The 69,946-nt window shown below is 48.7% G+C and overlaps 3 protein-coding genes across 3 annotated transcripts in view; all 3 read left to right on the plus strand.

Annotated features, from left to right (window-relative positions):
• The window catches only part of Mpzl3 (myelin protein zero like 3), a 22,217-nt gene extending 21,650 nt beyond the window's left edge, over positions 1–567 (plus strand). Inside the window, exon 6 of the mRNA XM_059267741.1 lies at positions 357–567. Coding sequence (XP_059123724.1) covers positions 357–383 — 27 coding nt within the window. The 3' untranslated portion in view covers positions 384–567. The remainder of the gene's footprint in view (positions 1–356) is intronic.
• Positions 568–4,770: 4,203 nt separating this feature from the next.
• On the plus strand, positions 4,771–34,536 carry Jaml (junction adhesion molecule like). The gene is made up of 11 exons (XM_059266878.1): positions 4,771–4,866; positions 8,130–8,225; positions 9,641–9,703; positions 12,832–12,983; positions 14,214–14,439; positions 19,768–19,880; positions 23,982–24,228; positions 26,996–27,146; positions 29,862–29,922; positions 30,918–31,001; positions 34,428–34,536. Exons 3-11 carry the CDS (start codon positions 9,661–9,663, stop codon positions 34,491–34,493), a joined length of 1,143 nt encoding a protein of 380 aa, XP_059122861.1. The 5' UTR covers positions 4,771–4,866; positions 8,130–8,225; positions 9,641–9,660; the 3' UTR covers positions 34,494–34,536.
• Positions 34,537–44,649: 10,113 nt separating this feature from the next.
• Scn2b (sodium voltage-gated channel beta subunit 2) lies at positions 44,650–54,380 on the plus strand. The gene is made up of 4 exons (XM_059266879.1): positions 44,650–44,883; positions 52,041–52,207; positions 52,513–52,723; positions 53,276–54,380. The coding sequence occupies exons 1-4, from the start codon at positions 44,814–44,816 to the stop codon at positions 53,473–53,475; spliced, it is 648 nt and encodes a 215-aa protein (XP_059122862.1). The 5' UTR covers positions 44,650–44,813; the 3' UTR covers positions 53,476–54,380.
• The last annotated feature ends 15,566 nt before the right edge of the window (positions 54,381–69,946 follow it).

A 69,946-nucleotide genomic window follows, 5' to 3' on the forward strand; every position in this document is an offset into this window, starting at 1 on the left:
ACTATGCAGGGTCTCAGTGTCCTTTAGCTAGAAAGGTTGGAACGAGGTAAACGAGCTCCTAACCTCAGCCCTGCACGTTCTGCTATAGGCAAGCATCTTTTCTGGTGTGTTTGGGTTCTAAAGTACAGTCATAAAGGAAAAGAGAACCATTAGGGCTTCTAAGCAGTAATCAGTCTGCTAGACACATTGTATTGAGGTCCTGTGATGCTGCATGGAACTTAGGTGCCGTCAGGAATATCCCACCATTGTTACCCCAAGCCAGGTAGGTTCATTTGGAGACCCCAGACACGTGGTCTTTGCCTACATCTGACTGTGGCATTGTAGTGCACAAACATCTGCTATTCTTGCCCCTTTAGGATTCAGACTATGAAGACACGTACTGATGAAGTGTGTGTGTGATGGAAGAAGTGTTACCTAACCACAGGAAATATCCCATTCCTCTGGCCCGGAGTGCCACTGGCAGGGAAGCAGTGACAGAAGGTTCCGAAGGTCATTGGTGAAGACGTTAAGGACCATTTATTTATTGAAGAAGTGTTTGCTTTGTATTTATAAACTGTTCAGAAACTTCCAGAAGGGACTCATGCCTTCCCTTCTTAACACACTCTGATTGAACAAAGAAGTTCTCGTCTTGAACAGAAACACACCCCTTGGTTTCCCTTCGCTCTTGAACGTAGCTCGTGTTTTCATCCAGTTGCCTGAAGGGGAACACTAAATGCCTGTCACTCTGCTGATGCCAAAATTGTACTTTTTAATGATGTGGAGCTTGTAGCTTCCTGATGATGTGCCAATGAACAACACACCTGTTTGGGATGGGTAACCTTTGCTTCTTCACGCATGTTTTCTGTTGGGAGAACTCAGTATGCCCTACGTGGTTTAATGGTCGTCGTCAGTTGTGTTTGGGTGACTTGGGGTATTTGGTCCCAATTTCTTTAGACTCAGTAGGCTCACAAGTTGTAGGCTTGCTTTGACGGGGCCTTTTAAGTATTAAAGTGTTACTGTCGATTTACAGTTAAGGAAACAAGTTTTGAGGTAGAAGAGTCTTCCTCATTTTTCTTGCTAGGTACACTTTGGGCCAAAGAGTCTGCTCTTTTGCGTTCCTACAGCTGACTAATCTGTGGTTTCCTCTGTGGTTTTTCAAGTCAGAGGCCAGAAATGCCTCTTAAGAAGAAGGTTTCTAGGGGCGACTTCTGAAAGACATTTTGTAGTCCTTTGCTGTAAGTCTTATCACTTTTCTTGTGTTGTTGTTCAGAACCTTTGCTAGTTCTAAGCTGCACCAGTGGTGGGCATGCGGTTCTGTCTGCAAGCTGCTTTTCTCAGCCCCGGAGATGAGGAAGTGAGGTTGCACAGGACATCTCCCTTCTCTTGCAACCCACTCCTCTACTCTCCTGTAGCAACTTATGTAAAATTTTAATTTATAATAGGTTTTCTATAAACCATTAAGACGTACCTGGTGTATCAGGAAGGACTGAGAGCGTGTATGCAAACATCCCTCTCTATAGAGTAACAGGGCTCACTTCGATTGTGAGAGTCATAAGTGACCCCCTCCCCCAGCCCTGGTTGTTTCAACATGGTGATCTTCTTCATGGTTCTTCCTAAAGTGGCTTGGGAGGGCTCCATATTAGTGTTGTATGTTATGTATCTTATAAAAGCCATTCTACTTACCACCAAGATCTTATTTTTGAAACTAGGATCATTAACTCTGCTTTAAAGATTTGTTAATCTAGCCTGCTGATTCATGAATCTGATGAGCTGATAAGCACTGTGATTTAGCTCTGGTCATGGAAGCCCGTGGAAGAGGAAGAACTGGCCTTTTATATCTCTGGTGGCTAGACCCCATGGTTCTTTGGGTACTTGTTAAAGATGTGTCTGTCTGTGGCCACTCCAGTGAGACCCTTTCTGACAGATCAACAGAGCAGAAAGCATTCTGGTACCAGGCACAAATAACTGGGCTCTTGCAGATCTGAAGAGAGTGATCCAGTTATGAGGGGGCATGCTGTGGGCCTCTGACAGAGGGCTTACAAGAACCCATTTAAACCATTACCCCGTGAAAACGAGGGGCCAGTTTTGGCGTCTTAGGATTTTCTTGCAAGTGTGTTGTGAGGCATTGTCTAGTTCAGACATTGATGGGTTAGGTGACTGATGCCTGATGAACACATACACACACACACACACACACACACACACACACACACACACACACACACACTTGTGTACCCTGTTTTGAAATGGCCCTTTCTCTTTTAAAGGACAGACCATGGAAGTCCTTCACTGTAAGGGAGTAAGGCAGTAATTTATTTGCTCCGTGGGTTGGTGGTCGCATCCCAGGCTCAGGCTGCCCTCAGTGTCCCTCCTCAGCCTTTTGCCGAGGTTTGCGCTGCTGTAGCTTTTGATCCTAAGGACGATGATAAGGCAGTCCACAGAACCCTGCCTTCTTTACGCATGAATGTAAGATAAAGGCTTTTTGTTTGTTTGACTTACTGTTTTAATATCATCTAAGGTGCCATTCTCATACTTTTTTTTTTCTCCCTTTTTGCCGCTCTGTAGGCTCAAACCACATGGCATTATAGCATTGTCTGGAAAGAGATGTAAGCTTTTCATTGTGGTTCTATCACCTGAGTTTTATGCATTGGGCTCTTAAAACTGTTACAAAATGTGAATTTATAAAGTGCTTTATTTTCCCTCTGTGACCTGTCACTTCAGGCTACTTGGGGACATCTTAACTGTCTGCAGCTCCTGAGTCAGGCAATGGTGCTTGGGAATGGAAAGTTGCGTGCCCCCCCCCCATGTGTATGTGTTTGTGTGTGTGTGGGTGGGTGGGTGTGAAACCTGGAGGCCAAATCCTGAGCCATAATGTTCCATTGTATCACGGAGTTCCCATTCTGAAGAGAGACTCTAAGAAGATCCATAGAGTGGACCAAGACTCTTATTTAATTGCACAATTCAAAACTTTCCTGCCAGAAGAGTCCACTCCGGTGTTGGACTCTTCACTGCTGTATCTCATTGACTTTTAAACTTTAACTTTTTGTTCGTCGGTGGGTGTGAGCTATAAATATGTATGTGTACTACGTGCACATAGACATCGTGATTCACGGACTCCTTACTCCGCTGTAGTTAATAAACTTCTTTGCACCTTGTGGCTACCCTTCTCATGTTTGTCTACATTAAAATGAGAAGTGTTGTGTGGAAGAGGGGTTTGTGGTTTTCAGCATTGAGAAAGCTGTCTGAGCTGTATGCCGGCAAGACTGAATAGATCCAGTGGCCTGATGGAGCCAGCTCACACAGCAGGAGCTGAGGGTTGCATTTCTAGAAATTTTGTGAGCCAAGTGGCAAACTGTTGGCATGAAATAGACTATAGTGGAAATATTTGCACGCAGCCCATGCAGCATGGTCCTTGAGGTGAGAAAACATTCAATAGTTTTCAGGACAGGACAAATTCCAAAAGATGAGCATACCCAGGATTGGGTCAATCCAGTAGAGCTAAGGGTGAACGTGTGTGCGTGAGAACACTGACTTTGAAGTGGTGACTTAAAATCGAAAGGTATCTTGCAGTCAGGAAGCCCCACGTTGTTCCCCAGGATGCCAAAGCTGCTCAAAGTGTTTGCTAGGAGAATAACTTGCTCCCTGTGTGCTGGCAACCCTCACTGTCAAAGGAAACCTACACAGCAACATGGTGGGCTGGAGCACCTGGCAGGTGAATCTTTGGGAGCAGCTGAAGGATAGTTGGTTAGCCTGGCTACATCTGTATGATAAGAGAAGAAGAAGAAGAAGAAGAAGAAGAAGAAGAAGAAGAAGAAGAAGAAGAAGAAGAGGAGGAGGAGGAGGAGGAGGAGGAGGAGGAGGAGGAGGAGGAGGAGGAGGAGGAAGAGGAGGAGGAGGAGGAGGAGGAGGAGGAGGAGGAGAAGCTGCTGTATCTGAAACACAGCCAAATGTTTTTTACTCATCTTAAATTAATTGTGCTTTGTTTACATAAAGCTGATTACTCAGCAAATGCCTCATGCTTTTCAAGATTTTTGTTGTTGTTTTGTTTCATTTTGACAGGGGCTCACTGTCCATCCCAGGCTGTCCTCTCCTGCCTGAGCCTTCCAGGTGCTGAGATTTCAGACATACACCACTCCACCTGGCCCATTTGAGATCTTGCTTGCAGAGTTTGTAACAGAAGGGGAAGTAAAACCTGCAGGGACCCTGGATATGAGGCTCAACTTACTAAGCTGCATACAGTCCTTCATTTTAGAATAAAAATACAAATGTCCCGAATGGGACATGTGTACCACCTCCTCTAAGGCTCAGGGAACATCACAGAAGAGGAAGCAGAAAAAGATGTAAAAGCCAGAAGATAATGGAGTGCTATGCTTCTGGATATGACATGGCCATTGTAATCATGTGCACACGAAAGCTGTGGCTACCTGCATAAGACCTGCATGCATGCACACACACACTCACATGTACATGCAGACACACACACACACACACACACACACACACACACACACACACACACACACACACACAAGAATAGGACTAGTTGGGAAGAGAAGGGGGATCCGCAGGGATAAGATGGGGAATAAGAGAAGATAATGGGGTGAATATGGCCATCCCAACATTGGCTAACATTCGTGAAATTGACCAAAATTAATTCAAAAATAACGAAAATGTAAATGCAGATTGGGTAGTGAGACCAGTGACTGAAAGGAGAAGCTTGATCTGAAGGTTCCTGTTTGTGTTTCTGTCACCACCTCAGAAGGCACGCAGACATCTGATTGCTTTGAGCCTGCCTTCCTCGGCTGGCAGATGTCTCTCAGTTGGTGTGGGGGATGCTGTGGCAGGAGATCGTGAAGCGTTGCTTTTTCCTGGGCGCTGTCATCTTGGGTAAGCAGTGACTTGGTGTGCTGTGAGCCATTGAACTGTTCTGAGAAGGTGGCTAGTCTTCATTCAAAGGAAAGCTGGTTCAACTGCTGTAGGATGAGGAGGCCATGCATAGAGCTCCACAGTGGGGGCTGCCATGAGGTAGACAAGTAGGTGCAATTTTAGTTTTAGTAGTGTGCTTTACGTCAAGGTTCTCAGAGAAGAGAGAAGTCAGCTTTGCCGTAATAAGCGTGAGCGAGGTCATCCATGGGCTTCAGCTCTCCTGCTGCCTATGTCTTTAGGCAGAATTGCAACTGGCCATCTGGGAGCTCATGGCAGCCCTCCCCCCTCCCTGTTTGAATTCTCCCTGTTCTGGATAAATCAACGTGTCACCGAGGTAACAGTTCAAGTCTCCCAAGAGAGCTGGACTATCCTGGCTTAGCCCAGACCTCCAGAAAGACAGACGTAAGCTGAATTAGGACTAGCTACATGCTTGTCTGGAGGGAGCAGGAGATGGTTCCCAAGGTCCCATCTGAGTAGCATGTAATCTAGGTTGTGCTTCAAAAGCACAATGCCCCCCCCCCATCTGTATTCGATGGTCTCAGAGGGAAAAGCAAGGGCTTATTTTAAGAGGTTTGTGTCGCAGAGTGGTCATGAGGACTTGGATACGTACAAATTTCTGAGAGTCCAAAGGTGCACAGGAGCAGACGGGAGTTGAAGGAACTTAGCGTCACAGTGGGGTGAGGCAGGAGCGGGAAGCTGTACAGCTGTCTGTGTTTCTTCGGCCTTTGTTATTACCACGGGCGAACTGGCTAGGAGACAGCAAGACCCTGTTCTTCTACTGCTTTGCAATATTGTCATAATATGTGAATCAAATATTGTAACCTTGGTAGTTACACACACCCTAGGACTGATAGGAGATATTTGCCAGGAGTTATCGTGAGAAAGCCATGAGCTTGGGTCAGAATGCCCGGCCAGCACATGAAATAACTGGCTGTGTGGTATTAACCTGAAACCTACAGCTGAGCTATGTCAGTGTGTGGAAGGGAACAGGGTAGAGATGAGACTTTAAACAAGACCCATTGGCAAGGTGCTTCTGAATGTGCCAGCTGGCTGGGATTTTAAAAATCAAGATCTGTGTGTTTAGAATTCAGAATTGGGGTTATTGTATATGTTTCAAAATGTATGTATATGTATAGATAAGTATGTGTCATGTACTAAATAACGTTTTAGCTGATAATGCATAGACAGTGGTCTTATAAGATCATGCAGCCTAGAGGCATTGTAGCCATCTTAGTTTGTGTAAGTGCACTCTGGGATGCTCACAAAATGGAATTTCCTGATGATAATTCCCCCTCACTAAGTGATGTGTGGTGATGATGATGATGATGATGATGATGGTGATGGTGATGGTGGTGATGATATGTGTGTGTGTATAAAAAAGAATTTCTGAATGTTTGCCACCTACTCAGGAAATTGAAACTTAACTAGAGGATTTTTGGTAAGTTCCCAAGGTGTCATGAGCTTGTTTGAGAAGCTGTAAACTGAGGATTTCCTGCCCCCTACACCATGCCGGTGCTGGAGCTGTAGAGAGATTCATAGGTGCCCTCTCAGCCTCTTGGAGCTGAGAGTCTTGGGGAGTGAGACCAGGAACAAGGATTTAATCAGATGAGCACCGTAGCAAATAGATGATGACCGCTTGTGAAAAATGCCCTGAAAGAAAGATACAGAGCGCCATGAAGGGGCGGCTGGGTGGTCTGGCCTAGGATAGGTGGCTGAGGAGAAGTTTCCTTGAGGAAATGCCATTTAAGTTGACATCTGAAAAATGGATTAACAGGAGTGAAGGGCATGTGCAATGTATTTGAAAGTATGTGCAATTAAGTTCGGAAGAACAACCAGTGTGTGTGTGTGTGTGTGTGTGTGTGTGTGTGTGTGTGTGTGTGTTTGTGTAGGGGGATTAATCTTGTTTCTCCAAATAAAACCCAGGGAGTAAACACACTTAAACATCAGCTACTTTGACAGATGTGGAGAAACACCTCAGCGTGATGATACAGGCTGGGGCTGAAAGATCCAAAATGCCTGTCATACTGTGCCAATCTGCTATGTGTTCTTAGGCAAAACATACCACTGGCCTGTGCCTCAGTTTCTCCATCTGCAAAGAGTCTCATGGTTGTGGTGAAGATTGAGTGAGTTAGTATGTAAATGGCCCAGACAATCCCTGGCATTACAGCTTTCTCTGTTTATTGCATATCAATTCTTAATTTTTAGTGTAGTTGCCTATCAACTAGAAAAAAAGAAAAAAAAAGTCTGAGCCTATAGTGTTAAAGTTGAGTTTCAGAGGTTGAGCCTGGAAAATAACTTTAAAAAAAAATTCAAATTCAATGCTCTTTCTGCTAAAAGTATTGTTTTTTTTTTCTCTCCAATTCACACAGAACTCCATCAGTGTATTTGAGTATTTAAGACTGAAAATGGATATTTTTTTAATCCATCACAGTATACATTTCCTAGAATTGGTTTGAAGGAGGCTGGGTGTGGCTCTGTGCGAGTAAGTCAGTCTTTTTCAAGTTGCTGGTTTCCTCATAGAATAGTGTCTAGGGGTTGCAGGAAGCCTCGAAGCTGATTTCAAGGTAATGGTCACATTGTTGGTGACAAGCATTTATCTGGCATGCTCCCAGCAATCTATAGACCCTGTAGAACACGGATTGGTAGAGCACAAATACAAGCAAACGTGGTCTTGTCCTTGAGACTGTACAGACTTCGATAGGCATTGGCTGCGACAGACATGCAAATTAGCCATACTCCTCTGACTGCTGCTGTCTTCGGGGAATCCGGTGAGAGCTGAGAACTGTTCTCTGAGCAGAGAAACGAACTCAGTAGCTCCCTGAGAAGGTGACAGGGGTCTTGAGTGTCTGAATGTGATGAGCTAAAGATAAGTCGTGCTATAAGAGAAGCCTGTTACGGCCACCAACTGTGTATGTGTTGGGGGAGGTGGTCGGCATAGAGTAGATCTGTATTTTCTGTTCAACTCCTGATATAGCTGGGACAGTGTAATTATTGTCTACATAGTTACAGTGGTCGTCAAAGCTTCTAGTTCATTTTGATTGATAGTTTACTGTTCCTATAAAGGCAGAAACTCAGAGCCTGACGTCTCTAAAGTCACAGGCTGCTCTCTGTCTGGCTCTTAGGTTCTAGAAAATGGGATCCTGTTTAGCAATGTTTCCTCTTTTTGAAAACACTGTTATCTATATGATCATATCTGATTCTTGCTTTGTCATCCTGTGTTGTAGGTATAGCTAAGGTATAGTGAGTCGAGGAAGACCCAGGGAAGGAATCTCCTTGAGCAGTTTCCATTATCCAAGTGGATTTTGTTGGTTGGAATACAGGTAAGGCATCTTTTTGGGCAACCATCTAAAAATATGCATTTCTAATTTTATCTCTAGAATTCTGTGTATGTGTGTATATTTGTGGGTGGGTATACGCACATGAGTGCAGGTACCCTTGGAGGTCAAAGGCACCAGATGTCCCTGGAGCTAGAGTCACAGGCAGCCATGAGCCACTAGAAGTGGGACTGAGAAGCAAACTCGTCCTCTGCAGGAACAGTGCATGCCCCTCAGCTGCTGTGTCGTCTCTCCAGTTCCAGGCAACTGCATTTTAGAAAGGAGATGGCCAGTGCCAGATGTCCCAGCAGAGCCAGCCCGAGCTCTTGCTATTAATGCAATAAGGGACAGTTCTTAGCAGTTCTGAGGTAGAATGGTTCTAGTGGCCGAGCCATTAGGTGCTGGGGGTCGCCGCTGAGATGGTTATAGTAATAAGTCTGCTCCCCAAGATGGACTGAGTTGTAAGTTCTTAGTGTTAGGGTTCTTCACTTTGGCTAAGAACATTTGGGGGGATTTGGTATAGAACAGTGAGTCATTTTCCAAGAGCTGGAGGATGTCGTGAAATTAATAGCACAGACACTGAACAAAGACATTAGAAATGGTTTTACATGTTCAGCTCAATTCTTAATTCTAACCACACTGTCCTGCCTTTAAAGGTTGGAAAAAAAAAGTATTTCCTGTGGTGTCTTTGTATGTTAAATTTGATAACTAATACCTTTAGTACTAACATTTATTATGTTAACCTTTATTATGTTAAATGTTAACCTTTAGGCTTAACATTTCCCCTTTGTGAACTGAGGCTATGACTCTGTTAGCGGAGCGATTGCTAGGCATGTGTAATGTCCAAATCATTGATCAATCAGTTTCCGTTCTTTGGATACTTCTTCCACATGGACTGAACGCCCTTTGCCTGCATCAAGGCGGCAATTCCCATTGAGCTGGAGGGACAGGTAAAAAGTTGAGGCTGCGGATCCCTGTAGTGTTTGGTTTATGTGAAGCGTCCAGGCTGTAGAATATCTAGGGTGGTTGTCTCAAGGGCTCCGCAAGGACTCATTGGCCCTTTTTGTTTGGAAAAGTGACTTTCATCTGACCTTCCCTTCTGGCCAGCATGAAGCAGACCCCAAGGGTCTCTCCAAACATCACTTGGTTTTGTTTTGCCTTATCCTGCCTCAGCATCCTGATGCTGTTCTTGTTCATACAAACTCCTGCGCTTCCTTCTCCGCGCTGTTCCTCATATGTCAAGTGTGGCTGCGCCAGAGCTTTGCCTTCCATATTTAGTGCTGTGCCGGTGCCTCAGACAGAACGTGGCCCACAGCGGTGCTGGTCCACACTGGCGCTGGTCCACAATGGCGCTCACTGTTGGTTTGTTCCGTTAACAATGTTCTCTGTTCATAATTTTCTGGTTTTTCTTTTATCTTAAGATTGAAAACTTGAAAGCAGTATGCTTTGCCTTCTGAAACTGATTGTGATTCCAGCGATTCTGGGTAAGTGGAAATGAGAGACTAGGGGCAGTATCTGAAGGCTTGTACCCACAATTATTTGGACATTTATTTATTTATTTTGTGTTGTGGGGGAAGGGCATGGGTATGTCAGAGACAAATTGCAGAAGCTGGCCCTTTCTTTCCTCCATGTGCTTTCCTAGACTTGAACTCAGGTCTTCGGGCTTGGTGGCAAGTGCCTTTACCCACTGAGCCATTTTGCCAGCCCTAGTCTCATTTTTTTTTTTTTTTTTTTTTTTGGTTTTTTTTGAGACAGGGTTTCTCTGTGTAGCTTTGCGCCTTTCCTGGAACTCACTTGGTAGCCCAGGCTGGCCTCGAACTCACAGAGATCCGCCTGGCTCTGCCTCCCCAGTGCTGGGATTAAAGGTGTGCGCCACCACCACCCGGCATGTTTTTAAAAGCCAATTTTTATGTATGTTTCATTCTTTTTGATTTGTGAGTTATGGAAACGCTGGGCTGGAACTTCTCGGATCTGATGAAATGGCTGTTTCAGGAGCAGGTGGTTGGTTCTTCTTGCCTTCTTCTGTTTCTACGGGGCACAGAATGTCTTTGGGTCCTTCCTGGGTGTTCTAGACATACTTGTGTGAAGGGAGGTGTCTCTTGGCATCCCTACAGTTGACACTGGGTTGGTCAATTACAGCTAGTCTCAGATAGGAAGGGAAATGACCGACGAGAAATGGAGGAACCCTTTTATGTGTCGCGATGCCTCAGTCAGGCAGATACTTTTGTGGTTTCTAAACACAGGGAACTGTTGCCTAATTGAAGTTTTTTCTCTGCCTGGAACTCTGGGTTCCTCCCACTTTTACCCCTCCCCCAGCACCTCACCCCAAGGAGCTTGCTCAAGCCTTCTGGATTCCACAAGCTTCCCCCGGGTTTTACTTCCTTCTGGGAAGCCTGCTTTGGCCTCAGTAGACTGGGTGGGAATCTCCTGTTCAGTCCTTGCCTGAGTGCCCAGGGCAGCTTCCTGCTGCTCCTCTCCACTTCCTTCCTTTCTCTTTCTCTTTTCTGCCTCTATCCTGTTCCTTATTCCGTGGAAACAGACCTGTGGAAAGAAGAAATTAATTTAATGCTTTGCTCTCTTATTTACTAATTTAATTTGTAGTCAGGGTCTTTCTATGTGAATGAAAATGAGGTTATGACTGCTCCTCAGTCTGGTCGAAGAGAAGTTTTTATTGTAGATACGAGGGAGAGTGCAGCCAGAGGTGTCTAGAAGAGTCCAGACTGAACGTGGCTGGCAGAATAGACCAAGCCATGAGAGGAGAGAAAGTGAGAGAGGAAGAGAAGAGAGAGAGAGGCAAGAGAGGAGGCCAGGAGCCAAGAGCAGAGGACCAAGAGAGGAACCAAGAGCGAGACGAACCAAGAGGCCAAGGGGACAAAGAGGAAAAAGACCGCATGTGCCCAAAATGCCCGGGTTCTATAGTGTGTGCCCAAAATGCCTGGGTTCTATGACATGTGGCTAAAAAGCCTGGGTTCTATAGGAATCAGAAGCTGAGGGAAGGGAGCTCAGGGGCTGGAGAGGTTTAGGACTGGGAGGGGTGTGTGTGAAAAGTGTTGAGAGGAGCCCTGGACTCTGTAACAGGTACTTGCAATGCTGAGAGGACCTGGCGGTCAGTGGTCAGTGTGCCCTTTACAATGTTAAATAGGCACCACAGCTGGCCATTTGTCCAGGGTTTCTTTGGGACTTGACACTATGTAGCCCACGGTGGCCTTGAATGCTGTATCTTCTTTTCTTTGCCTCCTGAGTGTTAGGATCACAGACATGCATCATCATGCCCAACTCTTTATTATTATTCATTAGTGTACTTATTCAAGTGGGGGTACGAATATGGAGGTCAGAGGACAACTTGCAGGAATTGGTTCTTGCACCATGTTGGTCTGGGGATTGAACTGAGGTCATTGGGCTTGGTGGCATCTCACTGGCTCTCTTTATTTTTTGAGCTGTAGACAGTGAACTATTGTCAGTGACAATGAACAAAATAAACAAAAGTGCTGCCTTTGCTCAATTCTAGGTGACATAGAATACACACACACACACACATACACGCACGCACGCACGCACGCACGCATATGCATACTCAATTCTTTCTCACAGGAAAATTCCAATAGTCGCTGGAGCTAGTATGGTTTCTTTCGTAATACCTCCGTCCAAAGGGTTGAGAGTTCCTATGTTCTTTTCCATGCTCCCTACTGTGTGAGCCTGCTGTTGGGCAGGAAGTTCTCTCTTCTCTCAGGAGACAGCTTGGATGAAAAGGCTGGCACCTTCCTGCTCATTCCCATATGTGTTCACTTGGCTCTTCTTCGATACGAACTGGGCAGCATCTAAATTTGTCTCTTGATTTTGTTGTCTTTGTGCCAGAGGATATCTTGTGGAAACAGAAATGCCCTTGCCATAGTTTTCTCTTTTAGTGAAATGCTGTGAGCGACAGGCCGACGAGGGAGTGAGGGGAATCTATGCCTGCAAAGGCCTCCTAAAAGCCAGAGTTGATGGGGACTGGGGAGGGATGAGGCTGGGAGAGGGCAAACACAAAGGGAATTGAAAGAGAAAGCTGTGCTCCGCTCTGGCCTACTTAACTGTAGAGAGACTCAGCCAGCAAATGCAGCGATAAGCTTTTCGTGAAGGGATTAAATAAAGGGAAAAGAGGAAGAAAACAACTGATCATTCAGATCATTCAGATCATTCAGATAGGGAACCCGCGAGCTCACGAGCAGCGAGAATGAGCCCACTTCCTGTTTAGTTCACCGTTAAGAACACTGTATGCAGAGCTAAGAGAAGTGAGTGAGTGGATGTGGATTTCAGGATTTCCTTTCATTAGAAAGGCAAGGCGGAGGAATTCTAGAAAAGAGGAAGGGACAGCGAGGCCAAGGGAACCAGCTAGCTAACTCTTCTGCAGTTTGAAGGTTGCAGAATCCTTCAGACTTGAATCCTGTAGATAAGCAGAGGATTGCTCTCCTTTGCCATGCTGGTTTGGCTGGTTTGAGTGAGGGGCCTCTAAGTGCTTAGACCATGCTGGATCGTGGATGGAGGGGAAATGCGTGTATCTAGAGACTGATGCTGAGTTTTCTTGTTGAAACTACTTGTCTAAGTAACGTCTTCTATCCTTCAACCCCTGTAGGTGATTCTTGGGGCCTGGCTGACATGACTGTCTCCACTGAGCTGAGAGTGCATATGGGTGATTCAGCCTTCATGGGATGTGTTGTCCAGAGCACAGAAGAGAAACATGTGGTCAAAGTAGACTGGATACTCTCAAACGGGAAATATGCTGAGGTAAGGAGGTGTAGTCAAGCCTCTGGCTAATGGTGTCAGGATGGCCTGGGTGTGGGAGAATCAGTCATTGAGTCTTCAAGGTAGTATTGCAAGAGCTTTGGAATGAGTCATCACTGGGTCTTCTCTTAGCTTAGCTATTTGGCTGTGTATCATCAGCAGGGCAGATTATCCAACCTTGCTTCATTGTGGAGAGGAAACATGACCGTAATGGTACCGGTGCTTAACTGGCTGAGGGCTGATGGGAGACATGGAGTTCTCTCAGTTTGCTTCTACTGTCTTCTGCCCTACAGGGTAGTAAAGATGGACGCGAGAGGCATTTCCTATAGTCTAGACAGATGAGCTAGGCAAAAGAATGGTGGTACAGGTATCTTTCTGTGTTGGGACAATTCTTCGAGCATTCTACTCTGGGGGAACATACGTTGCTTCTTTGCATTTGCTTGAAGTGTTGGGATTAGCAGCCAGGCAGGGGACTTGCTCTCATGAGCTCTGACTGGGAAACTGTCTTCAGCTTCTATCACAAAGTCCACGGAGATGTGTGGGTGTCCGGATCATCTGTGAAACATGGCCCAAGTAGTTTGCTGCTAGCAAAGAAATACTTATGTTTGCAAATCAATGGCTGCTTTTGTAGCTCAGAGCACATTCTCTGCTATCCCTGCAATGCTACTTTCACTCAAAATTGCACTTCTATTTGCTGTTCTAAAAGCAGCAGAGCCATGGGACAAGTGGAATTAAGAATTCCCGGGGGCTCCCTCTCCCAGCCTGCCACGATTCCTACTGAGGACTCCTTATGATATTGCTGGCTGGAGGAGGGCAGGGTTGAGAGGAGTGGCAGCCTGCCTGCCCTGCTGGGAACACCAGCCCACAATACCAAGGGATTAGGTCATACATTTGAATGGCATCTCACCGACCCTGTCATAAGACAGGAAGTAGTTTTAAAAAATTATGAGTTCTAATCCCCAGAGTGTTATAGGAGGTGTTGCACTTTTCCTTATGTTGTAAGAAATGAAAATATGGATACTATGTTTCATTTGTCTGTATAGGAAATTGATCATGGAGTCTTGTACAAGCTAGGCAGTTGCTTGGCACATTATCATTATTAATATTATTAGCTGAGTACTTTTTGGTCATTATTATGATGATAACTTCACTGTTTCCATGTAATGGTCTTTTCAAACCAGACTCCCAGGTCTGGCTCCTCTCTTGATTTTCTCCAATGTTTATTACTCTCAGAATGAATACGTGCTATACTATTACTCCAACCTTAGCGTGCCTACGGGACGCTTCCAGAACCGTTCACATTTGGTGGGGGACATCTCACGAAATGACGGTTCTCTCCTGCTCCAAAATGTGCAAGAGGCTGACCAGGGGACCTACACTTGTGAAATCCGCCGCAAAAGTGAGAGCGTGGTGTTTAAAAAGTCCGTGGAACTGCGTGTGCTGCCAGAGGAGCCTAAAGGTAAGGGGTCACTTACTCAAAGAGGGGTAAGAAGGCAACAGATTGCTGGTGGAAGAGAGAGGGGAACCGATCAGTGCCAGCCTTTAGGCTGAGTACTTCCCTTCAATAAGCAGTAACTATTAGTTTGAGCACACTCCCTCTTCACAGAACCCCTGGGAAGCCTGTACTGTCCTTTCCACCTTGGAGGAGGTTACCGAGACTTGATGAGGCTGAGCCATGGGTCTAAGGACACCTGTTGATAAACCACAGAACCGATACTTGAGCTCTGGAATCTTTCCTTTCTCTGTGTTCTCCTTGCTGTGTCTGACATTTCCTAGCAGTTAGGCACATGGATGTCTCACCTCGTCCATGTTTTATAAGCACCCATGTCAGGAGTTCTGGGGCTGGTGGAGGTGAGCAGCTTTTTCTTACTTCTTTGCATCTCACTTTCCTGTCTGTAATGCAGGGAATGACATCAGCAGGTTGGTAGCTTTAGTTTTACAGTACTGTGGATTGAACCTCGGGGTCTCAGTCACATGAGACAAACACTCTCACTGAGCTGTATCCCCAGCCCTGCTGAATTGTTTTTAAGATTGTCCTTTTGTGGAAACACGAACTTCCAGGAATCTCAGGCAGAATGTGAGGACAGGGCAGGGGCTGGCAGAAGACCACCCTCACAGAGGGACAACCCCCACCTGCCTCCCACCCCTCCACTTTCTACCAACAACAACCAAAGTCATCTTCCTTGTTGCTGATCTGATCTGTTCATCGTAATGTCAGGCCAGGCTTTGTTTAAAGTAGGATTTTGCGGCTTTCAAACAGTTTGCAAGTGACAGTTTGAACCAAGGTACCTGGAGTTGTGGCAGGCCAGTCATTAGAAAGTTCTTTCTTCTCTCTGACCAATCTGAAAGGGTAGCAGCCAAGACTGTAACCCAAAGAGGCGTTACACTCCAGAGAACTCTCAAGAACAAGTCTCACATGCAGCGGTGGTGGGTGATTGGTCTCGAAGGCAAAGAGTTGGAGGGTCAGGCAGCTGCTGGAAAGAAAGTCCCCTGGAGATGGAGGGCACCAAAGGAATTGTAAATGGCAAAGACCATTCCTTACTTAGAGACGGTGACATTCATAGACTGCAGTTAGACTGAACTAAAAATGACGGCACAGGAAGCTGCCCACTCCAAGGATGCTCTGAAATCTTTTGTTGTGTGAGCAATTTCCACATCTCTCTTTTCTAATAAATTAATGATATCCAAACTAATCACATCCAGAACATCTAAAATTTGCTCACCATATCCATATAAACATTCCCAAACAAAATATTAAATGAAAACTATTAGAAAACCACAAAACTATCTCATGCTTAGCCAAGTGTGGTGGCACATTCCTGTAATCCCAGCCCTTGAAAGGCTGAAGTTCATTCTCAGCTTCACAGAAAGTTTGGGACTAGCCTGTCTCAAAAAACAAGAAGAAAACAGTATACATGCATTCTTTAAGAGTATGGGATGGTGAAAATTAACACAAAGAGCCACAGCTGCACAATGTCCAGAGAGTGGGAGACTTTGGAGCACTCGGTCCTAAATGGGATGTCATCATCTAAGCCCTCTTCTCAAGGCTCAGGGAACCCTGTGGAAGAGGAGGCAGAAAGAGTCTAAGAGCCAGAAGGGATGCTAACACCAAGGGAACAGCATCTTCCAGACACAGCAGGACTGATGCCCATATGAACTCACAGAGACTGTGGAAGCACACGAGGCCAGTACAAGCTCAAGCCAGTCAGGGTCCCAGAGCTCAGAGGGGAAGGTGGACATGGGCTCTTACCCCTAGCCAAGAAGATATTCCAGTTGTTACCAAGGAAAGATTAGTTTTCTCCAGTGGAGTCTTACTGGGTATATCCAGCCACACCTCAGGGCAGGCCACATGCCCTACTTGATCAACAGAAAGCAAATCCAGTGGTATTTTTTATAGACTTTTTGTCTCATTTTTCTTTGAGCATTTTTTTTGTCTTATCAATTTTCTGCTTGTTTGTTTTGATTTTCATTTTTGTGGTTTTGTGGGGTTTGTTTGTGTGTGTGTGGTGTTTATTATTTTTATTGTTGACTGTTTTTTGTTGGTTTATTTGTTTTGTTTTAAGAGAGGGAAAGAAAAAAAGAACATAAAGTCGGGTGTGTAGAGAGGTGGGGAAGATCTGAGAGAAATTGGGGGAGAGGGAAAACATGATCAAAATGTATTGCATAAAAAAACTTTTTCAATGAAAGAACAAGAGTGTGGGATAGGGGCTGGAGAGATGGTTCAGTGGTTGAGAGCACATACTGTTCTTGCAGAGGAAGAAGGGGTTTGGTTCCTAGCTTACAATGGCCTGTAACCCTAGCTCCAGGGGATCCAACTCCTCTGGCTTCTTTGGGCACCTGCACTCAGATGCACATACCACCCCCACTATACATACTCATCATTAAAAAATAATAAAAATGAATCCTTAGTGAGCATGGCATAAAGGGGTAGTAGATGGCCTCAGGGCTGCTTGCCTGCTAGTAGATGGCCGTGGTCTCTACTCTCCCCTGCTAGCTTTCGTCCTTAGCTACTGAGCAAACTCCCCCAGCACCTGGCCTTTCTCTCTCAGGATGCTAGTCATACCCATGCAGTGTGTCTTCCCTGCTTGCCTGGGTTTCGGTCCTTTGCCTCTGACAAGCCTTTGGCATAGATCTTGGCAGAGTGTAGGCAATCAATACACATTAGTGTAATGGATGAAATTCTTGAACTAGTGTCCCTCGTGGATTCAGTTTGTGAGTATGGAGTAATAAGGAGTGGCCTCTGGCACCTCTCCTCCTTTTCCCTGTATCTTTTTTCCTTATTTCTAAGGCTGTGGTCCTCCAGGAAAAGGGAGGAAGTCTGATGTTTGCTTTCTCCCAAGATTCTCCTTGTGAGTCCCTTTTCTACCCCAGTCTCCGCTGGCATACCTAAACCCTCCTCAGAGTGCAGCCCACAAGGTGGTTGCCCCTTCCCATCTCGTGGATACCAAGAAGGAACCAGCAGGAGCCAATGTCAAGGGCTGAAGAAGCCAGGGAAATGGGCTAGAATCACATTCGGGGTGGTCAGAGGCAACTCATATTCACTTCCCTGTCCAGCCAAAGCAGAACCAGGTCTGAGCCTCCACAGTCTGCCCCCTTGCTGAGTGGACCGTGGTCCACTTATTTATAGAGTTTGTCTCTGTTCATGTGGAGACTCCATGTTGATAGTAACCTGTGACTTTTCGTTGCAAAGTATACCCTCCAGTTTATAATCCTCCTACAATTCCACCACGTCAATGCCCTTTTCCATAGTTCTTAAATATTTTGGGTGAAAATAACACGTTTCCCATCCTTTTGCTCTGGAACCAGGCCTCTTTCTTCTCACGTGATGTCATAGGGTACAGTACACTAGAAAGCTCGGGGTTTGTTTTCACTTGGACTTGGCTGTGAGTTCTGATTTTTCTCTTAATTGCCTGTGTGCTTTGAGTGCCTTTTTCTATTCTTCCATGTAAAATGGAGAGCAATACAATAAGAACCTAGAAACATTATGATGACTTCAGCTAGGAATATAGTTTTATGGTCGAGTGTGTCCTTAACATATGTGAGGCACTGGATGGATTCAGATTTAGGGACTAAATATGCATGTTATAATGACTAATTGCTAGGCTGCCTATAAGGTGATTGGCACATGCTCAGTGCATTAAAAGGACTCAGAATGTTCAGTTGTTATTGACTTAAAAGCTAGTGTTCAGTTCTTAACGGGCTGATGTAATTGAGAGGGAGTTTCCTTCCCTACTGATACCCTTTGGAGCTGGTTTTCACTGCCTGCAGAAGAATTCTCTCCACTGAGTTTAAGTTCATATTATTTTCTTTTGCTTTCTTCCTACTGTGTAGCTAGCTCTCTTACTGGGCAGGAAGTTCAAGTTCTCCCAGGGAGGCAACTTGGATGAAAGGTCTGCTTATGCATTGCATTTGTTCATTTGGGACCTTTGCTTGACATTCTTTTGAAAGAATTCTGTCTACTCAAGACTTAGGCTCGGGCTCCCTGTGCACCATTCCGCCTTTGCTTTCTTAATGGACTTCGTGGTTGCTTTGTGGAGGACAGAGTGGAAAAATTAGCAATGTTATTCTACTTGCTTTCTTTTCAGGGACCTCTTAGAATGACTTATTCAGAGAGAATATGGGGGGGGGGGGTCAGCTGCTTGCCACAAGCCGGCAGGAGGAAGCTCCTACCCTAGGAGGTGGAAGGCCTGGAGAGCTGGAAGAGGGGTGGCGTGTCAGTTGGGGAGGTAGGGTTCTGGAGAGGGCAGGACTGAAACAGAGAGGGGAAACAGTCAAGGGGAAGGCTACTTCCTTGGCCAAGTTTGCAAGCAGTCCCATGACCTGTGTGGAAGCCAGAACTATGTCCCAAGCAAATCCCAAAATAACTTGTAAAATGAGTAAAAGAATTTGAAGAAAGTCTTTCCCCCCTCAGTTAGAAGAACCAGCAAGTTAAATATGAGAACGAGTTTTCTGACTGTCCACTGTCTGTGCTGTGTTGATGAGGGTCTCTGTATCCAGGAACAGAAAGCAAGGGCTTTAAGACTCTCAGTCCTTCATCTGGACTTCAAATATGAGATAATTTCTGGAAAGGGGGAAAGATAAAGGAGTTAAAGGCAAACAGAAAGTGGTTACTGCAGTGTAGAAACAACAGGAACCTCAGTCTTGGCGTCTGTGGAGTGTGAGCGCGTTCTCTTAGGCTAGGATGCCGTGTCGCTTTGAGAGAAGGGGCTCTTGAATATTTCGTCCACATGTTTGGTTGTGACAATGACATTTTACTGTTGAGGATCTTTAGCTAGACCTCTCTTTCTTTTCCTTTCTTCCTTCCTTCCTTCCTCCCTCCCTCCCTCCCTCCCTCTCTCTCCCTCTCTCTCTCTCTCTCTCTCTCTCTCTCTTTCTTTCTTTCTTTCTTTCTTTCTTTCTTTCTTTCTTTCTTTCTTTCTTTCTTTCTTTCTTTCTTCCTTTCTGTGCTCTTCATATACTCAAGGGTGCAGTTATATTTACCCTCCTTCATCTTTCTCTACTGTTTTGTCTTGAGACAGGGTCTCTCACTAAACCGGAAACTCCATCATTTTGGCTCAGGTGACTGGCCAGAGTTCTCAGGTCCACCTGTCTCTGCTCCTGAATGTTGGGGTTCCAAAGCAATGTGTCTGGCTTTTTATGTGGGTGCTAGGGATTTGAACTCAGGTCCTTTGGCTTGCAGAATAAGCATTCTTACCCACTGAGTCATCTCCCCAGCCCCCAGACTTTATTGTCTAGAAACTCTATTTGATTATACTAAGTCTGACTCAATTTATCATTTTATCCCCAGAGCTCACCGTCCATGTAGGCGATTCAACTCCGATGGGATGTTTTTTCCAGAGCACAAAAGAGAAACATGTGACCAAGGTGGACTGGATGTTTTCTTCTGGAAAGCATGCCAAGGTAAGGGGGAAGAGCCCTCACTGTAGAGACCCCTGGCTGGAGGCAGGGGAGGGCAGGGAGAGGAGAATCAGGTGTCAGGTACCATGTGGTGGGTGACATTGTAAAAGCCCAGGCCTAGGAGTCTGTCAGACCTGGGATCCTGCTTGCCTGGGAGTCTGTCAGACCTGGGCTCCTGCTTTAGCCCCTTGTCTGGACAACTTCAGCTTTTTGGTGGGAAATATGATTGTGTTGAGGAGAAGGGGAAGGAGTGAGGGAGGAGAAGATGGAAGGGGGGAGGGAGGGGGAGGAGAAAGAGGAGGAGGGTGAAGAGAGGAGGAGGAGAAAAAGAGGAGGAGGGTGAAGAGAGGAGGAGGAGAAAAAGAGGAGGAGGAGGAGGAAGAAGTGTGGGAGGGAAAGGGGAAGGAGGAGGGGGAAGAAGAGCTGATTGCCTAAATGTTAAGGTTTCTAAGACACTGATGTGCAATGGGACACGGGAAGCACTTTGTACATGATGTGGCCACTGCGTTTGGGACTCCCTTTACCTCCTCTTCATTGTACAATCCTTGTCAGAGCAAAGCGGGGTGGCTTTTGTGGCCTAACCCAGAAAGCAGTGGGCCAGGCCTAAGAACACAATTACGTTCTTGTCCTAATGTGTGCTATTTCTGTGAGCTTTGCCTGGCACTCCGTTACTCACTTTGTGTGATGGAGAGATTTTTTTTTTTTTTCCATAAACTTTCCAGGGCTTGGGATTGGTAGATCCCTCGGAGCCAGAGTAAAGGATAATTCATAGGAACTGTAAACTGTAAAGCAGTAGGTAGCAAGCTAGTTCACTGGACTAACAGATCTCAACGATAACATGGTATTTAGGGGTCAAAATGTGTCCTGAGGACTAGTGGGATGGCCCTTACTTACTACCAAGCTTGATGACCTGAGTTCAGCCCCTGGGTCCCATATGATAGAAGGAGAGAACAGAATTCTACAGGCTGACCTCTGACTTTTTACATTCACACCATGCAACTACCCCTCCATAAAGAAATGTAATAAAAACGTGTTGTGAGCGACATCTTAGTTGACTTATTGATAGAAGTTAAAGTGAGAAGTTTTATAAATGAAAATGTGTTCCAGGTCATCTCGCTAACGAAGTACACTCACCTGACTCTTGGATGCTATCTGAGGGCATCAGAAGGGGTGGCATCGTGGTAGAGGGTGGGGGATGGTATGTGGACCCAAGTTCACTCCTAAGAGCTTGTCACGCATTTAGGTTTTTATTTATCTATTTGTTCTTGTTTTATGTGTGTGAGTGTTTTACTTTCACATATACATATGCACCACATACATGCTGATGTCCATGGAGCAGGGGAGAGGGTATCTAATTCCCTGGAACTGGAGTACAGATGGTTGTGAGCCATTGTGTGGGTGCTGGGAACTGAACCTGGGCCCTCTGTAAGAACAAGTACTTCTAACTACTGAGCTGACTGGACCAGCAGATAGTTCTTTATTGGCAGGCTCCTAAGTGGGAGGTGGCCTTCAGATGAAGGTAAAGAAAAGGATAGGAAAGTCTGGCCTTAGGATGTCTTGCACAAGCTCATGGCTCACACAAGCAAGTTTAAGAAGTACAGCACATTATACAGCATTTCTAGGGGAGAGATGGGACAGTCATCAGAAATTATCGTGTAATGGGGCGAAGTCGGCAGGAAGCTGATCAGGCAATGTTGCACAGGGGACACAGGGTGTCTCAGGACATTATAGACTGAGCACCATCAGCCCTGGGGTTGGTAACTATAGCCCCTTAGAGTGGGAAGAGTTGGGTTCTCAGGCCCCAGGCCATTACAGGCTCTGCCAAGCAAGCTCCTAGCTTTAGAGGAGCTTCATCTCCTGTGTTCCTCCCCCACACATCAAGGCTTCCGGGAAAGCCTGGGATCAGTCCAGCCCTCAACACCGAATCCGTCTCTCCAGTTCCCATTGTCATGCATTTATATGTCATGCATCAAATGATTCACAACAGAAAGAGGAGTTGGGGCCAAGTCTCTACATTTGTGTTTCTGTCTATAACTCATTTCCTTTGCTCAAAGGCTTTCCTTTCTTTCTTTTTTTCTTTTCTTTTCTTTTTTTTCTTTTTTCTTTTTTTTTTTTTTTTTTGAGACAAGGTTTCTCTATGTAGTTTTGGAGCCTGTCCTGGATCTCATTCTGTAGACCAGGCTGGCCTCAAACTCAGAGATCTGCCTGTCTCTGCCCAGTGGCTTTTCTTTCTTTCTTTTTTTTTTTTTTTTTAAAAAAAATCTATGGCTAGAAGTGTAGCTCATTAGTAGAAAGAACCCTTGCCTTGTTTGCATAAGGCCATGGTTTCAATCCTTACCACTACCTCTACCATGACCACCATCACCAAATAACCACATACCTTTGTAAAACATTTCAATATCTATTCATTTAAAGACTTTGTCCTGGCCTGGCTGTGGTGGCACATGCCTTTAAGCCCAGCACTCAGGAGGCAGAGGCAGGCAGATCTCTGTGAGTTTGAGGCCAGCCTGGTCTACAGAGTGAGTTCCAGGATGGCTAGGCTTCACAGAGAAACCTTGTCTCAAAAAAAACCAAAATCAAAACAAAGCCCCTGTCTTGATGGGACAGTAGCAGAAAGGTGGAGGAGGGAGTCACAGTGAGACAATGACAAGATGAATATCTAAAACAACAAGAAATAAAGAGCCAGGAAGGGCCATGAAGCCGAGCTCTGTGGTTGTCGTTCTGTGTAGATAGTCGGGGAAGCCTCATCAAGGTGGTGTTTAGGGATTGGTGTGAAGAGAGTGAGCGGAGAGAACCAGAGGTTTCCAGTTATGGGAGTAGTAAGAACAGTAGCCCTGAGACCAGCCTTCAGACAGTAGCTGGGTGTCTGTGTAACTACATCTAGGGAAGGAATTGAAAATGGGTGTGAGAGAGGGAAGAGACCAGGCAGATCATAAAGGGTCTGCAGGAGAAATGAGGGGCCGGGGGAGGTTGGAGCAGAGGACGACATGCTGGATCTTAGGTTTCTCAAAGCTCATCCCCTGAGGGTAGACTGTGGGAAAGGGCAGGCAGGGACACAGGTGAGAAAGTCCCTGCAGGAGAGATGCCCCTGGTAGAGATGCGGCATGGCTTGGGTCTGGCATGGCAGCAGAAGGGTGGCTGAGAGGGCTGGGCTGGGATGTATTTTGAAGGCAGAGGGCACAGATTTTCTGGTGAGTTGGATACAAGTTGCTTAAGAAAGAGGGGTTAGGAGGGAGGGCAAACTGTGGTCAGTCTGTAAAATAAATGAAAAGATGTTAATTAAATAAAATAAACTTTAAAAAAAGAAAGAGGAATTAAAGATGACTCTAAGATCTTTAGCTTGAACATCTGGAAGAAGACATTGCCATTTACTGAAATGGGATGGACTGGAAGGAAGTGGTTTGGGGCAGCAGTCAATTTTAGACAAGCTTTATCTGCCTGTTGGAAATCCAACTGGAAGTGCAGGGACAATAAAGTGTGCTTTTGTCTTCCCTTCCCTTCCCTCCCTCCCCCTCTCTTCCTCCCTCCCTCCTTCCTTTCCTCTCTCCCTCTCTCCATCCCTCCCTCCCTCCCTCCTTCCTTCCTTTCCTTTCCTTTTCTGGAAAAGAGTGAACTACTTTTACTTTTTATTCTCATTCTCTGTCTCTGTCTGTCTGTCTGTCTGTCTCTGTCTCATTCTCTGTCTCTCTCTCTTGCCTTTAGCTCTGGTGCTGGGCACTGAACTCAGGATTTCACGTGTACTAGGCAAGCACTCTGCTGCAGAATTATAACTTTTCCATCTTGTTACTCCTTATTCGGAGACAGAGTCCAGCTAAATTACTCCCTTGAACTTGCTATCCTCTGGCCTCAGCCTCCTGAGTAGCTAGGATTACAGGCCAGAGCCACCGGCCCCCCTTAAACCCACTTCTTCCGACGGAACGGCTGTTTGTGGTCTGGTGTCTTCCTCACCAGCACACATGTGTTTGTTCACGTGCATGCGAACAAGACTTTGTGTTATCTAACACTCTCCCTGCCCTCGCATGGCCGGGCTCTGTCAGCTCTGAGGTTTCCTCCAGTACACACCCTGCAGTCCTCCAAACCTCATGCTTTGGACCTTTCCTTTAGGAGGAGGTTGTCTGGCGCTATGACTTCAACAGCTATGACTTCAAGGAGCGTAGTGGGTTCTTCCAGAACCAGGGCCGCTTCCGAAACCGGGTAAACCTGGTGGGCGACATCTCCCGAAATGACGGCTCTATCATGCTTCAGACAGTGAAGGAGTCCGACCAAGGAGTCTACACCTGCCGCATCTACCTGGGCAATCTGGAGTCCAGGAAAACCATTGAGCTGCGTGTGATCCAGGAGAGATCTCAAAGTAAACGATATTTGGGTGAAGAGGGCTGAGGGGCCATGCACAATGTCTGGAGTGAGTCAGGGAGGCTCCAGGCATGCCCAGGGGAAGGAGGCATGGCGTCCAGGGGCTGGTCTTGGACTTGCACTACCCTGAGAGTGATACCTCCATCAACCTGGCTCACCAGATGCCTGGGCTTGCCGTGCCCTGTTAGGCATGGAAAAGGGTGCTCACAGGGTGAACACCGAGTCTACCAAACCCCACTCATGGCCGGTATGGTCCACTGCTGCAAAGGCATGGGAGCTCAGAGGTGGAGTGGGGTGGAGTGGAGATCCCCTGTCATGCTTGCTTGACTTTGAGGGAGTCTCACATCCTTGTGAAGGGAAACTAATCCTAAGCCGTGAGAGACAGCAAGCAACAGAGAGAAAATAGGAGGGTTCCAGGATGAGACACAGAGGGTTTTCCGGGCAAACAGTGTGCACCGAGGAGAAGAAAGACTCAATTGTGTTGTCTGAGGCAGGTTGTGTGAGGTGAGGGTTAAATCATAACTCAGTGAGCACTCAGGATGTGGCCTGTGGACTTCGCCTCTCACTGGGGCCTGAAGGAGCTGGCTGTGGTTGGCTAAGGGTGGTGGGGGATGACTGGAAAGGGAAGTACCTCAGAGTCTCAGGCCAGAGACACCTTCTTGTCAGTGCTAATGGTCCCAGCTGAAGAGGGAAGCATGAGAGGTGGATTTCTTCAAGAAGTTTCCTCATCCCCGCGTGTGCTCCCTTCTCACGAGCTTTCCTTCCACTCCACAGAAAAAAAACACACTAAAGTGGGGAGCGGGGGCTCACCTCCTTCTGAGGCCACCCTACCCACAGACATGTCTACACCCACCCCATCCTTATCTCCGCATGCCATCTTGAGGCAGCTGAACTCTCCTTCCTGCGCTGGGTGTTATCTATACCTGTGCTCTGGCATCACCGCCAGCCCTCATCCCACGGTTCTGTTGTAATTCAGGCTCGTACTGCCAGGTCTACTCTAGCTTATATCCCCAGTGGCATGCGAGTCACCCACCCCCAGCCTTCTTCAGCACAGTGATATCAGACGCTGTGTTTAACCTACATTCTATATTGATCACAATTAGATTGGCACAAATGTTTATAAACAGCCATATGTGTCCCCTGATATCTGAGGAAATTTGGTTGGCTCCAGGACTTATTCCTCCATTGAAAACATCAAAATCTGTGGGTGTGTAAGCTCCTTCTATAAAAATGCTGTATTAAAAAAGGTATTTATTTATTACAGACACATAGCCTCTTTTATACTCAAAATCACCTCTATATTACTAATAATACCTAATATAAGTAATTGTTGCCTCATATTGCTTAGGGAATGGCAAGAAAAAAGGTCTTCATATATTCAACACAGATAACAATTCTGCAGTTGGCATGAGAACACATGGAGATGAGGGCTGGTTTTGTATGGGGGGGGAGCAGGGTTATTATATGCATGCATATATTTCAACTCCACACAAAATTTCTACAGATCCTTCAAATATGCATGGCTCTCCCTCATCCCATACGGTTAGGTAACTGGATGCCAGGGAATGAGTGGCCCTTGAGTCTTCTCTTTCCCAATAAGTCGTGCCATTTCTTTGGCTGATTTTGAGGCCACCTTCCTTCCAGGCCTTCACCAGACTTACTTCTGGCTGTCTTCTCTTCTGTTTTAGATTGGCCTCTATCCAGCCTCTGCTCTCATTCTTAGCCAAGGCCTTCTTTCTAAATCACAAGTTAGAGCCTTCCATCCCACCACTGACAGATACACCTCACATTGACTTCTCTGGGACTTGTAGCAAAAAAAAAAAAAAAAAAAAAAAAAAAGAAAAGAAAAGAAAGAAAAAAAAAAAAGCCAACCGCTTTGCTGAGGCGATGAAGCGCCTTCCTGACTTGGACTCCATTATTTCTCCAACCTAAGTTCCTTCCACATCCTCAGCTTCAACCTTTGACCTGCACCTGTGGAGCTGTTTCCACTTCCTCAAAACACCCCGTCAGGCCACCAGTCCCTGGGCATGACATCCTCTTGGCCTTTCTCCGTACTATCAACGGCCCAACAAACGGAATGCTTCTTTAAAAACTCACATTAAAATTTAGCACTTGCCGGCAGAAGTTTCTTCCCATGCTCTTCACAGAATTGCGCACCCCATTCTCTGTGCCCTTCTGTCCTCTACAGACAGACGACTATGTTGTCATGTTTTTCTCCCTCCTCGGAGGCAGGAAGTGGCCATCAGTTGTCTTTGTAGGCATCCTCTGTGTCTAGAGATCTCCGGTGCCAAAGAAATGCTGATATATGTCTTTAGAGTGAATAGATGAGCTGAGGGACGGGTATTATACCAGTGGAAATATCCCGGAGGCCCTATTTAGCATTGTGACTATACATCTGATCTTGTAGCATATACTCTTTCTGAGACAATCATTGCCCATAAAAATGTCAGTGGCCTTGAAAATGCCTATTATATCTAGTCATTCGGCAAACCAAGTTTTAACATAGAATTATTGATGTAAAAGGGTGATCTAGCATAGGTGAAGGCAGCCGCTTCTGCCAAGTTTAACTCACACTTTAGGGCTAAGCAAGGTGGTTGGTCTGGCTCTTAGTCTAACGGGAATGGTGTCCCTGTGTCCTGATATGGGATGTAGCCTGGCCTTCTCTCCTTGCTTCCTGACCTGGATGCTGCTGTTTGGCATGGGGTTATGGGGGCTCCCCACTCTTCTAGAATACTGAGATCCTCAATGCTTTCTTCATTCCCAAGTGTCAATTTCAACAACTCCTCGACCCAGGACTAATCAGCCGACGATCCTGGATGGGAATCAGCTGGTGATAATTGTGGGGATTCTCTGTGCCACCTTCTTGCTGCTCCCTGTTTTGATACTGATTGTGAAGAAAACCCAGTGGAATAAGAGGTATGTGACCATCCCCACCCTTTCAGTCAGGAGGCCAAGTGTGTAGACTGTTTCTAAATGAAAGTGGAAGAGTAGCCATACCACCCTAATGTGATCCTGAGCTCATCTAATCCAAAGAGGGAGAGAGTGCCAGTGCCCTGCGATGGTGCATTGATTGTTATATTTGATGTCATTGTAGGTGGCTCTGCCCCCTTTGCTCACCACACTTCAGAAAGGCTTGGACATTGCTGTACCGTGCTCATTCTCCTTGCTGTTATACAAAGATTATCAGCTCCCTCACAAATGGGGGTTTAAGTGGGACACAATTCAGATATAGACCTCATGTAAAGGCTGTAATAGTACCCATGGACTGCTTAAGAGAAGTTATGAACTGGGGAAGAGACTGAGACAGAAGTCCCTATGTACCCAGGCAGGTTTTGAACTCATGGTCCCCCTGTCTCAATCTCTCATTTGCTGGCATTACAGGTGTGTACCACTGTGCCTGGCTTGAAATGTGTTAAAGGGCTGGATTTCATCAGGAGCTCTCCCAGACTCTTAGAAATGCCCGAATGCCAGGATACAGATGCTAGTATTTCACTATCGGCAGCTCTGAGCGTCTCTGTTTACAGAATATTAGTGAAACATGTTGGCAGTTTAAGCTAATGCCTCCGTTGAAATCACAGCAGTGGGAAAGACCCATAAAGACCAAAGAGTATTGGCTTTTTTCTCTTTTACTGTGTTGGGGATTGGACCCCGGATCTTGCACATTCTAGACAAGCTTTCTATCACTAAGTCACACCACCTCTAGCCTCACAACATTGGTGTCTGAGTGACTTTTCCCGGGGGATATGTAGATTCTAAAGAAAGTAGTTGTGCCTGCTCAGGTACACTGCTACTCCCAGAGCTGTCTGACTTGGCGTTGAACTTCCTTGGCACCTCTAAGGGTCATTGCTCCAGGCATGCATTTGAACGTAAGACTAAGAGCCAGACAGTGTGAGTTCCGCTCCCATTTTATGTCCATACTCTGGGCCTCCGTGTCATAGAAAGTCATTCTAAAGAAATATTACTGTTCTGAGATTCCCACATAAATACAGTCACTGCAACTTTGCTGCTAATAAAAATCTGGAGTCATTGTGAGTACAGCATCTCTCAGGAAGGCAATGATGGGATGATTGGGCATTCTATTGAATATACCATTACATACGAGCCAGCATGTGATGGCATGGGATGGTAGCCAAGAAGGTTGTGAGGGAAAATACAGAGTATGACCTCGATTTTATAGAAAAGAAGCAATACAGTGTTCATGGCAGGAGCCTGTACACTGGGTATGTTTTGTCTGGGAGTTTACTTAGCCGTCGTTGACAGGGGTCCTGAAGGATAGTTCTGAGGCATTATCAGACGTTGAAGATAACGATCCTGTTGCCTAAGGGGACCACTTGGAAACCTCAACTTCCAATTCTGTCTAATTCTGTAGTATTTGATTCATTTAACAGTGAGAATATACAACTTTACAATCATATGATAAAAACATTTCCATTTGAGACAAACATGGTTTATTTTTATGCCCATACCTTTTTAAAAAAATATCTGCCTTAGATCAAAACAGGAAAAGAAAAGTTACATTTACTGACAAATGCATAAGGCAACTGGCCGAGAGAGCAAAGTCGAAGGGCATGTTCAGGGAAGGGTCAGAGCGCACAGCCTGGGGGGTGTTGGGGCGTTTAGCTCAGTTGTCACTGGGGAGGTCACAGACCTGGGAAATGTGGACTTGCTGGATGTGTGCTGCTCATCAACAGTTCCAGTTCTCAGTATTGAGAACAAGATAGTGAGGTCAAATGCCATGGGCTCTCTCTGTTCAGTCATTTAAAATTATATTACCTCCTCTGTTCACACCACCTCACCCCCCTCCCTTCTCCTCCCCTCCCCTCCCCTCTTCTCCCCTCTCTTCTCATTAAAATGAGGTCTCTTGGGCCAGTGAGATGCCCCGAGGTCAGTTCCCAGAACCCATATGAAGAGTCAGATACCATAGCTTGCATTTGTAATCCCAGCTCTCCTATGGTGGCATGAGATATGAAGACAGGAGAACCATCTGGAAGCTAGTTGGTCAGCTAGCCTGGCATATGCAGAGCGGGCAGAAACAGCAAGAGAGACTCTGTCTCAACAAGGTGGAAAGAGAGAACAGATTATGAAAAGTTGTCCTCTGACCTCTACACACAACACACATGTTGTAACTTGAGCACACACACACACACACACACACACACACACACACACACACACACACACGATGATGATGATGATGATGATGATGATGATGATGGTGACAATGATGGTAAATTTAAAATGGGATCTCTGCATGCTGCTAAGGCTGGTCTTGAACTCCTGGCTCCATGCTTCAGGATTAGCTGGGACTTCAAGATGCCACTGTGCCCCGCTATACTTTGCCTCCTAATGTGGGACAGAGGTTGTCAGAGGGAAAACAGAGAAGGTGAAGTCATGTTTCAGCCTAGACTATCCGCAGAGCACCTTCCCATTTCCTACCAGAGGAGCTGTTCTGTGTGTATTTAGTTCCTCCCGAGGGTCTCTCCATAAAGTAATGCAAGGGTCCTATGCGATGTGGGTGTCCCACTGGATGCAAAAGACCTATCTAGTGTAGGGTCCTTTCTAGGTATACATGAATCAGTGTACCTTGTGAGGTTCTGAGTGTTAATTCCATGTACTTTTCATGCCTTACAGTTCAGTGAATTCTACACCTTCCTTGAAGAACCTGGAGAGCAAAGAGAAAGCTAATCCAGAGGTGAGAGGACAGCCTGCCAGCCGAGGGGGGCACCAGTGGCCGCACACCCCAGCAGGAAGCACAGGGAGGTGGAGGGTGGGGGCCATTACTTGGGAACGGGCATCTTACTCATTAGTTTCAGCTCAGCCCACAGGCCAGGGCTCTGTGCACAGCGGTGCCTCAGAAAGCCTTTATCACTGCTGCAGAGGAATGGGCTGGGGCAGGGTAGCCTGGGTCGGATCAGCCCTGGGCAGCAGATCCTGGGGGTAGATACAGGAGAGAGCCCTGGACCTGGAATCGGAGAACTCTGTTACCTTCATGAGCTAAGGAGTTAATGATTAAGAGTAGGTGTATTCAGGAACCTTTAGAGGGGACCAAGGACTTCTCCCTCCATAGTGCTTTGAAGTGGAGTTATAAACAGGAGCTGAGAGATGTATTTCCCTGAGCTCCTGTATTCTCGACCTTCCTTCCCCCTCCTTCTCTTCTTCTCCCTTTCCCCTTTTAACTTTTACACACTTCTCTTTGATGGGCTTCCTGAGTTTTGAGTTGCTTTTGTCCCAAGAGGAGAATTTTCGTTCAACCCGGTTCAATCCTCAGAAGCCTGAGAATGTGTCATTTTCCTAAGAGTGACATGATGGTGAATCACAGTCCCCAGACCTCAGAGCTGTGAGGTTCAGGGAGGGCTGTCCTTGCCATATCAACCCTCTGCTAGATGATAAGAGCTGATAATTAGTGCCAACCTACAAGTTATTCTGCAGGATGAGGGTCCCCTACTGCCAAGTCAGTGCTTAGAGATGCAAAGGTGTTTGGTCTTGAAGCAGACAGGTTGGTTCTTGAGGCTGGTACCCTTTCCCGTGAGTTAACTCAGGAAGACTGAAGTAGGAATTATCATCATTGATAACAATTCTCTAGCTCTCCATAACCCCCGAACTTGATGGCTTTGGTCGCTGATTTCCTGTGAACAGTCTCTCTCCTGGATGACCCTTAAGAATCTTGTATTCCCCCCAACCCCCCAGAAACATGTCTACTCCTCAATAACTACATGGGAGGCGATGGATGAAGGACCAAGTGGACAATCAGAGGCCACCTACATGACCATGGTGAGGACTATTCTGGGCCCTTAGCTGGGCGAAGTTTCTGGAGCACATGTTGAGGAGTATAGCCCAGGCTCTGGGAGGCAGGAGTGACGAGGCCACCTGAAGAGGTTGTTTACAGAGGACAAATTTTTTTTTCTTTTTTGTTTTTTTCCCCCCAAGCAGTAGGAAGCAGGGAGAATAAACTGTTTAGGATTAAAATCACTGATAGCGAGTACTAGCAGAGGAAGGGGGGGGGGCACTTTTCTCATTAGCCCAGCTCTGGTTAAATAGATGTAATAAAGCATCTTAGATCATCAGACGAGGCTTGCAGGAGATTAAAAGGTGAAGGTAGAGGAGTAGGAATACAGTTCAGTTTGTAGAGTAATGTCTTTCCTGCCTGAAGCCTTGGGCTTGAGTCCCAGCACCATGTAAATTGGTTGTGGTAGTACATGCCTGTAATCCCAGCACTAAAGAGGTGGAGGCGGGGGCATAAGAAATCCCAGGTCACTGGACGGTGGTGGCGCACGCCTTTAATCCCAGCACTCAGGAGGCAGAGGCAGGTGGCTCTCTGTGAGTTTGAGGCCAGCCTGATCTACAAAGTGAGTTCCAGGACAGCCAAGGCTACACAGAGAAACCCTGTCTCGAAAAACAAAAACAAACAAACAAACACCAAACAAGAACAACAACAACAACAACAATTCAGAGTCAGTCTCAGCTGCATAGCCAGTTTAAGGCCAACCCGACTGACGTGAGACCCTGTCTCCAAACAAGGCGTGGGGCTTGGTAAAGTGATCGATACACAAGCATGTGGACTGAGTGTGAATCTCCAGCACCCATAAAAAGCTGTCAGCGTGCCCGTCTGTAATCCCAGTTCGGACGGCAAGATGAGAGGTGGAAACAGAGCCCGGTGTAGGCGACAGGAAACAAGAAAGAAATCCTGTCTTAAAGGAGGTGGAAGTCTTCTGACTTCCAGATGCACAGCCCTGTATGCATGTACCTGCACTCCCGCACACAAATGCACATGCATACACACATGCATGCCCACACATCATAAACACACAGAATCTTTGAAAAGGTAAAAGCAGGATCCCTTTTGGCCATGGACTTTGGTTATTCTGAACTTTGTTATTACCTTCTCACAATCTAACTGACACGCAGGCTACAGGCTGCATTTCAGAAGGTAGGATGGAGTCTGTGTCCTACCAAGGCCACTGAGGGAAGAAGGGCACCCAGAAAGGGCTCCTTGCTGTGCACCGTGTAGGGGTGGGAATGAAGGAATTGGCTGACAGTGGCGCCCTGTTATTTTATAGACTAACTAATGGCCCCCACCCCATGATGGAGCTGTATTCTGTTGAATTCAGCAAGGCAGGCCTCCAGAGCATGTGGAATGTTGGGGTGTTTGCCCCTGTCCTACTGCACAGAAGACACATGACTCCCAGCTGATGGCGGTGGAGAAAGGTCTGCCTAGGCAGTGTGAGGTCAGAGATCTGGCCCCGTTCCATCAAGTCAAACATTAGCCCTTCTGAAGTTGTGGATGAATAGAGTCATTTTCTTCTACATCCGTCTTCCCTTATTGCCATGTGATACTCCAGCAACAGGCCAGGCCTCATCTTGGCTTTTAGAGACCTGCCAACATGACTACTGGCGGGAGTGTCCCCTACAAGCACTGTAGAAAGTCTTGAAGTGGAGATATGTTGGAGTAACGGTGCTCTTCACAGCTACCCACATGCTGTGCAAGGAAAACAGTGCCTCTGTTCCCCTGATGTCCTTGTCCCCTTGATGCCTCAGGTCTGCTGAAGTGTGGGTGAGGTAAGGCCCAGGCTATAAACACAGAGGCCTTCAGGGGGGCCAGGTTACTTAGAAACACTACGTGCTGGGCTGCAGAAACAGCTCAGCAGTTAAGAGTGCATACTGTTCTTGCAGAGGACCGAAGTCTGCATCTCAACGGTCATGTTGAGCAACTCCTGAGCGTCTGTAACTCCAGTTCCAGGGGGACCTGATGCCTCTGGCCTCTGTGGGAACCTACACTCATATGCACACCTCCCCCATATTTACATAGTTTTTTTTTTTTAAAGCAAATCTCTAAAAAAAAAGAAAGACATGCCAGGCATGGTGGCGCATGCCTTTAATCCCAGTACTTGGGAGGCAGAGGCAGGTGGATCTCTGAGTTTGAGGCCAGCCTGGTCTACAGAGTGAGTTCCAGGATAGCCAGGACTTCACAGAGAAACCCTGCCTCAAAATAGATAGATGATAGATAGATAGATAGATAGATAGATAGATAGATAGATAGATAGATAGATAAAAGAAATGCTGTGTGCCAAAATGAATAAACCTGTGGGAGGCTGGTAGGTGGCTAAGTAGCTGGGAGTGTTTGCTCTGCAGTCCTGAGGACCAGAGTTCAGATCCTAGTGTGATGTAACAGGTGGGAGTCCTGCACACACTTGTATCCAGCTCCAAGGGCTAAGCCAATATCTTTTTCTGATCCCTATGTGTATAGGCATGTGTACACACACACACACACACACACACACACACACACACACACACACATACACACCCCTTTGTGGCCAAACTCCAGGCTACAGGCTCTTGTTGGAAACCTTAACAGCAGAGGTATTCTTTGATAGAAATGTCAATAAGGAGTCTGCCATTTTATTGCTGTTGACTTGATTGGATTGCTTTAATGTAGTCTGTAACTTTGTATCTAGAATTCATGGGTTAAGCCAACCACACATGGAAAATACTTGTCAAATGTCTAAAATGAACGTGTGCAGACATTTTCTTGTTATTCCTTAGGTATTACATCAGAACACCTAGTTACATGGCATTTGCATTCTATCAAAGGAAACAGGGATATGATTTTAAGTACAGACAAGCATGTACGTAGGTTGTATACAAATTTCAAGCCACTTCCAGGGCCTTGGACATCCATGGATTTTGATATCTGCAGGATTCCTAGACCCAGTCTCCCACTAACAACACTTTTCTCAGGTTCTTCATATGGTGGTTCAGATCTCAGACTTGGGCGTTAGATAGCTGGACCCATTTCCTGCCTCCCTAACTTAGTGGATGATACTTAGAAGCAGATAACAGCCTCTATGAGCTTGTTTTCTTATCTTAGGGTTGAAGGCCATTCTCTGTTATATAATAAGTTTGAGGCCAGCATGGGTCACTCGAGATCCTGTTTCAAAAAAGCGGGAAAGTAATATTTGCCTCACCGGGGGTGAGGACAAATGAGGCAATGCATATAGAGTTTAGTGTTGTGCCGAGCATCCGAGGACAGTTTCAGCGAGTGGCTGCTACTATTCTTTTTAGATATACTTCTTTTTTTCAGTGATGGGGATTGAACCCAGGACTTTCCACATGCTAGTCCAACACTTCCCTGCTGAGCTCAACCCCAAGCCCCTGACTACTTACAGATGTGTTTGTTTCTTCTGCTCTTCTTCACAGCACCCAGTGTGGCCCTCTTCCCCCAAAGCACCCAGTTTGGCCCTCTCTCCAGTCAGATCCAAATAATCCAGTTGGGAAAAAAAAGTCAGCTTTGGGAATTCCTCAAAACAGCAAGCGTTCTGAGAAGAAAAGAGAGGTACTTCATCTCGGCAGCGGCAAAGACTGTGTTTTGGTGGCCCCTGAGCCACTGTACTGGCTATTTTAGACTTCTGCTTTCTCCCTGGTCTCGACCTCCATCAGAGGCCGGAAGATGGAGGGTTTGGAGTCTGGCAGGAAGACCGAACTGCTCCAGATAAACAGGCACTGAGGAGGGAAGGGAGACCATAGGCTTCTCCCAGAAGTGGTGTGCTGGCTGGTGGGGCTGGGAAGCTGGCTAGTCTACCCGTGGTCTCAAGCAGTCCCTTGGACCGGATGTTTAATGTGAACAGTGTTTTTTTTGTGAGTGAGCTACGAAGAGGCTCACAGAGATACCAACCAGCAAAAACAATTCTTTTGATGAATTATCCCCAAATAAATGTGGTTTGTGGGAACCATCCTTTTTTTATGTCCTGGATGAAGGGTGAGAGGCGGAATTTGAAGTGTGGAATTCCTGAGAAATGTCCCTAGAGGAGAGCCACAAGGGACTTAGGACATGGGGACTGCAATGGTTCTGGGGAAGGTTAGGAGGTGACGTGTTGGAAGTGGGGGATTTAACTCAGTGGTTTTCCTCATGCTGGGGCATTGGGGGCCGCTAGCTAGGCCTATGGAATTTGGACATGTCTTTTTCAAAAGTGTTGAACAGGCTTGCCAAAGGAACAGCGGATGACTGAACTCTTGGTCTGAAATGTGTGGTTCCTAGACTTTGGGTTGTAATCATGAGATTTAAAAGGGTTGATCTTATTTAAATTAAATTAAATTAATTAAATTTAAATGACCATGCGCTGAGAACACTGAACCCACTGTTCACATACCCACATATGTGACTGTTATGGGGGTAACTAACCATTTTCTGATTGGATTGCAGGCCTGCTCCACAGGAGGGAATTCATGCCTGATACTGTAAACCTATCCAGAAGTCTGTATCTGGGGTTTGGGGGGGGGGGCTAGGTTCTAGGGGGAAACCTACTACTATTGTTCTGGTAAATGTTTGTGTTGTGAAACTGCCTTCTGTGTATTTATGTTTTTACTGATAGTTGAGTACTGCTGTCGGTCAACAGTTAATGCAGAGATTCATAAATGGTCAAAGAGCTGCAAATAAGTGATTGCTGAGTGCTGAGCTCTGCATGGGACCAACCTCTGTATCAAGGCCACCAAGGCTCAAGGAACATTGCCAAAAGGAGCAGAAAGAACGTGAGAGCTGGAGGATGGAAAAGCTGCTGTAAAATGTCTTCTGGACTTGACAACAGCTGTGGGTCCCTACAGGAGGTCTAGCCAATCAACATCCTAGCACCATTGGGAGGAAAGTTCATAAAGTCCCACCCCTATCTGAGGAGCTATTGGGAGTTGATGACTGTTGGGAGAGTCAATTTTCTTCAGAGTGTGGCCATTAATAGGTCATCCATGTCTCCACTACATGACTGCACACCCACGTGTATATGTGTTCATGAACAGTACTAGTTGTTCAGGCTGGAGAGATAGTCCAGCATTTGCGGCTCTTCCAGAAGACCTGGGTTCAATTCCTAGCACCCACATGATGGCTCACAACCATCTGTAACTCTAGTTCTAAGGGCTCGTTCTGGCCTCCATGTGCACAGGCATGCACATGATGCACAGATATACATGGAAACAAAGAACTCATACACACAAAATAAAGTTTTAAACAATAAAAAAATAAAATTAAAAAGAGGACATGAAGGGTATTGCTCTGTAGCCCAGGGTAACCTGGAACTCATGGGTAGTCCTTTTGCCTAGGCCCTTGAGTGCTGGGTTAAATCCACTGTACTAGCTTGAATCTCTGATTTCGGATTCATTCTTGTAGGGCTACATTTGTAAATGATTCCCCAAACTCTCCAAAATGACATGCTTGCTGTAAGTTTATTCCGTTTTACCATCTACTCTGGTTAACCATGGAGAAGAGTCACCAACTGCCTCTCTTTGTTCTTCGGGGGCCACAGAAAGCATCTGTTAATGACACAAGGGTTATGTCAGCATATGTTGAAGCCAGCATCCTATCTGGGACATAGCAGAGTTTGGGACTTTCCATAACTAAAGTATTCATAGAGGAAGGGGCTTCATTCATGGCCTATTAGGTTAAATTCTCCCTTGGGCTGAGGTGTGCCTTTCTACTTCCTTAAACAGTGTGTGTATTAGAGAATGGCCTTCGGGATACAGAATCAGATGGATGGATGGTGATTTTGCATCTATTGTTCTGGGTCTGAGACTGATTGGGGAAGAAGCTTGAGAATGGGTGGTATACTTAATCCTCAGAGAGCACTCTGCAGAAGCATAGAACTCGATCCATTCCATTTGGCTTCCAATCTGGGCTCAGTAGCTAGAACTGAAGAGGAAGAGCAAGCCCACATCTTTCTCCCAGCCCTAGCTCCCCACAAACCTTCCTTTATATACAGGCACAGAGTTTCAAAATTGAGGTAGATCCACAGTTATCAATCACTAATATTGTCAAAAACCAAAACATGACTTCAGGAGATCACAGGGGAAACATGCTTGTTTGCTGTCCCATAGCCACCTTCTACAGAGGGTTGACTATTAATCCAGCAATATGCAGGTATACAGTGGAGGAAGAAGGCTTTGAAGTTACGTGGCTGTGTTCAAGCTCTGGCCCTGCCTCTTCCCTTTTCATACCAAAAAGTTTATGTGGATGCTTTTGGACAATTTTCCCACACAAATACTCTTAGCTTAGAAAGGGTTGTAGTCATCATGAAGTGAAAATATCCAGATTTCAAAATTCATCGAACACAGCTAACCTGTACAACATTCCAACTTACCAACACCACACTACCCAGGTTTGGGTGTTCCCTAGCTGATGTGATCATGTGGCTGCCTGGGAGTGGTGACATGTCATTGCTCAGCACTGAGAGAGAGGATATTATCACCTGTCACCAGCCTGAGATGATATCAAATTTCAGAACTCACAGTACAGCTTCTAGCGAATGCATATGGCTTTCACATTAGCACCAAATAGGAAAAAAAAAAAATCATACAGCAAACCATGCTAAGTTGAGGCTTACTTATATAAAAGTGGAGATTTATGGGGTTTAATTTTTTTTTCATTTATGTTGTGTGTCTGTAGGGTCAGAGGACAATTTGTAGCTATTGGTTTTCTACTGCTGTGCAGGTCCTCGCGTGTTCTAGTTAGCTTTCTGTTGCTGTGGTAAACACCATGACCAAAAGCAACTTGAGGAAGGAACGGGTTTACTTGATTTACATTTCTACTTCACAGTCCGTCATCCAGGGAAACCAGGGCAGGGACCTGGAAGCAGGAACTGAAACAGGCCACAGAGGAGTGCTGCCTACTGGCTTGCTCTGTTTGCCTTTGTGTACAACTCGGGACCACCTGTCCAGGGGCAGCACTACCCACAGTGGCCTGGGTCTCCCATATCAATCGTTAATCAAGAAAATGCCCGGCAGACATGCCCACAGGCCAGTCTGATGGAAGCACTCCCTCAACTGAGGTTTCCTCTTCCCAGGTGACGCCAGTGGGCCCCGTTGGTAAAAATTTAACCAGGAGACTCAGGTTATCAGGCCGAGTAACAAGTGCCTTTGCCCAGTGTGTTCTCTCTCCAGCCCAGGATTTTTCACCAGTGACTAAATGAACAGCTCAGGCAATTGTGCCTGGGTTGAGGTTTCTAACCTTGTCAACTTTGTTTGTCCAATTTAATTCTCTCTCCTCCAGCAACTGACTCTTGTTTTTTATGCGATGCTAGCCATTCAATCATTTTTTAAAAATAAATATCCCTTTGTTTTGAAAGATAATGTTTATTTTTATGTTTATGTGTGTAGATGTTTTGCCTATGTACCACATATGTGTAGTACCCATGGAGGCCAGAAGAGGGCATTGGATCCTGGGGGACCTGGAGTTACAGACAATTGTAAATGGCCATGTGGGTGCTGGGAATTGAACCCAGGTCCTTTGGAAGAGCAGCCAGTGCTCTTATCTTTTGAACCATCTCTCCAGGCCCCTACCATTCAGTCTGAACAGAAAAATTGAGTGGTATAGATGACAGTGTCTTCTGGTCCCAATCTCTTGTTAATTTTTATTTCTGTGAGCACAAAGCCATTTAACCGGACACCTTAATTCCTCTTCCTATCCAAAGAAAGAGAATGTAAGGGCACCAAGAGCAGGCAAGGGCTTTGGGGAGCTGAGAGGAGATGATCCTGGAGGGCATGAGGCTGCCAGAGACCAAGTGAGCTGGGTCTCCTCATCCTTCAACAACCAGTTTTTCTGTTTGACTTTTCAGTAGTTTTGGCCCTTAGAACACTAGATGCTACCACGTTTGAAGGCTTCCAGAAACATCCAGGCCCTTGCTAAGAGAGAGAGTCCCAAGGGTTGAGCGGGTGGGGCTGCCCGTGAATAATGGAGACTATAACAAGTCTAGAAGCTACTCTTGGAATTGGAGGCAATTGCTGGACCTCCTTTAAAGGCTCCAGCCCTAGCCAGGCAGTAGTGGCATATGACTTTAATCCCAGCACTTGGGAGGCAGAGGCAGGCGGATCTCTGAATTTGAGGTCAGCCTGGTCTATAGAGTGAGTTTCAGGACAGCCAAGGCTATGCAGAGAAACCCTGTCTTGAAAATCACCAAAAAGAAAAAAGAAAAAAAAAAAGTCTTCAACACTCTGTTCTTTGTTCTTTTTTGGTCACCCTAACCTTGTGTAGGTTAGTATGATCATGCATCTATATGAGCAGTTATCTTTCCCAAAATGCTAGGGGTGTGTTTGTGTGTGTGTGTGTGTGTGTGTGTGTGTGTGTGTGTGTGGTGTTATGCTGACATTGACACCCCAGTTTCTTAGAGCCAAAGAGCCTTAGATTTTAAGCATGCTGTATTCTAACCCAACCTGGTAGTCTCCTTCCTGAGCGTGGCAGACAGTTCTCAGGGCTGCTGACTTGGCCAACTAGTTTGCAGATGTGGTCAGAATTTCTTCAAGGGAGGTCAGGCCATCTGTGACCACTTCTGTAAAACCAGAGTCACAGAACCTTTCTTCTTTGAGAAAAAAAAATATATCTATATTAAGGGAACTTACTGTTTTCCCACAAAGCCAGCATCTCATAATGTTAAGAATAATGGTGATGCACCTGTTCCAGAACAGGAGCAGAAGGTTCTGGACTTTGAAAGACCCCCGTCTGAACTCCACACTGCTTGTTTGTGGCTTCTGGGTTCTGCCTGTCTTTTCTTCCCATAGGTGCTGTACCACGGTGCCGCTCTCTTTAAAAACCAAACAAGCAGCCATGCTCCCCGCTGCGTTCATCCGTTCATCCATCCGTGCCCCTTTGGCTCTCCTTTTGCAGTCTTGCCTGGGATACTCACTGCCGTCCCTCCTGCCCAATCCACATTCCCTCCAAGCTCGGCTTGAGTCTCACCTGGGCAGTTTAGTTCTCGAATCTTCCAAGATGTCTTTACACTTGGTCAGATCCTTTTCTTGTCCTCTCTTTCATGGGAGGCTTTATCTTCTCTCAGAGCTCTGATGCTCTTAGGTAACCTGCTTTAGGCCTTTTCCTGTGACCCTTGCACCTCTAACTCCCATGGGTCAAGTCCTTGCTGACGAGAATGCTGAGGAAATGGAGGAATCTGCACGGGGAACCTGGCTGGATAGTCAGGCTGGTGGAATTTCCACCCTTTCCCCAAATATACCCATAGATATCCACTAATTCTCATCTGCTCAGGGATCAGAGAGGCCCATGGTGTACAGTCTATCTGGGAGGTCAGTGTGGATACTTCCTGGCCATATTCCTGTTAGCCCAGAGATGGCAAAAAAAAAAAAAAAAAAATTAGGGGCGCTTTTGCTCCTGTGCCCCCGAGCACAGGAGCTGCTTGTTTGGTTTTTAAAGAGAGCGGCACCTTGCTACAGCACCGATGGGAAGAAAAGCGACTGCACTCATCAGCACTCATCACGTTCAGCTGTGGCTTTGCACCTTTATCTCCCTGTCTAGAACGGGCGCTCTCAAAGGCATGCGCATCTCCTTTACTTCTGGGGCTCCAGTTTCACACCCAGCGACTAGCACGTAGATGCAGCAGCTGTCTCAAGACACCATGCTTTGTTTCCTGTGGTTTCTGTTAGCTATGGTCAACTGGGGCCTGATGATATGAACTGTTTGCTTCTGGAACTTCCCATTTAAGGAATTTTAAACCGAGTTGCATGATGACATCTTGCACCTTCCTGCTTCTTCCCAGGCTGGGCATGTACCATTTTCCTTTGTCCAGTGTATCCACCTTATGCAAGTCATCCCCTCATTGCTCACTCGCTAGCTCTGCTGTCAGATTCTCTGTGTAGGTACCGAAGTGGTTTGGTACTGGAGGGGTGGGGGTCTTATTTTCTGTGGTGTTGAATTAGTGAATGTGTCCAGAGTCGTCAGAGCACAGAATGAAGAGGCAATTAGAAGATCAGGAGTAGATGGCTTTGGAGCAGGTGTGTGTGTGTGTGTGTGTGTGTGTGTGTGTGTGTGTGTGTGTATTTAGATGAATATGCACATGCACTGTGGACTGAACTCAGGGAATGGAGCATGTAAGCATCTGCTCTGTCACTAAACCACAGCTCCAGCTTTGGAGCCGATTTTTGAGACAATGGATTTGCTGAGTATTTAGGAGAGGAAGGGCATTCCTAAGTCACCACCAAGGCAGAGATGTAAGTGATGTGCAGGGTTAAAACAACAAACAAACAAGCAAACAACAACAACAACAAACCTCACCTGATGTGGACTGGCGTGAGAAGGGACAGGGCAAAGGAGAGATTCAGGAAAACTAATCCCCGCCTTGTACTCCACAAGCTGCCGTGTGTCCTGCAGATCGACTGATGTAGGCATTGATCTGAAACTTCTTCCTGGATATCATTCTCTTTTTGCCAAACCCCCAAATCTGGCTTCCCATTGCTGCTTGCAAAACCATCAAGTTGAAAACTTTAATACACTTAAGAATCTCCTAGAAGGCTCTTGTAAAACATGCAGATCCTGACTTCTTGAGATAGCATGAGGGCTAGGACTCTACTCTCCTAACTAGTTCCGAAGTGGCACCAAAGAGGCCAGCAGAGGACCCTACCTGGGGAAATGAGCCTCTCAGGTGAGAGCCTGTAGCCTGGACTGCGCGTTTTAAAGGAAAAGGGAAATTGCCTTCGTTTGGAGCATTTCTAATCTGACTTCTCCCAGCAGGGTAGGTAATTGAATGCTGTCCAATAAAATCTTCAGTGATAAATGGCACCTGGCAGAAATGCCAAAACCACAGGGCTTCACATCCAAAAAAGCCCGTCTTGATAGCTAGTGTCATCGGTCTGCAGAACACCTCTGAGTTTCTGCTTCCTGGCCTCCCGTGGCTCCGAGGAGAGGCTTATCCCCTTGCAACAGATGATTACTGGGGCCGCAGTGGGCTGTGAGAGGCTCTGACATAGCCCCTATCTCCTGGTCCCTGATCTGCCCGCTGCTGGTCCTTGATCCTGGAGGTCTGAGCTGGACCAAAACTCTTTAAAGTCTGAATAGTTAGTGACCCTTAGCCAAATTCAATTCTAGGGAGAAGCAGAATTTAGGATTATTTCTTGCCTCAGCTGACTATTAAATAGAAGCTTCCAGACTTAGCATGAAGTCAAGTGAAACAGCAAAGCACTTACTTGCCTTCAGTTTCTGGGCCTCACAAGGCACCATACTGGTGCATTAAGAAAAAAGGAGGAGGCCGGCTACATCAAACTAAAAATTTCCTGCAAGCCTGTCTAGGCTGAAAAGTGTCTGCCGCAGCCTGGTTGGTGTTGCAGACCGGGACTTGGCTGCATGGGCCTGAGCAGAGCAGGTGGCCTGACTGGTGCCAGTCTAGCCCTCTGGGTACCCGCCTGTGATCTGTGCACCATGGGAGGGGTCTCAGGGCCTTAGGGTGAAGGGTGTGGGCACTGGAGGAGACTCCCCTGAAATTCCTGCTCCTGCACTGTGGCTCTGTGCTGGGGCTGTGTTGGTGTGACAGAGGCACTGGGGACAGGGTCTGTGCACCAACTGGATGTCACTCCTCTGCCTTCTCACAGCCCTGCCTTGAAGCTCCGTTTGGCTTTGGGTCTTGTGCCCCTAGGAAAGCTTCAGAGACCTGGCTGGACTTCCCTCTCCCCTTCCATGTTTCCCACGACCCCCCTACTCTGGTTCCTCTCTAAATACATTCATTCCTCCAGTCCCATCCCCAATGGTCAGTCACCTCCGGGTTAGCGAATATCAAGTTTCAGCCAGGCACTGTGCAGAATGCTCAACTTGCTCCTTCATAGCTTGCTTCTTGACTGCATCAACTTCCGGGGGTCTCTGTGTTTCCTTACCCAACGATAAATCACGTGGAATACTGGGGTGTGTGTGTGTAGGGGGATTAGTGCCTTACAAAGAGCTGGGTTTGAATCCTGGCCCTGAACCATCACATGTAAATCGGACAATCAGATTGTGATCCCTGTCTGCGCATAGATAAAGGCAGGCACGCGACTGCTGTGTAAGAACCCTGCCATCGCTTGACTCGGCCCACCTCTTTGCTTAGGCCCACCTCTACCCCAAGCTCTTCTACTTGTGAAAAGCCTCTATGTTTCCCCTCCTTTGAAATAACAAGTTTCAAACATACACCAAAGCCAAAAGAACGTACCTCAGACATCACCAAACATCTGGGACCGTCAGTGACATTACCCGCTCTGGTGATGCCCAGACTATTTTCTCCTCTGTGTTTTTATGGAATATTTAAGAGTCTATTCCAGCACTATTTCATTTCACCTGTAGCTGCATCTCTAACAGGTGAGGCTGTTAAAATAAAACCACGATTTTTTTTTCTTTTGGCGCGGGGGTTCAAGACAGGGTTTTTCTGTTGTAGCCTTGACTGTCCTAGAACTCACTCTGTAGACCAGGCTGGCCTCAAACTCGGAGATCCACCTGCTTTGGCCTCCCGAGTGCTGGGATTATAGGAGTGTGCCACCACTGCCAGGCAAAACCACGATTTTCATGGCAGCTGACATCAGAATTATCTATTGATATAATCAATGCACAGTTTATATTTACTCCCCCCCTTGTCGTCTCAGAAAAGATCTCTTTCCATCGATTTGTTGGAGTCAGGGTCCCTCAAAGGTTCATGTTCTATTTCCTTGTCAAACAAACAAACAAACAAACAAACAAACAAACAAACAAACCTCTCAGGTGTTTGTGTGTCAGCCTTCTGTGACATGGTCTGCTTTCTGCTGAAATGCTAGAGTGACGAGGAAGCCATACTTCCTCAGAGCCTCCTGCCCAGCTCCTTGAACCCTGCTCAAATAATACAAAGCAACTCTTGGGGGTGTGTGTGTGTGTGTGTGTGTGTGTGTGTGTGTGTGTGTGTGCATCTATCTATCTATCCATCCATCCATCCATCCATCCATCCATCCAACCATCCAGAGAGAGAGAGAGAGAGAGAGAGAGAGAGAGAGAGAGAGAGAGAAACAGAGATAGAGACAGAGACAGAGAGACAGAGCCAGAGAGCCAGAGCCAGAAAGCATCTGAGCGCACAGGTGCCCAGCACGTGTGTTGAGGTCAGAGGACGACCTGCAGCTCTGTCCTTCCACCAGGCGCGTTCCGGGGGTCCACACTCAGGTCGTCCTGTTTGGCCGTGGCTGCATGCGCCTTCACCCCCTGAATCATCTCACTGGCCTCGTGGTGTGTTTAAATGGTAAGAAGGACTTCCTTACAGGCCTTTGGAATAAATAGATGGCTCCAACAGTCTCTTTCTTTTTACTCTCTTCCCTCCTCCTTTCTCTCCAAAGGGTCTTGCTTTGAAGCCTCGGATAGCTTCAAACTCAGGGCAATCCTGTCTCTACTTCCCGACCGCTAGGATTACAGGCATGTGCCTCCTCACCTACATTTCTCTAGGAAATTTCAAAATCTAAAAATTATTTCAAGTGCAGTAGAAAGGCAAGATTTGATTTAGTTCTGAGTTTAGAGGGTAAAAAACTCTGGCAACTTAATTTCTTCCAGAAATATCTTTTTTATGCCCTCCCACCTGCTTTTTGAAATCCACCAACCACAATATTTACTCCATTCCCCATTTTTCTCCCTTTCCCTTACACACCACCCCCCTCTCTTTTTAGCAGCCACATACAAGTCGGCCATATTAGAGAGATGGAAATAAAGCTTCCTTAATGTTGTACATGTCTTTGAAGTACATCCGTGCATTTTCTTTTAGCATCTAACCGTTCCTTCCTTCTGGTCCTTGGTCCCTCAATCACCCTCTCCCATAGCCCACCCGCCTAACATCACAGTCTCTGAAAATGCACAGGGATGCCTGGCTACCTCGCCCTGCCTTCAGTCTCACGGGGCTCAGTCTGTTTTTCACTTTGGGTAAGTTAGAACCACATCTGCATGCTCCTAAGGGTCAGAAGCACAGCTGCAGCTGAAGGAGGAGGGGGCGGGGGCAGGAGGGGAGGGAAGAGTGGGAGCGTCCCTCTGTGTCCTTGGGAAGGGGCGCGCTGGGGATCTGGGACTTAGCTGGGATGCAGGATGCTGGATGACTTGGTCACAAAAATGTTGACTAGGGGATGAGTGTTGCTTGGCGATGGGAATGATCAAAATAATCAAGAGGTGTTTTTTTTTTTTTCTCCCCTTTGGATTTCCCTGAAGTGGACCTATGTGGGGGGTGGGGCAGAGCTAGGCTGTTCTTCAGTCTCTTAGGGATTTTTCTTTTTCTTTTTATTATTATTATATTATTAGTATAGTTTTCATTTTTAGCTGCTTCTGACGAGAGCTCATAGGAACTGCTGGTTTATCTAAGCAGTCTCTTATGAGCCCTGTTCCCTGGAATCCAGTGGATCTAAAGGGTTAGGAGAGAGTGTTCTGAAGAGTTGGGGTGGGGGGGCAGAAAGTTGAGCCTGTCCCACCAGTTTGTTGGGATGTATGTGGGAGGAATTGGGGATGAGGCTTGAGGACAGGTTCTGGGTTGGTTGAGGAGAAATACCAGAGAAGCTGCTGCTGGAGCAGGCACCCCTGGTGTGGACCGAATGGAGAGGTCAGGTGTCCAGGATCCAGGAAAAAGGAGAAAAATATAAATGGCACCTATGGATGAACAAGGTGTGGTCCTTTAAAACCTGTCTCAAAACAGTCCGTCCCAGCCTTTCAGACCACCCTGTCATATGGTCCTAAAGTCAACTTCATATTTGAACACTCAGAGACTTCATGCCAGGCAGGCAGGTGGGCGAGGTTGTTTATAAGCCTGCTTCCCTCTGCACCCATCCCCCACCCCTCCATGAGATAAGGTCTCCCTATGTAGCCCTGGCTGGCCTCAAACTTTCGGTGATTCTCCTGCCTCTGTCTTCTCCTGGGTGCTGGGAGTCTAGACAAGTGCCACCATGCTGGGCTCTAAACCTGCTTTATAGACAGTTTTATTCTTGATCTTAAAACTCCCTCAGCAGTGCCTGAGGGTCAAGTCCAAGCTATAATATTCTCCACCACAAATCAGTCTCTCTCTATCTGGTAGCCTGTAAGATAAGGATCTAACATCTTCCTTCTTGTGAAACTGGACCTAAGTTTAAAGCTATCTTTACTTCTTTACTTCATAACCATGGGCAAGATGCTACCCACCCTGAGGATCACTTCTATGGGTGACTGGAGACTGTCTCTTGCTTGGTGAACTTGTGACTTGACACAGAGCAGGGCCAACAGTGGCAAATCTTTCTGAATTCTTCCTCAAGCCCTGGCATGGCCTATCTTGGTTAGACCTCACAGCAGTTATCTGAGGCAAACACTATGATTCTGTTCGTGTTCCAGGGCGGAACCAGAGGCACGGAGAAGTTAAGTAACTCATCCAGTCAGGTCATGTGACTGGCATAAGGGAGCTGAGATTTGAACTCCCACATGACCGACTTAGCACATTCTCTTTAACATTGAGTTCTACCACCCCCAAAGTCCAGGAAACGGTACTGCTCTATTAGCATTAATTGTAAGACTCTCAAGTGCAGGTTACAAAGAGATGGGTGAGTGGTTACACACACACACACACACACACACATGCCAGAGCTGGAGGCCAGAGTCTCCTCTCAGAAGTTAGCCACAGCCTCATGCCAGATGGAGGCTGCCTACGCCAGCCACATCTAAGTGAACAAGGCCAGGGGCCCTGGCAACAGGACCAGCCAACCCAGGCTTGAGGGAGATGGTGCCATGGATGAAGAGGTCTGTGTGTCAGGGCTGTAAGAGGGAAGAAGTGGATATTTCAACAGGCCTGTGAGAGTAGAGACCTTGATCTTGAAGCTGTGAGGAGGCATGCCTCTGCCATGGAACTTGGGTGGCTGTGCTAACATGAATCACCGGGATGGAGGGATGTCACAGATATTAGGAGGGGCATGTGGGGGTGACTGTAAAGGTGGCAAACAGTTCCCATGACAGACATTCCAGTGTTTCTCAAGACCATCAGTGCTTTAGCTGCTAGCCTGGTCATCAAAGTCTGGATTATATTGGAACACAGAGTGGAGTATGGTCCTCAATCAGTCTGACCACACATATTTGCAGCTAAAGGTGGGACCTAGATGTGGAGGAGAGTGCCTCTTCCCACCCCCCACCCCCCGGCAACAAAATTTAATTGAGCACTTACTACGTGCTACATGCCTTTCCGGATGCAGGGATACCAACATGAATAAGGAGTTCCCAGGGCCTCTTGAGAGACAAAGGTACATGAACCACAGCAACTACGCATTGTACGTACTGTAAGAATGTCAGGTATAGGGATAGTGCTAGAAGTCATCTTTTGCTAGTAGCTGTGTGCTGGACACTGTGCTGAGCTTTGTACACACTACATGTCATTTAATTGTCACGAGAGCCTCAGTCCTCCGAATTACAGACGAGGCCATTGCAGCATTGGAGGGTTCATGACCTTGCCTCAGATCATATCAAGATCTCTTGACCACTCGGCCCCCAAGTCACTGGAAGAAATAGGAACCTGGTTAGGGAAGAACCAGACACTGGGTAGATGTCACCCGAGCTGTACCTTATGAATAGGGTTTGAGGTTTCTGTGGAAGAACTCCAGGGAGGGAGATGAGCAAACTTCCCAACCTAAAGCAGAAATGTGAACGAGGGCCCTGTGCAGTGGAAGGACGAGGAACGTCAGTGTTGGAGTCCCTGGAGTCACATGGAGGGATGGAGCCGGCAGGAAATGCGGCTGTGGTGTGCAGCTGGGTCATCTGGGAGCTGCACCTGGGTGCCAGAACTTGGCCCTAAAAACAGCAGGGAGCCACTGGAGTCTTGGAGGTATGGAACATGAGTACAGCTGGGTGCTTGGGGAGGAGACCTGGGCAGGAGGATCTGTGTGTAAAGGCAGGAGAGGAGGTAGGGTGAGATGTCTCATTTGCCTGGGAGGCAGGGGCTGCCCCAGAGGACAATTCCTCCTCCTCTTCCTCCTTCCCCTCCTCCATCCTCCCCTCTGTTTCTTTCTTTCTTTCTTTTTTCCCCTCAAGAATAAAACAAATTTATAGACTACTTTAGGGCTAGAAGGAAGAGTAAAGGGAATTCACTTCCAGTCTTTAGGAGAGACAGTGTTTGGCAGGCAGATAAATAGCCCAGGTTTAGGGTCTCTGCAGGATGGGCCAGGGCTTGAAGAACCCAGCTGGGTCAGGTCCTGGGTTGTCACATCCTTATATTCCCTTTTCCCATCATCTCCTTTCTGTGAGTTGGAAATCACAAGACCTAGTAGACCTCAGACCTGGTCCCAAAGAAGACATTAGGAGATTCATGGATTCCCACTGTGGAGTTCCTTAACAGAACACTGTCTGCTGGGGGCCTGCCTGGAGCTGGGGACTGGAGCTGCCCGGTACTCGTTAGGACACCTTGGAATGACAATGACATCCCCACACAGCTTGACTCCTCCCCTCAGCCCTGCCTGGAATCAGGCTCCTGGCAGTGAACTTGGGCTAGCCGCTTCATTTCTTTGTGCTCCATTTCTTCATCTGAAAGCGACCGTCGGTAGATCATGCTTGCCGGGGGTGTGTGCTCAGTTGAGGCAGAGGAGATTGGCGCACCGCTGCCGGGCCGTTATGATGGCAGGCCTGTTGGTGAGCCTGGATCCATCCTTTCCAGAAGCACCGGGATCAACTGTCAGTTCTGACCTTGGCCAGTGCTTTCCTGAATTTAGTGAGAGCCTAAACTGACTGAGAGACTGAGGCCTCAGCCTGGAACCCCTGAGATTCTCATTAGGTCTCGGGCTGAATCTCAGACTAGCAGGTGAGAGCCATCTTCCTGGCTTCAGTTTGTCCCTGTTCTCGGAGCGTCTCTTAGTCCTCCTTCCTCACAATAAAAGGATGGCAGTTGGTCTACAGCCTGGGCTGATCCCCTAGCTCTGGCTTCCTTTAGTTTGCCCCCCCCCCCCCTTCTTCTTTGCTGGTGGGACTTGACAGTTGACCTCTACGGCCACTAGAGGGCACACGAATTCCATCCGGTGCCTCTTGCAGGGCACATGCAGGGGAAACCGCATTGCACCTTTCTCTGTCTCCTGGCACCAGCCTGAAAACACCTCTGACTCCCGACGATTCTGCCGCCCGACATAGTGGCATGCCGGATCTTTCTAGATGAGATGATGAAGATGCCAATCAGACATTCAAATTCAACTGCTGGGGTGGGACAGGTTGGAGAGGGCGGTCTTTACAGAGCCAGTTGGTTTCAAAGCATTTGGGGGGCAGGGGTGGGACTTGGAAGGTGGGAGCCCTTTCAAGGGAGGGGCCGGAGAGGTTGGGATGACCAGCATAGGAGGTAAACTCAGGACAAACCTCCATCAGTTCTTTCCTTCAGAGTTCTCAGTCTCTACAGCATGGGGGTGGTGTTAATATTTTCTGCACACCTCCTCCTTGCCTGGCACTGGTCCAGGTACTTTTAGATTCGATATGAAAGTGCAAGAGCCAGGAGCTAGGCGCTGTCCCTCTTGGGAGGGGCCCCATCAGCTCCCCCAGTTGATAGTCCCCTTGTGAGCATTTCAATGCTCATCTAGTGTCATTGGCCCTGCAGGTGAGGTCCATATGTCTGCCCCCATCCAGGCTTTGGAGGGACCTTCCCGGCCAGCAGTCCAGAGAACTTCCTGTCCTTAAGTTCTGAGCTTTGTGGGGCCTTTGCAGGGATGTACTGAGCAGAAGGATGCTCTGGGTAGGCTTAGCTTCGTGGCTTGCAGGCTGCCTTACTTCTGTTTCTGGGGGCGGGGCCAGCAGATTTGTGGGACCGAACAGTTGGAGAACCAGGATCCTTGCAGCCTGGCTCCTTAGCTACATTTGGGGGAAGTCCAAGGGTGTCAGTCTCCAAGGTACCCTCAGGTCTAGAGATCCCCCACCTCTGCTCTTAAGCCCTTTCTGTTCCAAAGCGGAACTTAAGGAGAATGAGGTTAATAACAGCTGCCATTTGCTGAACGCCTAGTGCTTATTTTAGTCATGGTAACCACCCAGTGACGGTGCCATGAACTAGGTTTTCTGGAGGAGGAAGTTGAAGTATGGGGAGGTGAGGGAGTCTGCCTACGGTTCTTACAGTTGACTGAGGCTAGAACTGGGGTGGAATCCAAGTGGAATCAAGGTGTGTGTGTGTGGGGGGGCATGTATCTGCCCACATCTATAGCTGTAATTTTCACTCAGCTGGCATCTCAGCTGACCACACCCCACCCTTAAACTCCCCGGAATCATCCCAACTCCTATGTTCTGGCCCCTTGGCCTGGTCCTTGCCCAACTCTGACCTCAGGTCTTATCATACCCTGTCTTGTTTTTTTTTCTCAGATGTGTGAAGGTCCATCCCAGCCATGAGAATGTGGCCTTTGATATTCCTAAATGGCTCATTCCTTCTCTTGAGTTAGATGCTTCCTGAATGTCATTCTCTCGGAGCCTTGTTCCCTGACCACCCTGAATAAAACAACTCCCCTCGGCCACACTTCAGTCCTTACAGTCCATGTCATGCAGTGCTCCAGACAACTACAGTCTTATTTTTGTGGTTGTTGCTATATGCCGCCTCACCAGAATACAAGCCCCACAGTGCAGTGACTCTGCCTCAGACCAGCAACTCCCAGGACCTAAGACTAAGCACCGGGCACACAGTAGATAATTTACATGTATTTAGTAGCTGAGTGAGTGAGGGCTGAGGATGTGGTTCAGTTGGTAAAGTGTCTGCCTACTCTGTATAAAGTTTCGTATTTGATCTCCAGCAGTAAATAAACTGGGTGGGGTGGTGCGCCCCTGTAATCCAAGCACTCAGAAACTGGAGGTAGGTGAGTCAGAAGTTCAAGGTCATCCTTAGCTACATAGCTAATTCCAGGATAGCCTGGGCTGTGAGAAGAGGCCTGCCTGCCAGCCATACACACTACCAAACCTTGCAAAAAAACAAAAACAAAAACAAAAAAAAAAACAAAAAAAAAAAAACCAAAAAAAAGCAAAAAACCAACAAAACAACATCAAACCCAGAACAAACAAAAAACCAAAACAAACCAAAAAAAATCACAAAATAAAAAATGAAAATGAATAAGTGACTGATGGTGAATGTCACTCTGGGGTTTTGATCTGAGCAATCACTCTACCTCTGAGTTATGACCCCTGCCCTGTTAATACTAAATTAATTTTTTAGAATGCAGTTCTAACAGTCTTAGCAAAGGATCTTGGAATTAAGGTCAGGGCGAATCTGAGGCAGCCTGAGTCCATCTGAGAAGGTACTTTTTTTTCATACCTTGAAGGTGCATGTCTCTGTAACTGCTGGACCCTGGGCAGCTTGCCTGTCTTCCTTAAGCTCTGCTCTGCCTAGGGTCCCCTAGAGGCACTTTCCTGGATTGCAGCACCCAGGCCCTGCCCCGAGTCTGGTGCCTCCTGCAGGACTTCAGAGACATTTCTGTGTCCACACTACCGCCTGACAACTTGAAGCAGCTTTTTGTCATGGTGTTTCCAGGCCCACATTTCCCAAAGGGGAGGTCTCCACCTAGGCCAATCGACACTGCCTTAGAATGACACCTCTTCCCTCCTGTCTGCCCTCTATCTTGTCTGTGAGAGCCTAGGGATGATCAGAGGACTGTGCTAGGCTAGGCAAGAGGGAGGCTTTCCCAGACCCCACCATGCTTTAGCTGCCTGCCTCATGGGAACAAGGATGCTTCCCCTGGCAGGGCTTTGGAGCAGCAAAGATGATCAGAAGTATCTGGAGAACAAGGAGAAACTGAGGCAAGCCCAGTGAAGCCTCTTGCTTAGCAGGGAAATGGTATTAGGATAGGTGGAGGCAAGTAGGGGGTCTGCCCACAATGGCCTTAGAAAAGGTTGAGGCCACGTGGCTGTCCGTGGCCTGGTAGACCATTGGATGGCTCTCTTCCGTGCCTGTTCTCCTGAGGACCACATCTGGTGTCCCTTATGTGCTTTGCCCTCCTAACAGCAGCTGCCAGCCCTGCCTGCTGCCCCCTAACTCCGCTCTGCCTCCCTCCATCTACTCACCACTGGCTATAGAAGGGTTGTAACCCTGCACCCCCTGCCCCCTGTCACTCAGCATCCTCATCAGAGTGTGGTTTTGTCTGCAGTACCCCCAGGGCGGAGCATGGAAGTCACAGTCCCCACCACTCTCAGTGTCCTCAATGGGTCTGACACCCGCCTGCCCTGTACCTTCAACTCCTGCTACACCGTGAACCACAAGCAGTTCTCTCTAAACTGGACTTACCAGGAATGTAGCAATTGCTCGGAGGAGATGGTAAGTCCCAGTGGAGGAGGAGGTGGAGGGAAGCAAGAGCCCCAAAGTATGAAGCCCACCATTCCCATCCCTACATCTGCATTGGACCAGGACCCCCAGAGGGTTCTGGGTGGGCTGCCTGACACAGAGGGCGTGATGTCACCACAACTGGATGGCCCTTTCAAGGCTAACCCCCTTCTTCCCAAGTAAAAAAAAGATGAATGGGGAGCGATGATGGGGATGAATGTGAGGGTCTGCACACAATGTCCCCATGATCCTCACAGCCCCTTGCTCACCCAGCTGCCCACGCTATTCTCCCAACCCAGTTCCTCCAGTTCCGAATGAAGATCATTAACCTGAAGCTGGAGCGGTTTGGAGACCGTGTGGAGTTCTCGGGGAACCCAAGTAAGTATGATGTGTCAGTGACACTAAAAAATGTGCAGCTGGAAGATGAAGGCATCTACAACTGCTACATCACCAACCCACCAGACCGCCACCGTGGCCACGGCAAGATCTACCTGCAGGTCCTTCTGGAAGGTAAGGGTGACTGGGATGCTGAAAGACACGGGCCCTTTTGCTCAGCTTAGCTCAAGGCCCTTCAGGAGGCTGGGACCCCATCTCATCTTCAAGTGCTTGTGCTGGTGGAAGGCATCCATGCCTTCCCTCTGGTCCTTGAGGGAACAAGTCAATCATGCTCATAACCCTCAGTAATAACCGCAGCTTTCAGAGGCTTTACCTCATTTCATCCACAGAACCCACTGAGAGAGGAGCTGTTATGCCCATTGTATGGATGAGGAAACTTGGGTTCAAGCATACATTTCTTAAGATCATGCAATTCCTAACGCCTACAATCAAATTTGGGTCTGATCTCCAAGTCCATGGTCTTAAATACTCCATTCTGGGGGTGGAGGGGCTTATTGAGGAGGCTTGGGGGCAGGGATACTTAGAGGTCAGTGGTCTAGGTTGCTCTGACTTTGACTGATGCCCTGTCGGTGACGATGAGTCAAGTCAGATCCCTTCATATTTTGGGGAGCAGGGGAGACAGGAGATTTCCTTCCCAGCTGCATGATTCTTTTTTCTTTTCCTCAGTGCCCCCAGAGCGGGACTCCACGGTGGCAGTCATCGTGGGTGCCTCGGTGGGGGGCTTCCTGGCTGTGGTCATCTTGGTGCTGATGGTGGTCAAGTGTGTGCGGAGGAAAAAAGAGCAGAAGCTGAACACGGATGACTTGAAGACGGAGGAGGAGGGCAAGACGGACGGCGAGGGCAACGTAGATGACAGTGCCAAGTAACCGGCAGCCCGCCCTGGAGCCCCTCCCCATGTCCTGTCTCCTCTCACTCTCTTCCCTGTACAGTGTGACCCTGCCTGCTCTCTCTCGGTGTGCTTCTCTCTAATAGGACCCCAGGACTGACCTGGGGCCTCACTTCCCATCCCCTACCACCACCACCCCCATACCAAAGGTGACCTCCCTCTCTTCCATCTGAAAACTGCCTTGGTATCTGAGATATGCCAGCCCTGGGGAGAGCAGAGCGGGGCTCTAGCCTGTCAGTCTTTGAGGAAGAAAGACCCTGTGTGTGGTCCCAACGACAGGATGGGGGAGGGAGGGCGGTGGGAGAAGAGATTGGCTGCCCATCTTGTCTAGGGTTTGGTCTGGTGGTGGTTTAAACTGTGGGGGTAGCAGTATGTGTATGTGTGTGTGGGTGTGGGGGGTGTCCTGTGCTGACCAGAGGCACCATGGGAAGGGACTCACGGTGACTTTGCTGTGTCCCTCTGGCTACTCCCAGCACAGAGCAGCCATCAGGCTGGGGATGAAGGTAGGGTCCTACCATTGGTGGGGACATTTTTTTTAAAGGAATGACTGTGCATTTTGAGAACACTCAAGGAAAGCTGGAGGGGGAGACACTCCTGGACACAAGCCTTGGCCCAGAGAACTCTGTTCTGGCCTCATTTCTATCACTGCTCCCAGGGAGGCTCTGGTTCGCCCTTGACTACTGCTCTCTTGGGGATGCAGGCAGGAGTAGGGCTGAAAAGCAGCATCAGGCAGGATCATACCCCACCCTAGGAACCCCCCAGCAGAAGACCTGTGTGAGAGTCTGCTAGGGGACCGAGGGGTGCTGGCTTCATTGCAAGCACGTTTAGCTGCCTTCTCCAAAAAGATGATCACCTTGGTTTCAGCAAGTAGCAGCCAAGGCTCAGAATTCTGTGTGTGTGTGTGTGTGTGACTGGAAACACGATTAGCTGCCTTCTCCAACAAGATGATCACTTTGGTCTCAGCAAGTAGCAGCCAAGGCTCAGAACTCTCTCTCTCTCTCTCTCTCTCTCTCTCTCTCTCTCTCTCTCTCTCTCTCTCTCTCTCTCTCTCTGTGTGTGTGTGTGTGTGTGTGTGTGTGTGTGTATAGAGGGCAACTTCCTGCAGGGTTTCTTTCAGTTGGGGATTTCTAGTTGCCCTTGGCAGGGTTTCCTTCTGGCTGCTGGCACGAAGGAAGAGAAGGCTGGAGGGAAAATGAGAGGACACGGGTAGAGCCTGAGTCCTGCCCCAGAACTCCCCTCGTAGGGGACCAAGTCGCTCTCGGGAAGCCAACTTTCACTGCCATTTCCTATCATTCTAAGACACTTGTTCAAGTCTAGAGCCGGGGAGAAAGGCGGGGTAGAAACTGCTAATCAAAGAGCATGGTGTTGGGAGATGCTCAGAGAACTAGCCCAGAGCCCCCTGCAGATGGGGAGACTGGAGTGACCGACAGGAGCTGAAGGTCTCGCCCAGTTCTGGCTCCTTGGTCCCCAGTTAGAATAAATAGAGCTTCCTGGTGGGAGACCCTTAAGTCTAGAAGGTATTTGTATGTGGTGGTGGTGGGGTTCACCTAGCCCTGCTCCCCTCCCAAGAACTCAGCCCCTATAAGCTCAGGGAGTTAGCTGTCCAGGGTAGGGAAGAGGGTGGTGGAGACAGGACCATGACAGTCTCAGGGACCAATCCTTGCCTCTGCTTAACTCGAAGAGGCAATGATGGCAGATGAGAGGTTCAGCTTAATTCACTTCAATTCAACAACCATTTACTGAGCGTCTGCTCTCTGCCAGGCACTCTGCTGGGTGCCAGGGGCGGCATCTAAAGCCATAACAGAGTCAGGGACCGCCGGCCAGATCTGCACTGTAGGACCAAGATTCATTTTTTGGTGCATCCACTTCCACCTCTGCAGCCGCTGCTTCCACAAGAGAGTCAGGGGAGAAGGAAGAGGCTCTTGAGTCTGGGTCTTGGGAAAGTAAGAGTGCAAGGGAAGAGGTAGGGACCACTGGGAGGGGTCAAGTAGGCTGAGTATGGAGTAGGAGATGGGTAGCCAGCCAGAGAACTCTCGGCAAGGTGAATCTAACCCTTCTGGAAGTTCTGAACTCTTTGGCTCAGTACCTAACTGCCAATCAACACACTGCCAATGGGAGCGGGCTAAGCCACCAGGATGCCTGGAGCAGGTGGACACTGCCTATCCTTCAAGCCAGTCTCCTAGGAGTGGAGAGATGAGTGGTGGGCGCCTCAAACCAGTGGAAACCAAAGGCAGCGATACGTACTTCTGCTCTCAGGGTGCACGGACATGGGACTTGGCTCACACTAGGTCTCGTAGCATTTGGGTGATCTACTCGTGAGACTCCCCAAGGGTTGTTCTAAGAAGGTTTGTCTCTTTAAGAAGCTGGAGTCTCTTGGGGGTCTTTTTCTTTTCTGCCCTGACAGAGTGGGGTCCAGGAAAGCAATGCCCGTCTCTGGACCCCACAGGCTGGGTCAGGGGCCATTTCTGCCCCAGGTGCTTGCCCTCACGCTCACTTTCTTCTGGAGCCGCTTCGGACCCTCCTCCATGACCTCTGGGCTGTGAGGCTGGGAACCAAACCAGGCTTCTGTGAGGTGAGGTGGGAAACTGTGAGATGTTTCTACAGGAGCCATTGCTCAGCCTTGCTTCCTAGCCTGTGCCAGCAAACTGCTCTCTTGCTGCAGTGTGGGCTTTGGGCCCCACTTCTGGCTGCATGCTCTTCCCATCACTGTGCTCCCAGCCACTCCTGCCCTCCCAGAACCCCACCACCACCACACATCCCATCTGCCTCTTCCTCCTAATGAAGGGCCACTGCGAAGAAAGATGGGCTGGCTAACCCATGGGATTTAGCTTATGAGAACAAAGCACAATTTTTCAGGACTGGAAATGCCTTGAGGTGCCTTGGAACTGGCTTTGGAAATAGCTCTCTGCCCCTCTGGCAATGAACTCGTCAGTTATTTCCAGTTTATAAAAAAGCTGATTGGGTCCATGTTTGCCTGGGAATCTCCTTGGGAAAGTTGGGCTACTAAATATTTACAGGATCAGGTTAAGGCGGCAGACAGGTGGAACTACTGGCCAGGTCCAAAGAAGTTAGTCCCAGGTCATAGGAATGGCTTGGTGCAGTTAGAACGGGTTTCTTCCTTCATATGTCTTAAGGATAGATGGCCTTGCTGTGCCTCTTGCTAATGTCTTCCTTTACTGAAGCTTGCTGATGCGATTGTACATAGCCTTTCTATAGAGGTATAGATATATTATATATGCATATATAAAACATCTCACTATGCCCACCCTAAAAGTTACATTGTTGGGGGGAGGATATAATCACGTCTCAGTGTTTCCGGGTAGATTCACCAAAGGTTCATTATGGAACTTTCTTTATGCTTTTTTGGGAGAACCCACCTGCATACCAAGCATTTATGCATGTCTAGGTTCTCCCTGCTGTTTGGAGGTTGGAAGGAGTGGTTGGGAGGGGAGAGAAGCTTTACCCAAATGGTCTTCTGAGACCTGACTGCTGGGAGCAGGCTGGGTTTCTTTAGCAGTTTGTCTGGTTGCTTGGATCTGCTGGCTGCAATAAACACACTGTCTCCCCTGAATATCTCTCTAGTGTGGCGTGTTTTTTTTCTTTTTCTGGGGTACAGACTGGGGTAGGGGAAGGCTTTGCTGGGACCCTGATGGGAAGCCCTGGTGCTCCTTCACCAGGACACCATGCATCCTGCTGGATCTGAGGGCCTCAAAGTGTTCACCTTACAAGGAAAAAAATGAAGCCTACCTGCCCCGCCCTTATTTTTCATCTGTTTGCCCTTCTGGACACCGGAGGACTCTGTCCTCCACAGTAAGCACTCTGAGACAGGGGACTGAGCACCCAGTTCTGGGAAAGACTTTCAGTTACTTCTGGGGTGAGGACAATCCTTCAGCACCCAAGGCTGGCTGCTCTGGAGATACCACTTATTCTTCCCATAGACAGACGGGCCATCCTTCCTGCTCCCGGCTTCTTAACAGGGTCTAACTGGGTAGACAGTGCTCTTGCCTGCTCTGGAATCCAGAAAGAGAGGAGGGCAGCTGGTCAGGGTGCCCCAGGGCAGCTTCAGTGGGCAAGGTGGCTGCTGGGAAGTCAGGAAGCCTCTGTGTGTATTTGTATCACGGTATCCTATTTACATAGTGCTGAATCAGCCTTAAGACATCCAAGGACCAGAGAGATTGCTCAGAGGCTAAAGGTGTTTTGCTGCAAAGCCCAACACCTGAATTCCATCCCTGGGACTCACATGATAGAAGGAGAGAACCAGCTCCTGCACAAACACACACACATACACACACACACACACACACACACACACACACACACACACACACAATGTGTAAACAAGGTTCAAGACAAAGGTCATCCTTCTGTCAAGGGGCTTAAACTTGCTGAATGTCAAGGAACATCTGTAAGTAATAGGTCATTTTTCTCTAACATTTCTGTCTATTCTCTGGCGACCCGGAGACCACCCTTGATGGTTAGTGGTCAGGAATGTTCTAGAAGGATCTCAGGGCTAGTAACCCTAATGCTTGTGATGACCACAAATGTGACCCGAGTGAGACCCCAGGAAGGAGGCAGCGGCGGCAAGCGAAGACGGCTAGTGTGGCTGGCATTAGCAGAGCCAGAGGACCTTGGTTTAGGAGGGTGTCTATTCCCTGGAGCCCCTGAGTCCTTCTGATGGGCGGATGTCAAAGAGGGTGTCTTTGTACTAAACAGAAAGAGAAAGTGAGGCAAGAGACTGAGTGTAAGAGGCACTAGGGAGTCTGTCTGGTTCCTTCAGGGTGGACATAGGCCACTGATGCTCAGCCATGTCACTCTCTCTCTCTCTCTGTCTCTCTCTCTGTCTCTCTCTGTCCCTGTCTCTGTCTCTGTCTCTGTCTCTGTCTGTCTCTGTCTCTCTCTCTGTCTCTGTCTCTCTCTCTCTCTGTCTCTCTCTCTCTCCTAATAACATTTGGAATGTTCGGACTGGGCCTGACTTCCAGGAGGTGGGGATTCAGGCATTTATCCTAGTTTGATGTCTTTGACCTGCTTGAGCTTGGGTGGGATAGTTTTGATTGCAGCTCAAGTTGCCTTGGGGAAAAGACTTCCCATCATCCTACCTCCTACTCTGACTGGTCAGGTCACTGGTCTCCTGAGTTCCTCAGTCAGCTGAGAGGGCCAAGACAAGCTATTCCTTCACTATCCTGATGGGAAGCCACTTGTGGGGTAGGAATCACAGGGATGGAGCAAGCAAGTAGATATTCACAAACTCAGAGATGGGAGGCCCTGCAGAAGTCACAGCCAAGTCCCCTCCATGTCCTAAATGGGAAACTGAGGACCAGAGTTTGCTTAAGGCTTCATGTTGAACCAAGAACAGAGAGGGTCTTCATGGGCTCGAAAACTGCCATTTTCCCCTTCCTACCTCCCTGCTCCAGTGCTGGGTCTAGCCCAGCTCAGCACAGCAGCCCATGACAGCCCATCTCCTGCCCTGTCCTTTTTTAGTGTCTTCTGTCCGTATAGAAGAGGTTCATGCTTCCTAAAGGCTCAATTTTCTTTCTTTCTTTTCTTTTCTTTTTATTCCCCCGAGACAGGGTTTCTCTGTGTAGTTTTGGTGCCTGTCTTGGATCTCGCTCTGTAGACCAGGCTGGCCTCGAACTCACAGAGATCTGCCTGCCTCTGCCTCCCGAGTGCTGGGATTAAAGGCAGGTGCACCACCACCTCCCCGAAAGGCTCAACTTTCAAAGTTGAAGTTCAGAGAAGGGAAGTCACGGGGTTGGCTGGTAGCAGAGGCAGGAAGAGAGCCCAGGTCTTCCTTCCCCGAGCTGACCTGATATCCACGGACAAGAAGACCACTTTTCTTTAGTTCGACTTCTGAGTCCCATTTGCACGCTCACTACTAGCCTGGCTTGCCTAGCCCTGGTGTGTATGCCCGCTCTTTTTAGGTCATGGGTCTCCCACCCATCTTGCAGAGGAAGAAGGGTAGCATCCACACACTCAGGTGAGAGGAGAGTAGGTCAGGGCTCGGTGGGGAGCACACTGGACACCTAGCTGTGTAAGAGCTGGACACCTTCACCATTGTCACCTCCGGGACTCAGAAGGTCCCTGCTGCCGGGACCTCCACAGGAACTCTCCCAGAGAGCCCTGGTGGCTTTCTTCCTTCCCACAGAGTCTCATGCTCAATCACCCCAGGTTCCACTCATTTCTCACAGCCAAGGTGCCAGCTACCTCTCAAGAGAGGCTCCAGCCAGTGGGGGAGAGTTCCAGGGACCCAGGAGCAGGGTGTCCAGCTGGGACCCATATCTTGAATTCCAACAGGGCATGCAGAGGAGGAATCAGCCAAGGACCCCATTCTCCCACAGGACAGAAGAGACCCCAGACTAAGACGGGGAAGAAAGGCCGTGGTGGGGGGCAGAGGAGGGAGAACAGAGGAGACGACAGTAGATAAATAGGAAGCAGGGAGTAGGTGAACTGGTGATGTAGATTTTCCTTTTCTCTGGCAATAATGACCTTGAAAGTCCAGGAGGTGCTGTGGGGAAGGGAACCGAACAGACCCTGGACACTAAGCTTGGCTACTTGAGATTCTATGGACAGGGACAAAGCCACCTTTATCCCAACCCCAACTGACCCTGCTTCTTAAGAGGATCTTTAAGCCATTTATCTCAACAGACTGAGCGGTTCCCCCACCTCTACATGGGCACAGGGCAGAGGCAGAGGGTACACTTAGCCAGGAAGGGAAGTGCGCACCCCAGCTCTTGGTAAACTTGGTAGGGCAGGCTGTGGTCCCATGGATCGGACGGACGACTCTCATTCCACCCAAGACGAAACCCTAGGACTGGCTGGCGGAGGTGGCGGTTATTGATCCAGTGGAGGTCAGCCGTGCAGGTGATGAGTTTCCTGAGGTAATGAGATCTCCATTCCGGAAGGTATTCAAGCAGAGCTTGGAGGTGTTGTCAAGAAGGTTCAAGTATCGGATCATACCTTTAGATCATACCTTTAGCCTTTAGTCTTAAAGGCTACTGACAACAGCCCTCATTCCAGGACTCACACGGTAGAAGCAGGATTAGCCCTTGCTTGCCTGGAGATAAATAAGACTAATATCCCTCCATTCATCGCTCTATTTAGCCGCAGTCTTCCCTGGGCCTTCTTTACACCTCACTTTTCACATTTACTTGTTCGTTGTGCCTTCGCACGTGGAAGTGAGAGGGCAATTTCCTCCCACCCCATTGTCCTGGGGGTTGAACTCAGACCGTCAGGCTTAGCCACAGGCACCCACAGAGCCATCTCACCATCCCTACTTATACCCTCTTTCTGGCATCTGCTTTACATGATTTAGAGGTGGTGGGGGTGGGAGTGTTGGCAAACCCCCAGATAGATGGAGAAAATAGCCTGGAAGACGGTGAGAAATGTGAAGCCAGGTGCCCTGTGGAGTGTCTTTCCAAAGATCGAGCCAAGTCTAACTTGCTTTCTTTGGCCTGCCTGCCAGGGCTCTGGATTCCCCTGTCTTTACAGATAAGACCATATACATTAAAGATGAAAATCCCCATACATTAAACATGAAAGTCCTCACCCCTCCCTTGGGGGGCCTTTCCTTCCTTATTACCACTCCAGCTCTGCCAGTCTGCCTCATCCCTGCTGCTGACGCTCTCCACTGCAGCTGGCCCTGTGGGCAGGTCAAGGCATAGCTTTCATGTCCTACCAGAACGGGCTTGACTGACCCTGGGCTAGACCTGTAGGAACGGCCACTCTTTATTGAGGAGCTGCTGTGTCTGGCACTGAGCGAGGCGCTCTGTGTCAGTCTAGCTAAGCGTAAAGACCCTTCCCAAATGCTCATTCCTTTCTTAGGTCTGTAGACGGGGGAACAAAGTTCTGCTGTAGTAGGCACATGTACGAACAAGGTGATCGAGTGCGGAGTTGATTTAAAGGCCAGGGCCGTGTGAAGGCAAACGCTCCACTTTATATCATAGGAACACTGGAGTGACTTTCCACAGTCCAGACACGTAGGGACAGGTGGAGGAAGGGTGAGTTGAGCCAACTCCAACATGATCATGGGTGACGTAGGGGTCAAATGGAGCCCAGGCAAAGCTTTCCCAGAGGCCTCTTGATGTCTCATTGGGATCTGGTGCTCTGACTCCCCGGCTCTGTGTGAACAGTGGCGGCCTCTGCTGGCCACCTTTTCACCTCTAGGACTGCCGCAAGCCTGTGAGCCTCCTCGCCCTCCTGGCCGGAGCTCTCTCAGTCCCTCACCGCTTCTCCTCAGCCTGTCTCACTCTAACGTCCCGAAGCTGCCCGTGAACAGCTTCTCGTGAGCCTCCTTCCCCTTCTGATCGGAGCTCTCCTAATCCCTACCCCTTCTCTCTAACTTCCTGGAGCTACCTTCCACCTAGGGAAGATGTCCCCCACTCCCACATTTCCTTCCCACGTCCCTTCTCCCCTTTCCCTGCTCTCTGCCTGTCCCCTCTCCTCTCCCCTGGCATACCAACTCTCCTAGCTGCACCCTTCCCCCATTAAATGTTGGTGGAGAGAACAGAATGAGGATCTTTAGGGAGTCCTGCCCGGCACTCTACGGTTTTGTACTTTTGTATCTGGTGCCCATTTGAGGGGCAGGACAGGGTCCTGGTTTCAGGGGCACATGTGGCCACTTAGCTAATATGATAGCCTCCAATGGACAGCAGCTGCAATGTATAACAAACCTTCCCCAAACCTCCAGATCACACACCTCTTGAGCCCCCATCCATCACTGATGAGAGGGCAGGGTACTTGGTGACCCAGGAAACAGAGTTAAACATAGCTCTAGGGTGTTGGTTAGGGTGACTAAGATTCTACCCAGGGGCTTCAGTTCCCACCCCAGTGTGGTTCCCAAGAAAGAGATGCCCAGGACTCACCCATTTCTGAGCTGCTTCTAGAAGTGGGCACACACCCCTCTCCAGCTTGGGACTGTCCGGCCAGCAGAGACATGCTCGGGATGGTTTGGCTCCCTCCTCCCTCTGCCCTCCTCCTTCCAATGAGCTCATCTGTCTGGGGCTTCCCATCCCCCTTTGCCTGAAAGGATGTTTGGACAGAACCTGGCAGAAAGCAAGGAAAGAAGAGATGGAGGGAGTGACTGCTTACCTGCCTATGCCCTGAGCCCCTAGGAAGTGGAGGCGGGAGAGAAGAGAGAGAGAACTCTCCTCAAGAGGGGAGCTTGGAGAGAGTTTAGCTTTCTACCAACTCACTGATGTCCTGGGAGCCCTGAACTGAGGTGGCCATGCGGCATCCTTTGCTGGACCGTTCAGCCACGTGCCTGCAGGCTGGTTTGGTGCATGCTGTCTTGTTAACTCTCTCAGCACCTGCCAAACTTCCATGGATGCTGAGAGAGTGGCTGATGAGGCAGCCACTCTGAGCCAGGGGAGGAGTGAGTGGGGAGGGGCTAAGAGTAGCCTCAGATACTCTAGAAAGAGGCTCCAGAGCATCAGCCCAAGCCCCCATCCAAGGGGCAGAAGAACTTGTGGGCTTTTAACTTGAATGCAGAATCTGGTGCTTGTAGTTGTGCTGAGATGGGGGTCCTGTTTGCAAAGTGGAGGGAGCCCAGGGCAGGCAAGATGCAGAGGCAGCTCTTGGTCGGGATCCAAGGCCTGAAGGGAGCCATAATGTGAGGGTGTAGGGCCAGCTCCCTGCAGAACCCAGTCAGTGGGACCGTGCTTAAGTGCCTGCAGTTACCTGCAGTGTCCTGAGAAGAGTGTGCAAAGGCTTCTGGGGGAGCAGGAAAGGCAGCAGGCAGTAGACAAGGGCGACAGGGGAGCCCAAGAGAGAGGAGATGCCCTGCCAGGCTGCTGCAGTTTAGGAAGAATACCTTTCAAGAGCTCTGGAGTCCTCATGCTACGCCTGGTTCCTTCCCTCTGGCACAGGGTCCTGCCCACTTGCTGGGCACTGACAAGGAAGGGGGTCACCCGTAAAAGGTGATGCTGTTGAACAAGTGAGCATCTTCCGGTGTCAGGACCACTCCGAGGCCTCCTTTACTGTGATCCTGCCTCCCTCTTTCAGTGGCTCCTCTAGATGCCCAACTGTTCCAGAAATAGGGCCCCCTCTCCTCCCTCACTCTACCCTAGCACCCCAGGAGGCTTAGGGGAGTGGGCTTTTTCCGCTGAGTCAGTTGTCTGGTCTGATAGGATTTGGGGGGCTAGCCTACCTGAATTCCCAAGAAAGCATCTCCTTCCACTTAAGCCCAGGCTGTCTCTGCCGGCTTGAGAAATGGATGATTCTCTGACAGCTTTTGGGCTCTGGCCCAGCCCATCTCAATGTCCCTGCAAACTTCAAGGGATTTCTGAGCCAAGTCACCCAGACCTGGGTGTGTCACCCACTCCCAGGAATCAGGATGGTCAGGGGCATCACCGGGGCTGTGGCTCCAGGGACCTACCGTCCTGAAAGGAGCTGTACATTTTGTTCGCTCTCCTATGACTAGAGGCTTCTGACAGGAAAGAGGAGTGGATCCGGTGGGCCTCCTTAAGAGTTTTCCAAGGGTGGGGAGAAGGAATGGAGCCTTCTTGCACCCTGTCCCTTGACCTCCTCAGGAGGGATCTCTTAGCTCTATTACTGCACAGGCCTTCTGAGGTTTCTGAGGGAGGTGCTCTACAAATGTGAAACCCTCCCCACCCACTACAGCTTAGTGTTTCCCCAGTCCTTGTTCTGCCCAGCTGGGGGCCCTGCTACCTTCAGAGAACAGGCAGGTGTGCGAGCAAATAGCAGGGAGGCACCAATCCTGGGTTAACCTATGGTTTTGTAGGTGACCTTGGCCCATATGTACTCCTCCTCTGTTTCACATCTTCCTCTGTGGCGGGTGAGGGCCCTCCCAGCTAAGGAATCCAGGGAACAGCAAGGGATCAGGGGATGTGGGGAAGGGCACCCAGGGGAGCTGGTCACCCTTCCTCTGCCACCAGGGTCTAAAGATATCTCTGGAGTCCTGTCCCCCTCCTTCCCTGTTTTCCGGGGAGGGGTCACTTTCTTTCCCTTTGGTTCACCTCCTCTCACCTCAGCCTACTGCTCTGAGAAACATGACCCTGTTGTAAAAATAACATGGGCAGCGTGGACGCCTGGCCTTGTCTATACAGCGGAAGGACCTCCTGGGGTAAGCAAAGGTCAAGCCTGTCCTGGACATGGCTTTGCCTCTGGGGCCCCAGGCTTCTGTGCCGTGTGTCCACCCTGTGTGCCTAGCTCTCTGCTAAGCATGTTAACATGTGTTTTATCTCTCTGGGTCTTCACATCCGGCTCCACTCCTAATGTTGGCAAGGCCTGTGGCAAGATACAAGTGCAAAAGGCACAGGAGTCCAAATGTAGGTTATAAATCAGGATAATCAGCCAGGCGTGGTGGCGCACGCCTTTAATCCCAGCACTCAGGAGGCAGAGGCAGGTAGATCTCTGAATTTGGAGGCCAGCCTGGTCTACATCGCTGGTCTACAGGGCTACATAGAGAAATCCTATCTCAAAACAAACAAACAAACAAACAACAAACAAAATCAAAACAGCAAGAAACAAAAGTCACAACAACAACGAATCAGTTCAGTAAGTTTATCTCCTGTCCTCTGCCTTTGGCTGCTTTTCCTTGGTGATCTAGAAGATCGTGTCCAAAATGGGATTCTTCAGACTATTCCCTGGTCCTCTTGCTTCTGTGGCTGGTCCTGGAGCAACAGGGGCTCTAATACATACACAGGAACCACCCACCTGCTCATCAAGCTTATCCACACAGCTGCCCATAGGCCACTTCTTGGGTCTTTAGACACACTCCTCACTTCAGAGGACAGACTAGGGAAGAACCCAACTCAGACCCCCTGAAGAGGCAATTCCAGACCCCTGGCCCCCCAGAACCGTTTAGAACTGAGAGGAGGTACATTCCCTATTGTGATTCCCTGGACTCAGAGGCCAGCATGAGGAGGTCCTCTAAAACTAGGAGCCTAGGGCTGTTCTTCCTGTTGCCCAGGGTTGAGGATGATGCTGTTATTCATGATCTCAGGAGGTAGATACCATAGGTTCACCATCGGCTGACAAGCAGAACTTCTCCAGAAAGTTGTGTGCCTTGTTTGGAGTTCTCCAGGAGCAAATGCAGGCCTCGGGGTTGTTCAGCTACCTTGACAACAAGACGAGGCAGAAGGAAACAGCAGGGTTCTCCCCGCAGACATTTAACACTCTGCATACAACCTCAAGGGTCTCATGGCGCTCAAGCCTACTAGGGACTCCAGTTTTGAAGATGGGTGGCGGGTGTGCCTGCAGCAGGGAAGGAGGATGTGTTCCTAAGGTTTAACTGGTCTCCAGATAGCGAAGATCTGTCCTGGAGGTTTGGGTAGTTGACTAGGGGCCTTGAGGAGGGCATCCCGGGTGTTTGATTACCGACCCCACCCCCACCCCGCCCAGCATTGGGGGAAAAAAGCACGCTGTCTCCAAATGTCTGTCACTAGCCCTCTAACAGGCATAGAGTCTGCAGAAATGGGTTGGTGGGCGGAGTGCAGGGGCAATTTGCAGGTGAAAGTTGGTTTCCCACGGCCTCAAAGCCACCCGCAGAGCGAATAAGCGGCGTGGTGGGAGGCGAACGCGTGCGGGTCCAGGTCTGCACCGGGTTGTCCGCAGCGGGCAAGCCGGCACACGCCCACCAGCTGCGGCAGCGCCCGCTGCGGACGTCCTCCCCGCGGTCCCGGGAGAGCCAGCCGCTGCCCTTACTCGTGTGTTCTCCGAGCGGAACAAAACAGCCTTCCAACAAACCTAAAAGCTCCACCTCTACTCCCCCGTGAACTCTTCTCCTAATTGGCAGCTCGGCGCATGGGATGATGCGGGCGGCTGCGGGCCGGCCCTGCAGTGCCAAGCCGCAACATCCCCGTCCGGTTGGAGAGGGAGAGGGCTGCTCAGGCTGCACCCCACGATCCTGATCCGCGGCGCTCCGGTCACCGTGAGAAACCGGCGGGGACGCCGCCCCTCCTGCGGCTGGAGCGCTTCCAGAGCAGAGGCGCATCGCAGTGCCGCTCGCCCCGGCGTCCTCCCTCCAGCTCCGGCTCCTCCTCCTCCCCCCAAGCCCCGGCGCCCGCAGCGGGCTCCAAGAGGCGAGCGGGCGCGCCTCCCCCTCATCGTCCTCCCCCTCGTCTCGCTCTCTCGCGGCTAACTTTCCTGAGCCCCGACCCGCGGCGCGGAGCTCCCCCCGGCAGCTGCGGGGCCCAGAGCCGACCTCGGGGCGGAGAGCGTGGGGGTGCCCACTATCTCATCCCAAGCCCTCGGAGTGCTCCGGAGAGAACAGGACCATGTCCCGGGCTGGGGACCGAGGCAAAACCCTGGCGAGATGGCTGGGCACTGGGCTTTTGGGTAAGGAAGCCCCAGCTTCGTCTTTTTTCTCGCCTCTTGCTTACCCCCACCCCACCCTGAAGGAGGGGACACTGGAGAAGAGGGGTGCCTTAGACAAGGTGGCACCCAATGAGTGGATGGCGGTCTTCCTGCTGGACGCTTAGCTTTGAGACTATGCTCCCTGGGAACCCTGTGCAACCCCCCCTCCCCCACAGCCACCCTGGCAGAGTTTCTTGCTGCCTCTGGTGCCATTTGGAGCTAGGTCTTGGGGCTGCAGCAGGGGAATCCTCCTAAGTCCCAGAGTTCAGGCATGCTGGTGGAGGGGTCTGCTGCCTTGAGTGTGGGGGGTCCCAGGGGGGTTGCAGGTGTAGTGGTGTCTGCCACCCTTGCCTGGAGCTATTGGCTTGCTTCCCTGGCAGCAGGGATGCACCCGTGGGGCACAAGGGTCTTCCCACCACCCTTTGCTAGGTTCTTCTGTCTTCTGCTTTCTCTGGTGTCACTGCAACTCTGTGCCAAATGCTGGAAGGGCTTGGATGGACCTAGAGGACCGTTCAAAAGCCACCTTTTAAGGAGGGTCTTGTCCCTCGTCCTGTAAAGGGGTTCTCTGAGGAAGACTTGTTTGGCCTGCTCTTAGCTCTTTATTTTGGGGAAGACTGTGAAGAGAGAGGATGTGGCTATCTATTAATATTCACATGATGGTTTTGAGTGTCAAACTCCAAGAGATTAGGCAATGGTATTTATTAGTCCGGAATGTAAATCGCAGCCTGGCTTCCAATGTGAGCCGGCTTCATCTCTGGCCCCTGCACCTCTTCCTGTTTATTATGTCAGATTTGGGTTTTGACAGATACCTCCCCCCCTCCCCCCCATTGGGTCAGGCACATGGTAGAGGTATTTGTGCTGGAAGCAGGGGACAGAGGCCTCTGAGAGAAGCCACCATGCACGTGTAAATCATGTACAGACCCATCCTATGGATACATGTCAGGTGTTGGTATGGTGGCGGGGGGCAGCATTCTTTTTTACTGAGCTCTGGTTTACTTACCTCCGTGGCCAGATGTAAGACATTGGTGCTTTGTCCCGTACCATTGGCACAGATGTTTTCTGAGTTTCATGGTGACTCTCCAAAACTCAAGGCTCCTCTTTGTGGGATGGGTATAGTGTCATTCCGTTGGAGTTCCTACTTGGATCATCCCAGGACTCCCCTGTGGCCATGGCAGGGGTGAGGGGTCTCTGAGGCAGCAGAACTCCACTTACTAAACCAGACACTGTATATTATGGATGTCCTTTCCCTATGTTTGGTTGGTCAAGGGAGTATCAGGCCTTGCACTAAGAGAATGGTCATAGACTCTGGCCTCTGTAGACAATAAGAGGGCTCTAGGAACTGGGGGTGGGGTGGGGTGGGGTGAGTAGAGAGCAGGGCAGAGCTTTGGTATGAGTGGGCAAGGACTTTGAAAACCATAGCTTTCCAAAAAGTGAGGAAGGTGTGGCCTGGAGAGGGATGGTAACCTGCCTAAGGGTACATGGCCAGTTGATGGTCAAGTGGGACAGAATCCAGCCATCTGGTGAGAGGGAAGGTCAGTGGGGCCTGTGTTTAGAGCCTGAGGGTGAGTGAAGCCCTGGGTCATGGCATGGAAGCCATGGCATGGGCTTGAGTCGCGGTCAGGTCTTTGTTTTCACGGGTGGGGAGACTTTCAGGAGTTCCCCCTGTTTCTCGGACTGAGACCCCAGTGGATTTTGAGAACACAAACGAGATCGCCTTTTCTGAACCCCAGAAGTGGCTCACGAGGCCACACCACTGCAACTGAGGTTTAGATGGGTTCCAGGCCTTTCCTAAGTGTGTAACTGGTAGTGTGTAGTTCTGCCCACCCCTTGCTTGCTCCCTGATTTGCTTAATTGCCATGATCTGTGTTTAATTATCACTTGTGAGGGTGCTGTGTCGCACAACCCTCTCTCCCCTGGTATGTATTTATTAAGGGCTTGTTTAATGAGTGCACAATTAAAGAGAGGGTGTTGAGTCCCCTTCAGAGGAAGAAACCAACAAGGCTCAACTGGGAGAGCCTGGAGAAGAGGGGAAGAGGGCCGGGGGGCAGTCTGTATCTGGAAAAGACGATTAACCCTCGGAATCTGCAGAAGGCAGGCTTTGGGGGACAGATAACCCTCTGACTGGCTACCTCCTGGAGGAGTCACCTTGCCCTGTGGCTGCTTCTTGAGGGGGTGTAGGTACATCCTCATAAGCCATGGATGCGGTGGGCCAACATCACTGCCCAGTGGCCTCTAAGAAAAAGAACAGATCCACTGTTTGCACTTGTTTGTAAAGCTGGTTTCCCTGATCCAGTTCTGTCTCAGGGGCATACTTCTATCCCCGCAAAGCTCCTGGGGGTGGGCAGGAAGCAGGCAGGCAGGTTGCCTAGGGTGAGGGAGCAGAAATCTTTCCTTTGCTATAGGGCCCAGGAGCCTTGCCTGGCCCAGCCCTGCTTCCCTGGCCCCTGAGGCCTCTCTCCCAGGAGGGGGCTTTGTCTCACTGCCCTTAGCCGGCCCACTTTCTGCCTTTAAGCTCTAACTCTGAGCTGTTCTTCCTCCCTGGGGCCAGGGAGTCTCAGCTGAGCTTTTGCTCGCCCTGCCCCGCAAGTCCTTGGAGCTAAACTTAGAGCAGGCACCATCCTGCCCTCCTTCTGCCCCCTACCCACCCTGCCTGGGTGTGACTGATCTCTGGATATGGGAAAAGATGATGGAGTGTTGCCAGCCTGGCATCCCCCTTACAGTGGGTGCTAATAGCCATCAGAGTCCTGCTGGTGTGACTATTTAATAGTATTCCACGTGCGGAATACTTTTTGTAGGTGTGCATGAACCTGTGTGTGCAGGTATGTGTGTGGAGGCCAGAAGTTAACACCGGTTGTCACTCCTTAGGTGAGACAGGGTCTGTCATTTGACCTGGAGCTTCCGGATGAGGAGCAAGGCTGGCTGGCCAGTGAGCCCAAGACCGGCACCTGTCTCTACCTTCTCAGTTCTGGAATTACAAACCCAGGCCACCATAACCACTTTAAAAAAACAAACAAACAAACAAAACAAACAAACAAACAAAAACCAAAACAAAAAAAACCAAGGTTTCAGGGAATTGAACTTATGCCTGCTAATATGCACTTTCCTTACCGAGTCATGTCCACAGCCCTAAATACTTTTCA

This window comes from Peromyscus eremicus, chromosome 7 (assembly GCF_949786415.1).
Source record: "Peromyscus eremicus chromosome 7, PerEre_H2_v1, whole genome shotgun sequence".
Lineage (NCBI taxonomy): Eukaryota > Metazoa > Chordata > Mammalia > Rodentia > Cricetidae > Peromyscus > Peromyscus eremicus.

What these genes read in the sequence shown, in the direction of transcription:
- Jaml (XM_059266878.1), top strand. Translation starts at nt 9,661, where the DNA reads ATGCTTTGCCTTCTGAAACTGATTGTGATTCCAGCGATTCTGG. An exon ending in CAAACGGGAAATATGCTGAG is followed by an intron (nt 12,984 to 14,213) that starts GTAAGGAGGTGT and finishes TATTACTCTCAG; the next exon opens with AATGAATACGTGCTATACTA. An exon ending in AAAACCCAGTGGAATAAGAG is followed by an intron (nt 27,147 to 29,861) that starts GTATGTGACCAT and finishes CATGCCTTACAG; the next exon opens with TTCAGTGAATTCTACACCTT.
- Scn2b (XM_059266879.1), top strand. Translation starts at nt 44,814, where the DNA reads ATGCACAGGGATGCCTGGCTACCTCGCCCTGCCTTCAGTCTCACGGGG. An exon ending in GCAATTGCTCGGAGGAGATG is followed by an intron (nt 52,208 to 52,512) that starts GTAAGTCCCAGT and finishes CTCCCAACCCAG; the next exon opens with TTCCTCCAGTTCCGAATGAA. An exon ending in CCTGCAGGTCCTTCTGGAAG is followed by an intron (nt 52,724 to 53,275) that starts GTAAGGGTGACT and finishes TCTTTTCCTCAG; the next exon opens with TGCCCCCAGAGCGGGACTCC.